This window comes from Ictidomys tridecemlineatus, chromosome 12, assembly GCF_052094955.1.
Source record: "Ictidomys tridecemlineatus isolate mIctTri1 chromosome 12, mIctTri1.hap1, whole genome shotgun sequence".
Taxonomy (NCBI): domain Eukaryota; kingdom Metazoa; phylum Chordata; class Mammalia; order Rodentia; family Sciuridae; genus Ictidomys; species Ictidomys tridecemlineatus.
In genome coordinates, this window is record NC_135488.1 from 96948499 (window position 1) to 97020587 (window position 72089).

At 41.2% G+C, this 72089-nt stretch overlaps 1 protein-coding gene across 2 annotated transcripts; it reads left to right on the forward strand.

Moving 5' to 3' along the window:
• Positions 1-4975: 4975 nt before the first annotated feature.
• Srd5a2 (steroid 5 alpha-reductase 2) lies at positions 4976-53724 on the forward strand. 2 transcript variants are annotated; one of them, XM_005322474.4, is made up of 5 exons: positions 4996-5724; positions 34545-34708; positions 41582-41683; positions 42965-43115; positions 49615-53724. In XM_005322474.4, exons 1-5 carry the CDS (start codon positions 5441-5443, stop codon positions 49679-49681), a joined length of 768 nt encoding a protein of 255 aa, XP_005322531.1. In that variant the 5' UTR covers positions 4996-5440; the 3' UTR covers positions 49682-53724. The 2 variants fall into 2 exon arrangements, with proteins under 2 accessions (XP_077885558.1, XP_005322531.1); XM_078029432.1 differs by lacking the exon at positions 42965-43115 and having other exon boundaries at positions 4976-5724.
• Positions 53725-72089: the final 18365 nt, after the last annotated feature.

A 72089-nucleotide genomic window follows, 5' to 3' on the forward strand; every position in this document is an offset into this window, starting at 1 on the left:
GAGTAAATAAATAAATAAAGCCACAGACATATCAGACTGAGCTCTGCCCTGAGGACCTTAATTAACTTTAATTATCTACTATAGACTCTGTTTCCAGATACAGACACACTGGGGATCAGCTCCAACATATGAATTTTGGGGGAACACAAGTCAGTTCATAGCAGGGAGAATGGCATCTAACAATGTTAAGTTCTCCAACACATGGGTATGGGATATCTTTCCATCAATTTAATTTCCTTCAATAATGTTTTGCAATTTTTAGTATATAAGCCTTAAACTTAGTTTGCTATATTTATATCTAAATATTTTTTTCTTTTTGGTTCTATTATAAATGGATTGTTTTGTGATTTCATGTAATTCATGGGGTTTTTTTTGGTAATTTTATGTACAGGACTACAATTGATTTTGTTCTGTTGATGAATTTTGTAAACTTGCTGAACTTATGTATTAGTTATAAATTTATTTTAGAATCTTATTCACAAGGTCATGTCATCTGCAAATATAGTTTTGTTTTCTTTCAGACATTTCTAAATGTAACTTCCCAATAGGGTTATAATTGTAATATACTACTTCACATAAAAAATAAAAATTTTGCAACATTATAAATTTATATCTCTTGTATCCTTTATGTTATAATTGTATATGTGGTATATCAACACACATTAGAAATTTTATAAGGCAATTTAGTAACAATTACAAACAGTTATATAGTGTCTTTGGGCTACTATAATGAAATATCATAGAGTAGGTGGGTTAGACAACATTTTTCTTTCCAGTTTTGAAGTCTGAAAATCCCAGGTTCAAGGGACTGGCAGATTCAGTGCCTGGTGAAGGCATTCTTTTAAGTTTTTAGGTGGCTGTCTTCTCATTGTCAATAAATGGTTAGGAAGAGATATCTTTCTTCTTATATGGACATTAATCCCATTCATGAGTGCTCCACTCTAATGGTCTAATTACCACTTCCTAACTTTATTTTTTGTGGTGTTTTGGATCAAACCCAGGGCCTTGTGCTGCTATACAAGTGCTCTGCCATTGAGCTACAGCCCCAGCGTAGAAACCCACTTGTTAATACCATGACATTGCAGGTCGATACTTTACCATGTAATCTTTGTGGGGCATAAATATTTAGTACATAGCATATAGACTAAAAGGATTAAAAAAATGCTTTAAAAAATTTTTTTTTTACATTGACCCAAATGTCCATTTCTGACACTCTCCTTTTTTTTGTGTAGAAAAGACCTATTTTCATCAGATATTTTTGTTTTTTAGTGAGAAATCTTTCTTTACAGTGTATTATTCAGTAATTATGAGTCCTGAGATTTTTTTTAAATCTGAAAATATTCCTATTTTGCCTTTATGTCTGGACATTTTTTGTTGGATATAGGTGGAATTTGGGGTTGCCTTTTTAAAATTTTAGTCTTTCTGAAGGTGTTATTGTGCTCTTTTCTGGGTTGCTTGTAATCTCATGAGAAGTTAGCTATCAATCAGATTGTTGTTCTCCATAGAAAGTGTGTTGATTTCCTGTACCTGATTTTAAGATTTGCTGTTTGTTTATAGCCTTGATAATTAAATACGTTATGCCTCAGTGTAGAATTTTTTTTTTTTGCATTTTTTTCCTTTTGGCTCAATACAAACCTTTCAATTTGTAAACATTGGCCTTTTATCAACCCCAGGAATATTTAAGCAATTCTTTGCAATCTTTTAATGTCTCCTTTTTCCTACTTAATTCCAATTCATATACTTTTGGCAGTTTGACTTCATCTTTTTTCTAACAATCATCTTCAAGTTCAATGTACTTTCCATTGTCTTCGTTCAGCAGTTATGTGTAATTCCTAATATTTAATTTTAGAAACTGCAGTTTTGGGTTCTAGATGTTTTATATTTTAAAAATTGTTTCTATTATCTCTATTGAGATGTCCTATTTTTCTCTTAGCAATTTCATGCATCAAAACATGTTTTTTACCTTAAGTTTCTACCTTTATTTATTTTGTATTAATACATACTAATGATACAGAGTGTTTTAGTCCACTTTTTCACTGCTGTGTCTAAAAGACCTGACTAGAACAATTTTAGAGGAAAAGTATATTTGGCATCAGAAGTCAATGCAACATGCCTAGTAATCTGATGGATACTGGATAGTGTGTTTATCAGGTTTCTGTCACAGTGACCAAAATACATGAAGGGAAAACTTAGAGGATGAAAAGTTTACTTTGGGCCCATGGTTTCCGAAGTTCAGTCCATGGTTAGCTGACTCCATCAGGCAGAGCATCATGGTGCAAGGGCATGGTAAAGGAATGCTGCTCAGCTGTTGGCGACAGGAAGCAGAGCAAGATAGAGTGTGAGAATCCAGGAATAAGATACAATCCAAGGGCACGCCCCCAGTAACCTACTTCCTCCAGCCATGTCTCACCTCCCTTCAGTTACCACTCAGTAGTCCATTCAAATTATTAATCCATCAAGTGGATTAATTCACAGATAAGGCTGCAGCACTCATAATATAGTCATCTGAATATTCCAACACATGAATTTTTTGGGGAATAGTTCTAGATCCAAACCATATCAGCTACATTGTTATCTGTCTGGATTTAATTATCTTCCTTTAAAGAGTGTTGTTTTTCTCTGCTCCATTTTACTCATCTCTTCTAATAGCCTACTGCTTATTGTACTGCAGGGGTTGCTATGGTAATGAGGAGAAGCTAAATTGAGAGAAGACTGAGGTTGAGGGAACAATAATCTCTATAAATATGTCAAAATTTTACTGTTCAAATGCTTATTGTTACAGACTGAATGTTTGTGTCTCCTCAATTTAACATTTTGAGGTCTTAACCTCTAAGTGTGACTGTAATTGGAAATGGGGCCTCTAGGAAATAGTTACGGTTAAACGAGTTCATAAAGGTGCAACCTGGATCTGATAGAATTAGTGACCTTAGGAAGAGTCACAAAAGTGTCTCTCCTCTCCTCCTCCTCCTCCTCCTCTTCCTCCTCCTCCTCCTTTTCCTCCTCCTCTTCCTCCTCCTCCTCCTCCTCCTCCTCCTCCTCCTCCTCCTCCTCTTCTTCTTCTTCTTCTTCTTCTTCTTCTTCTTCTTCTTCTTCTTCTCTCTCTCTCTCTCTCTCTCTCTCTCTCTCTCTCTCTCTCTCTCTTCTCTTTCTCTCTCTCTCTCAAGCTTCATGAATGCACTGAGGAAAGACCACTTGAAGACATTGCAAGAAATAGCTCTATGCAAGCCAGGAAGAGAGCTTTCCCCAGAAACTGAATTGGTCAAACCTTAATCTTGGACTTCTAGCCTCCAGAACTGTAAGAAAATAAATTTCTGTTATTTAAACTATCCAGTCTATGGTATTTTGTTATTGCAGCCTGAGTGCACAAATACAGACATCAAAAGTAAATAAACTGTAGTACACTCATATATGGAATGCTATACAATATTGAGAACAAACTACAACTATATACAACTATACGAATGGATCACACACATGCATGTACACACATGCACACCCACAGTATTGTACCCACAGTATTAATCATGCCTTGCTGATACTGGAGGGATTGCCCCTCACAGGGCTAGCTAATTCCTAGAGATGTAAATGACTATCTGTGTATCTTTCATATGTAGACCAAACAATATTTTTTATTAGGCTCTCAAACTCTGAGCCACATATCCTTGCCTCAATCAGCCCAGGGTCAGATAACCGACAACCAGAGGCAGCCCCTATGCCCCAGAGCTACTGGAAGCATTCAAAGTAGCCATTTCTAAACCTGCATATTCTGCCTCATCCATGTCTCCCATAGTCCTGCTGACCCTGACTGACCTTAGTGTTTCCTGCTAGTCTTGTATGGTGTACTGTGTCTCTCCTTATCAGGGATTTGTAAATGTCAACTTTTTCCTTCCCCAAAATAATTTCTGTGCATGTTTGGTTTAAACAGGGAGACGAAAAATACCTCTTGGTCATCAGCTGACGATGCCCTGAGGCACTAAAGCATCACCATATGCGACAGTGTCCCAAGAGTCAGAAAACATCCAAAACCATAGAGGATGAGGGACTGTGCCTTTTCCTGCACCAGCTGGTTGGCCTGGCTGGAGTGGATGGGGAAATATTGAGAGGACCTTCTGCAGGGTGTTGATGTGGAGCTAAGGGGGAATGGTGAAGAAAGCTGCAAAGGAAGAGAAAGAAAGGAGGAGGTCCTGGGGTTGAGCGACAAGCAGGGCCAAGAGGGAAAAATAGGGATAAAGTAATCAATGAAGGGGAGCAAACAGCAGGCAAAGAAAGCAGGTCAACCTAGAAGGAGAAACCCAGGTCAGAATAAGAAGGAAGGAAGAGGGTGGGAAGAAAAGGAGTTGGGGCACTATGCAAAGGAGGAGGAAGTCAGGAAAAGCTGGACGCTGGATCAGGGAAGGCAAGAGGTAAAACGAGGACATGGAGATTGAGAAGGATGGGGAATGGAAGAGAGAAAGAACGGGACCAGTGCACGAAGGCTGGACAGATGTTCCGAGGTCGGTGGCATCTCCAAGTTCACCATCATAGGAAACCGGACACACCCACTCCAGAGCTGGGAGTGGGAGTCCCGCGGGAGAAGCCCTAGACTTTAGCCCGAGTCTGTGCCAACTTCAGGGCAGGAGGATACTGCTGGCCCAAATTCGTGCCTCCACACCTGCGCTCAGGGAACACGGCTCTCACTAAAGTGGGCTGATCCGGACACACGTGCAGATACAAAGAAAAACCGCGGGATAGTTTGAGGCAGGGAGAGGCTGGGACCCGCCTGGGAGTCCTGCTGAGGACTGAGCTGACATTGATGTTAGAGTGGCAAAGGAGCAGGGCAGCCAGCCAATAGCAGAGCGGATGGGGGACGGTCCCAGCGCCAGAACGCCGCGTCCAGGGGTGAAGGAAGGATCCTGGGTGGAGTGGGAACTGCGGGAGTGAGACCAGGGGCCGGGAGGAGTTGGCGAGATCCTGGCTTGGGGGTTCGAGGGCAGGGGCTGCGTGGCGAGGAGGGCACAGTGTGTCTGGGGCGCGAGAACTACCTGGCCAAATTGTCTCACTGTTTTTCTCTTCCTTGTTGCTTAGACCCAGAAGTTATGGCAACAGAGGTGGATGGGCGAGGAGCAAGTCATCGAAGGGCAGCCTAAAGGGAGCCGAGTGCAAAGCGGTAGAGAGGGCAGGCGCGTGGGCAGGGCAGGGACCCCAGGACAATTTTTGGCTCCACGAAAGCCTTAGTTGTCCTCTCTGCGGTGTCTGCAGCCGAAAGAGTCAGTCCTGAGAAAGGGGCATCGCTGCTAAGTCGAGGCAGGGCCGGCCGCGCCGAGGTGGGAGGCACGACAGAGGGGCGGGAGCCCAGGACAAAGGGGCGGACACCGGGTGGCGTCTCCTGCTTCATAAAGGGGCCGTGGGGGCCGCGCTCTTCTCTGCGAGGGGCGGTAGTCACAGGCAGTGAACGCGCGCAATGCCGGTTCGGTGCCAGCAGAGCCCGGTGCTGGCAGGTAGCGCCACCATGGCCACCCTGGGGGCACTGATGCTATACCTCACCAAGCCCTTCAACTACGGGAAGCACATGGAGATCCCTGCTCCCGGGGGTACCTCCTGCCTGCCCGCCCGCACCGCCTGGTTCCTGCAGGAGCTGCCCGCCTTTGTGGTGTCCGCAGGGATCCTCGCCTGGCAGCCCCGCTCTCTTTTCGGACCGCCTGGGACTTTGCTTCTGGGCCTCTTCTGCGCACATTACTTTCACAGGTAGCGTTTCCCCCTGCGGGCGCGGAGGGCTGCACCCAGCCTGGCCCCGGAGCGCCGCGCGCTGAGCGCACGGAGGAACATCGAAGGGGCGGCGCGCACCGCTGCCGAGAGCGCTAAGTGGGGCTCGCGGGTGCACCTGGCAGCTCCCGGGGCTCTGGGCGGACGCCGGCGAGGTGGGAAGCGGCCGGGGTCCTGCGCCTCTCTCAACAGCTCCAAACCGTCTAGCTGCACGGGAAAAGGCGGTTCGGCGGGGCGGGAGGCGCGCTGTAAAGCTCAGGCTGGGCAGAGCTATTGTCCCGCACTGTTCTGTCTCCAAAGGCGCGAGGTCCGCGTCCACTTTGTGGCGTCCCTTCTGTTGTTGAACCTTTCCGCTGAGGGCTGGGGCCAGATTGGCTGGGGATCTTGGGAGAGTCTTGAGGGATCTTGGGAGAGTTTTGGGGGTTGGTACCCTCTGAAGGAACCTCAGCTCAGATGTTTTAATTAACTTAGTCTTTGCAGGTGTGGGGCGACATGGGGGCTGAGCCCAGATAAGGACCTCACGGGGGAAGAGAATATAATGGGTTACCACTGACTGAAGCCACCCCCCCACACACACACACCAGCCCCACTTCTTAGGCTCCACCCAAAAGGGACACGAATTACTTTTAATTAATGCATCTACCTTTCTAAGTCACCAGGGACTTAACAAATGTTCTTTTGATGAAACAGAATATTCTGAGTTCAGTAGTATTTGGCCTTTCTGGTCTGGGAAGGAAAAACAGGAAAAACAGGAAGGATACCAGAGATATCAGGATTTTAAGAATGACTGGAACCCCAACAAAGACAATAAATAGAAGAACTCATTACTAAATTGTCTACCATGCCCAGTTCTTTAGTATCTGTTGTCTAGCTTAGCCCCATAGTAACTGTGCGAGATGTGTCTTTGTTATGCCCACTTTACAGACAGACTGAGGTTATGTGACCGATGAAGATGATATATCTAGTTCTCTGCAAGATTCACATCTAAGCCTGTGAATCTCTTAGGTGGAGCTATGTAAAGTAGGTAGATATTTCATGCAGAGGGAGAAGAGAGTCCATGGGAAGGAAAAGGTTGCCAGACCAAACCAAGACCTGAATAGAAGCACTGCCTTATTTTGAGTAGAGGATTCATAGGGTCAAAAGTTGAAGGAAATTTAGATTAGAATGATAAATAGTGGCTCTTGTGAACAAGATTCTGGGCTAGTTATCAATGACTTTATTTTACCTAAATTTAGATGGTTTAATTTTCACAGAAAGAAAGATATTGGATGTAGGACCCAAGCAATCAGCTGCTGGTTTCACTGATTTTGAAATAGACATTTGGCAGAAAATATGACTGTATTGACAGTTATTTTCATCTTCAGATTAACTGCTGTTGTCTGACTGATAGGTTCATGAGGTCATTTCATATTAATGATTTGTGTTTTTCGACAATCCTATGAACAGAATTTTTAGATTTATTTTTAAAACCAAAAGGCACTTTGCACAGTAAGTTATGATGAGAGCATAAAAGGAAACCAAGGAAGTAATTACCCATAAAATAAATGTGTACATACTGTTCATCTTCTTCAGGGGAAAATTTAAAATATGAGTAACAGATTTGGGATTGATTCTGTGAGGGAAAATTGCCCAGTGGAAGCACAACTCTGAATTACTTGCCCCTACGACATCAGAATAGGATGTTTGCCAACTTTTCCCTCTGTTTAAATTTTTCCTTTGAGCCCCCTGGAATATTGGAAGAATTATCATTTTGAATACTTACTGTTAATAACACTCTATTGCCAGGAACCCTACATGAATTACCTATTAGTTGTCATGCCAGTTGTTAGGTAGGCACTATTATCACCTCCGTTTTGCAGATGAGAAACTGGGGCATGAAAAGATCCAGTAACTTGCCCAAGGTCACACAATAACTTGAGGAATCAGAGTTCAGGCCCAGGCAATTGGATCCAGATCTCAGGTTCTTAGCTGCAATGATAGGCTGCTTTACACTTGTTATTGCTACTTCATGTTTGCTTAAAAAAAAAAAGCCCTGCATCATTTACTTATAAAAATAAAGTGAAAAATTCACAAAGAAAATACTCTTAATTTTTACATCTAAATATATTAATTATTAATGTTTTGGAATACTTCCATAATGTTTTATCTTTGTCAGTAGATTTTTACACATGGTTCTTGTATTGAATTTATAGTTGTTTTGTTCTGCTTGACTTCCTAACATTTTATAAAACTTTTCCCACATTACCTAGAATCTTTGTAGACACCATTTTAATGGCTGCTTGTTATTTCTTCTCGTGTAAAAAATAATTGATCTATTCATTTGTAGCTATACACTTAATTGTGTGTGTGTGTGTGTGTGTGTGTGTGTGTGTGTGTAGGTTAAACTGTAATGTGCATTTTTGCATGTAAATTGTTTTCAGAAATTAAGTCTATTTTCATGGTTAAGATTTCTAGAAATGGGATTGGGAGTATAACTCAGTTGTAGAGTGCTTGGCATACATGAGGCCCTGGGTTCAGTTCCTACACACACACACACACACACACACACACACACACACACACACACACAGGAGTGATTCAAAAGCTGTGAACATTCTTTAGGGTCTTGATACATATCTGCTTTGCAGCTTCAGGAGTCATTTGGCTTGATGATAAGGGCATGTTAATGAAGAGGCATTTGGCTATCCTGGCTTTACTCTGTCCTATTCACTGCTGTGACACAGAGGGTGAGATAGAGGGATGAATGGCTCAGGTTTGGTTGGGGCTCTTTGGCAAAACATTCCTTGGGAACTGTTCAGTACAGTCCTATGGGATAGAAGTTAAAATTCACTGTACTTTTCTCAGTACAAGGATAACACACGAGCATCTAAGTTCCACAGGGGCAAGGATTTTTGTCTAATTTTTTAATGTTTTTCCAGTGAACAGAAACGTGGTGCTACATAGTTGGTACTCACTAAGATTTATTGAATGCATAAATGAACTCTACTTGCAAAAACAGTACAGACAGGATTATGAGAGTACTTGCAATTATGTAGGAATCAGTCCTGCTGAGATTGCATGCCTAGGTCAACTCAAATCACTCTCTTCCCTTTAGAATCTATTGTTGTAGATTTTTGGATTGTTTAGCCAGATGAATATGGCTGCTGCCTAAGCATGTTGCCTAATCCCACTGCCAAGTCGCTTGAAGTCAGAGTTATCTCACCTCTTGCTGACCTCTGCGACAGCTCTGGAATCTTCACTTCTCAAAGAAGTCTTGGTGTCATAGGCCTTGGCCATCACACAATGTGTATGCCTGTGGTAGCTGATGTCTTTTTAAAGATTTGGATGTGAATTTGATAATTTGTTGAAAACAATTTAAAAAAAGAAAGAAAAAAAAAGGTGACTGTTGGGAAAAGGTGCTTGGCAGTGTGAAACACACACATTAGAGTCTGTTTGAATTCAGAGAGGGCTTTCTGGGGTTTAGATGCTGAAACATTTTCCCGATTAACCAAATAAAATGATAGCTATAATAGGATGCATTGTTGCTTTATTGGTTAATTCTTTCTTCAGCAGTACAAATTCCTCTTCATCCCTTGAGACTCAGATCAGGCATCATTTCCTCCAAGAAGACTTGTCTAAGTCCCTTCTCCTCTGTGAATGCAGTTATTTTATTTTTTAAAAATATTTATTTATTTATTAGTTATTGGCGGACACAACATCTTTGTTTGTATGTGGTGCTGGAGGATCGAACCTGGGCCGCACGCATGCCAGGGCTACCGCTTGAGCGCACTACCGCTTGAGCCACATCCCCAGCCCTGTGAATGCAGTTATGATGCCATTCTTTGGGCTTTTGTAGTTCCAAATACTCTGAACACTGGCTAATAGTGATGTATTCTAAGGAAGCTTAGTTCTCGCCTGCCCAGCCTCACAGAAGCAAAGCACAGGAAGTTAAGCCATTCAGGAGGAAGAGGGGGCTTGGCACTTAGTTTCCTATAGGGCGCTGCCAATGTGTCACTTGTTTTCTAACCAGATGTGGCAGCACAGGCTCCTAATCTCAGCTACTCAGGAGGCTGAAGCAGGAGGATTGCAAGTTTCAGGGCCAGCCTGGGAAACTTAGTGGGACCCTGTCTCAAAATAAAAAAGTATGTGTGTTGGGGTGGGGGGGTGTACTAGGGATGCAGATCAGTAGTAGAGCACCCCTGGGTCCAATCCCCAGTACCAAAAAATAAATAAATAAAATACAAGGAAAAAGAAAAAAGTACAGCTATTTAAGATATTCTGAAGTATCAAACCACACTTAGGAAACTGCTTATTGGCTGAGAATCACAATGATAATGAATGTCTGTATTGGAAATAACAACTCTCCCTTCTTACAGATTAGAAGAAAAGTCCAGACAAGATAAGCAACATTCTTGTAGTCACTCATGTGTTAGGGACGTTTGAGAGACATACTGTGAAAGTTAAGGTTCACCTGAGAGATTTTTAGAATGGAAGTCAGCAAACTTTTTCTGTACAAAGATAGATAATACTTTGTAGCCATATAGTTTCTGTTGCAATAAACTTACCCCTGCTGTTGTAGTAGGACAGCCACTACAGATATTATGTATGCAAATGAGTGCACTTGTGTTCCAATAAAACTTTATTTATGAAACCAGGTAGTAGGCCAGATTTGGCCTGGGGATTATAGTTAGCCAACCCCTTAAGAAAAGTAGGAGGAGCTTTGCATTCAGTGCTAATTCTCTAATAAAATTGGTTGAATTCTGCAGTGAGTACATTTTAGAAAATTTCTGTTACACAATTGGGGACTTGGTTGCAAACATTCTTTTATGAAATTATTGGGTTCTAAGTCCTTTATTTGAACCTTTATGGGAAATAGGAGTCTTGGTGGGTGACAGCACAGCTGAAAAATATATAGCTATGTTTGCTAAAAAAATGTAAACAAGTTTTAGATCTTTCTTTTCTGAAAAAATATTTATTTTCTAAAAAAATATATGTAGTTGCACAAAATACCTTTATTTTTATGTGTTGCTGAGGATCAAACCCAGGGCCCCTCCTGCATCAGGAGCGCACTCTACCGCTAAGCCACAACCTCAGCCTCTATACCTTTCTTGACTGTTTCACTTTTACCACATTGCAGAAAGGACCAACTTCCTGCTTATTTTAAATCTAACAATGTCACTTAAAAACTCATTTTGAATTTAACAGTGTCGCTGAAAAAGAACAAACACAATGAGGAACCTGAGATCCAAATTGGTGAAGTGACATGCATTAAGTTACATGGCAAGAAAGGAGAGAATGGGATTTGAACCCAGCTCTCCTAACCTTTATCGGAATTCTGCATGTTCAGGTCTTATAGAAGACACTAAAGTACAACAGCTGGGGTTGCCTCAGGAGGAAGGCAGGAAAGAACCATCATGGTATATCTGTCACTGTTTCTGGTGTGAAACTTCAGTGATAGCAATGTCTGTTTCAGAGTACCAAACAGGTGGGCATATATAAAGTGAACAGGAAGAGGAGCTGGAATGTGGGGGGACACAGTCATGTCACTGGAAAACACTGAGTACCCTGGTGTCTGTCTGTCTGGGTGTGCCTGGGACAGAGGCCGGACGTTGGGTGGTTTTGAGGAAGCCTCCAGATAGGCTCCTCTTCCCCACCCAGGTTCAGAACCAGCTGAGACAGACCCAGGGCTCAGGTGATGGGGACACATCACCACCACACATAATCAAAAAGCTGGTTTTGGGGAAAGTCACTTGGATTTTGGATCATGTGGGCCTTTTATCACTGTACCTCAAAGATACTCAGCCACAATGATCTATAACCAGAGGCCTTTTCCAGTGGTTCTTATTCTGAAAAGACAGAAGGGCTGAGTTGTCCACACTCTGAGATGTCCTCTTCTCAAATTGACCTGTCAGGTCATTCCCATCTCTTTCCTTGAGGGAGGAGTGGGTAAGAAACAGTGGAAAGAACAGGAGGGTCTTTTAGCAAGTGGAAGGGGGAGCAGAAATGTTTTTGGATTCTACACAGTAGATACAAATTTTCTACCTGGAAACTTGCTTCTGGAACCTGGGACACTTTCCATTCTGTCATTGCCTCCCTGCCCTGTGTGGCAAAGGGACCACAAAGACCAGGCTCAAGTTATTTTAAAAAGTTTCTGTCCTCAATCAGGGAGCCTTTAATGATACTCAGCTCAACATAGGAGCTCTAAATTTTAAAAACCTCTGAACTGGGGCCAACAGTGCAATTTGCCTTCCATGTGGTTATGGATGGGGAGAAGGCAAGGAAAAGCCAATATTTATTGCCAATATTTATTGAGCCCTTGGTGTTCCAGTCAGTATGTGATGCGTTTTACATTGGTTATCTCATGCTGTGCTTGATTATTGGTGCTCTTTCACAAGGGATTGCAGTGGGGATGATTGGTGGGGGTGAATGAACAAGGATGGAAAAGGCAAACCCTTGAGCTAGTCCTTGAAGGATGGTCTCTTTCCAGACTTTTGGGTTCTATAAAGAAAGCGGCTCATCTGGTGATCTATGACTTAAAATTGCCCTGTACTCCATATACTCAGTTCTGGAATACCTGTTCACTTTTTAATTCCACATGTCTTCTGTGTCTATGCTGTACCACCCAGTCCTACTCCCTAATTCTTAAGTCAAGCTCTGGGCTGTTTTCAAAATTGTTCCATCATACTTGCTCCATGTTGTCCAGGCCAGTCCTCAGAGTTGCTGTGGATATCGTGCTTCTGACCATCTCCAGATCCCTTTCTGTGGGATGTGTACACCCCATTTCTCTCCCAGCTCCTCTCTGCTTGTATATGATCTTCTGTCCTTCAAAACTTGCATTCAAAAGTTAGTAACAGCTTTTTTTTGTAGCCCAAACTGGAAACAATCTAAATGTTGATCAGTAGGTGAATGGGTGAACAAACTGAGGTGTAACCATATAATGCAATATTACTCAGAAATAAAAAAATGAATGATCTACTGATGCAGGTTGCAACATGATGAAAGACCAAATAATTATTCTGGGTGAAACAGACTGAACAAAAAATACCATTCTACTTATATAAAATATTTATATAAAATTCTTAAAAAATTAAAATAATCTACAATGTCAGTGGTTTCCTGAGGACAGGCGGACAAGAGAGTGGAGACAAAGGGTATAAAGGATCTTTTAGTGGTGATGGTTATGCTCAAGGTGTTGATGTGATGTAGTTTCATATATATTACATCAAATTGCACACTTGAAATATGTTTGGTCTATTATATATAAAAATAAAATGAATCAATTTCAGTGGGCCTGTGAGCCTGTGTCACTGAGAATTGTTCAAACTCATTGTGGAGCTCACTGAACATCTTTAACAAGATCTGAAAACCTTCACTTCTTTTTTGTATATGTGTGAGGAGGGCAAGGGAGAAATCTAGGAATGCAACTCAAGGAAAATAATACAAAGGAAACAAATAAGCCTACATAGTTATTGTATTGCCATGCACAACTGTGAAACACCAGAAGTTACTTAAATATTCTAGGATCAATTTTAATTACATATCACATATAGTTCAAAAATATTAGTTGCATCTCATTCTCCAACACGTCCCAGACCATGATTTACATAACAGGCACCAACTTTGTATTCAGTCAAGTGAGTATTGATTTTCAATGATCAGGTTATTTCTTTGCAGTGACCCAGGGAACTGGGCAAAGGTTCAACAAGGATAGACCTCTTGGTGGGCTTGCCTCGGAAGAGAGGAATTTGGGGGGAAGCTCTATTTTATGCTCAAAAAACATCAATTATGGATTTACAATCAGAAAACTGTGATGCTTATTTCAAAAGAGAACAGTGAAATTCCATATTAATTAGGACTCTTTCAGTTTCAAGTGACCAGAAAACTAACTTGAGTAAGTTTGAGTGACACCCTAACATATGAATTCTCATAACTGGGAAATACCAGCTTCAGGCTTAGATTGAAGCAATGATTCCAAAGATACCATCAGGACCTGGTTTCTCTCTAGTTCTTTTTGCTCTACTTTTACTGGCTCCCCTCCCCCTGCCCCCAGAAAGGCTGTCTTTTGTTGGTAGTTAAGACTACTGATGTATGTAAGACCATACTCCTTATCAGGTTCAAGACTCATGGAAAAGAACAGTCCTAGAAAAAATGTTAATAAAACTTTACTTTTTTTTTTGTTGTTGTTGTTCATTCCCAAGATAAGACCAGCTCCTGTCTGGAAAGCATGACCCTGTTCTGTTGCACACCAGAGTGACTATAGTTCATAATAATATATTTTAATACTAATACTATACACTAATACTAGTATATTTTAAAATAGAATAAAAGACTCTGAATGTATCACTATAGAGAAATGATGAACATTGATACTTTAGGTGATGGATATGCTAATTACCCTGGTTTGTTAATTACACAATGCATATACAGGCATCAAAACATTGCATTGTACCCCATACATTCTACAGTTATTGTGTATCAGTTAAAAAGACAACAAAAATTTAAAAATGTGTTATTTAATTTCCCCAAATTTGTAAATTTCCTGGTTTTATTTTATTATTGATTTCTAATTTCATCCTATTTTGGTCACAGAAGATGGTATCTATTTGCTTAAATCTATTGAGAACAAATTGTCCCATGCACATTTGAAAAGAATGTGTGTGCTGTCCTTGGCTAGAGTGTTCTATGTATGCCTGTTAGATCTAGTTGGTTTGTTGTGTTAGTTCCTCTACTTCAATGTTTATGTGCTAACTGGCCACCTGATCCATTTCTGAGAGTGGTGTATTGAATTCTTCAACTATTACTGCACAAGTGTCTTTTTCTTCTTTAAGTTCTTGCTTCATATATTTGGATGGTCTGTCATTAGGGGTATAAATGCTTATAATTATCATATCTTCTTGATCTGTAGAAACTTTTAATATTAAAGTGCTTTAAATCTTATAACATTTTTGATTGTCTATTTTATCTGCTATTAAATATATTCAATCCTGTTCTTTTTTCTATTTGTCTGAAACATCTCCTTCCTTCATTTTCAATCTATTCAAGTCTTTAGATAGAAGATGAATCTCTTGACAGCATATATTTGAATCATTTAAAAAATCTATTTGCCAACTTCTATTATCTTTTGATCAAAAAGTCTAGTCCATTTTCACTTAAAGTAATTATTGATAAGTAGGGACTTCTGTCATTTTGAGAGTTATTTTCTATATGCCTCATACCTTTTTGTGTTTAGCTGATTTTTCATGTAAAATGTTTAAGTTACTTTCCTGTTTTCTTTTGAATGTACCCTATAGCTATTTTCTCTATGGAGACAATTGGGATTACATTTCATATCCTAAGGTTATAACTCTGTAACTTGAATTTATACCAGTTTGACTTCAATAGTATAGGAAACCTCCGCTCCTTTGACAGCTCCCTCCCTACCCTTTTTGGTTGTCAAAGTCACAAATTATGTGTTTATAGATTTTTGTGTTCCAAAGCACAAACTAATAGTTCTCTGAAATGCATTAGCCTCTTAAATTATATAAAAAACATGTGGAGTTACAAAACAGTGTCACAATAGTACTAGCTTTTTAAACTAATAATTATTTATAAAAAAACTATCAGTGTTTTAAATTATGTAGAAAAAGAGCAGTTACACACCTCTGTTGTTCTGCTACTTTTATGTAATAGCCATGCATTTACCTTTACTGTATTTCTTTATGTAGCTTCTTGTTACTTTCTAGTGGTTTTTGAAAATTATTTACAAATGCATAATAATTACACCTAACAGTGGGATTCATTGAAATATTTGTACTTGCACATAATAAAATTTCTCCCCAATACCTGCCCTTGTTCTTCACTCCTCCCTTCTCATAACCTCTACCTCTACCCTACAGGTCTCCTTTCTATTTCCCCTCCTTTCTATTTTCACAAGATTTCTTTTTTTTTTCTTTTTTCTCTCTAGTTCCCACATACGAGAGAAAACACACGATCCTTAACTTTCTGAACCTGGCTTGTTTTGCTTAACACAGAGCTCTCCACTTCTACTCTTCTGCCTGCAAATGACATAATTCTTTATATTCATAATATTGTGCCATATTCTACTTTATGGCACAATAATATAAATTTATGTACACAAATATATAATAATATACATATAATACATGTTTCTTTATATATAAAATGTGTGTGTGTATATATATATAATTTTCTTTATCCATTGATCTGTTGATGGGCACCTAGCCTGGTTCTATAACTTCCCTATTGTGAACTGCACTGCTACAAACAGATATGCATGTATCATTATAATATGCTGGGGCTGGGGTTGTGGCTGAGTGGTAGTGTGCTTGCCTAGCATGCTTGATGCGCCGGGTTCCATTCTCAGCACCACATACAAATAAATAAAATAAAGATCCATCAACAACTAACAAATATTTTAAAAAATTATATGCTGACTTTAATTCTTTTGGATAAATATGTGGGAGTGGAATAACTAGGTTACATAGTGGTTCTATTCCTAGCCATTTGAGGAAACTCCATTTTGATTTCAATAGTGGCTAACTACTTTACATTCCTACTGACAGTGTGTAAGTGTTCCTTTCTCCCTCATCCTCAGGAGCACTCATTGTTATTATTCTTTTTGTACTGGAGATAGAGTCCAAGGGTACATTATCACTGAGTTACATTCCCAGACCTTTTTATTTTTATTTTTTAAATTTTGAGACAAGTGCTCCCTAAATTGCTGAGGTTGGCCTTGAACTTGTGTTTCTCCTATCTCTGCCTTCTCAATTGCTGGGATTACAGCTATAGACCACCATGCCCAGTATTAGTTGTGTTCTTGAGGATCGTCATTCTGACTGAAATGAGATAGAATTTCATTGTGGTTTTGATTTGAGTTTCTTTGATTGTGAAAGATATTTTTAAATATATTTGATATCTGTTTATACTTCTTTTGAGAAATATCCATTTAGTTAATTTGACCATTGATTGATTAGGTTATTTTCTTGGTGTTGAGATTTTTGAGTTCTTTATATATTCTGGATTATATATATTTATATATTATATAAAATTTTATATTAATTCTCTGTTGGAAGAATAGCTGGCAAAGATTTTCTCCCATTCTGTGGAATCTCTCTTCATGATTTTTATTATTTTCTTTGCTGTGTAGAAGCATTTTAGTTCAATCCCATCCCTTTATTAATTGTTGGCATTTTCTGGGCTTTAGAAATACTATTGAAGAAGTCACAGTCTGCATCTATATGTTATATTACTTACCCTATGTTTTCTTCTAGAAGTTTCAGAGTTTCTGGTCTAATTCCTAGATCTTTGATCCATTTTGAATTTGTGCAGTGGAAGCCATTGGATCTAATTTCAATCTTCTACATATGAATATTCAGTTTCCTTAGCACCATTTATTAAAAAGACCATCTTTTCTCCACTGCATGCTTTTAATGGCTTTGTCAAGAATCAAATGACTGAAGCTATGTGGTTTTGTCTCTTTGTCTTCTATTCCAATGGTTTGCCTATCTGTTTTTAATGCCAGTGCGATCCTGTTTTTGTTACAGTAGCTCTGTAAGTGTAATTTGAAATCAGGTATTGCAATACTGTCAATATTGCTCTTTTTGTTCAGGATTGTTTTGGCTATTTGGGGGTCTTCTGTTCTTCCCTATAAATTTTAGGACTATTTTTTTTCTAGTTCTGTGAAGAACGTAATTTGTATTTTGCTAAAAGCTGCATTGAATCTATACATCATTTTAGGCAATATGGCCATTTTAACAATATTAAATCTGCATATCCATGAACATCAGAGATCTTTCCATCCTCTAGTGTCTTCTTCTATTTCATTTTCAATGTTCTGTAATTTTTGTTATAGAAATTTTTCACTTCTTTGGCTAGATTTATTCCTAGGTATTGTATATTTTTAGGCTATTGTGAATGTAATTGCTTTTCTAATCTCTTTCTCAGCAAGTTCATTATTGGCATTTAGAAGAGTTATTGATTTTATGTGTTGATTTTTGTGTCCTGCTGCTTTACTGAATTTGTTTATCAGATCTAAAAGGTTTATGCTGGCATCTTTGGAGTCTTCTGAGTAGAGGATCAAATCATCTGCAGATTGGGACTATTTGTATTCCTTTTATTTCCTTCTTTTCCCAAAATGTTCTGTCTAAAATTTCAAGTTTTATAATGAATATGATTGGTTAAAGTAGATATTCTCCTCTTATTTCTGATTTTAGAGAGAATGCTTTCGATTTTTTCCCCATGCAGTATGATTCTGGCTTTGAGTTTGTCATACACAACATTTACGATATGGAAGTAACTTCCTTCTATCCCTAGTTTCTTCAGGATTTTTGTCATAAATGGGTGCTGAAACTTTTGGAAGGCTTTTTCTGCATCTATTGGGATGTTCATGTGATTTTTATTTGGTCCTATTTATGTGATATACTATGTTAATTGATTAACATCATAGTATATAATTTTTGTATATTGATCATAGTATATAATTTTTGTAATATGTCTTTGCATTTCATTTGCTAATATTTTATTAAGAATCTTGGTATATATATTTATCAGGGATTTTTTTTTGTATTTAGTTTTCTTGTCATCATGTGTCCTTATCTGGCTTGATATCAGGATGATGCTGGGTTTGTAGAATGAGTTTGGTAGTGTTCATTCTCTTTTTCTCTACTTCATGGATCTGAGGAACATTGACACTAGATCTTATTTAAATATCTGGTAGTATTCAGCAGTGAATCCATCTGGTCCTGGGGTTTTCTTTGTTGCAAGACTTTTTATTACTGCCTCAATCTCATTGCTATTTATTGGTCTGTTTAGGTTTTCTACACCCTCTTGGTTCAATTTTTATAGGTCATATGTGTTAAGAAATTTATTTCTTCTAGACATTCCAATTTATTGAAATGTGAGTTTTAAAAATAGTCCCTACTGATACTCTAGATTTCAATTATGTCTGTTGTGATATTTTGGGATACAATAAGTTGCATTTCTATTCTTGTTTGATTTGAAGAATTTAAAAATTTACCCCTGATTTCTGCATTGACCCACTCATCTTTCAAAAGTGCATTGTTAATTATCTGTGTGTTTATATAGTTTCTTTTGCTTTTGATTTCTAATTTCATTCCATTGTGATTTGATGAGACATAAGGAATTATATCAGTATTTTTGTATTTGTTAAGATTTGTTTTGTAGCCTAAAATATGGTCCATTTTGAAAAAAGTCCCATGAGCTTTTTAAAGAGAGAATATTCAACTGTTGTTGAATGAAATATTCTGTAGCTGTCTTTTAAGTCTATTTGATCTATAGTGTGTTTTATCTCTGACATGTCTTTACTGATTTCATTTCTAAATGAGAGAGGTATATCGAAATCACCCTGTAATTACTTGCGGATCTCTCTGAACCTTTATGTTGATTAGTATAATTAGCTTTACTAATGTTTGGGGTATAAATATTCACTGTTATTATAATTTCTCATTGGAGTGTTCCTTTTACCAGTATGAGGTGACTTTTTGTGTCTCTCCTAATTTCTACTTAAAGTTTGCTTTGTCAGACATGAGAGCAGCTACTCCTGCTTGCTTTTGAGCTCCATTTGCATGCAATATCATTTCCCATCCTTTCACTTTCAGCCTGTTGATGTCTTCCAGTGAAGTGTAGCATATAGTTGGGTCTTCTTTTTAAAAAATAGTTATCTGCCAGTTTATGTCTTTTTTTTCAAATATTTTTTAGTTGTACTTGGACACAATAACTTTATTCTATTTATTTTTATGTGATGCTGAGGATTGAACCCAGCCCCTTGCAGGTGCTAGGTGAGCACTCTGTTACTGAGCCATAACCTCAGCTAGTTTAAGTCTTTTAATTAGAGAATTAAGGTCATTTACATTTACTGGTAATATAGAGAGGTGTTTATTTCTTCCTGCCATTTTGATTTATTTTTGATGCTTGATTCAGACCTAATTCTCATTTGCTTATCTATTCTTCTAATGGAATTTATTTTTTCCAAGTTCTCTTGTTTTTTTTTTTTATCTTTTGTCTGTAAAATTCCTTTAATTTTCTTCTTCAATGCTAGCTTAGTAGTTATGAATTCCTTTAGTTTATACTTATCTTGGAAAGTTTTTATTTTTCCTTTGATTCTAAAGGATAGCTCAGGGTCTAGCAATCTTGGTTGGCAATTATTTTCCTTCAGTGTTTGAAATAACATTGTTCAAAGCCCTCCTGGATTTGGGGATTTTTTCTTAGAAATCTTATGCATTTCTGATTGTTGTTACTCTAAATGTGACCTAGTGTCTATCTATTATTGCTTTTAAAGTTCTTTCTCTGGTCTGAATTTTTGACATTTTAATTATAATGTGTCATGGAGAGGACTTTTTTTCTGGTCTTATCTATTTGGGACTCTAAATGTTTCTAGTATGTGGATGTCCATAATGTTCCCAAGTAGAAATATCAGAAAATATTTCTGCTACTGTTCACTGAAAAGGTTACCGTTGTCATTAGCTTATTTATCTACTTTTTTTCTGCAATGTCAGTGAGTCTTAAGTTTGGTCTCTTAATGTTGTGCCAAAGTTCTTATATATTCTGCTCAGAATTTCTACTTTTTTCTTTAATCCTGTTTGAATGTTCAAGGCTGGCCACCTTGTCTTCAACCTCTGAAATTCTACCATCTACTTGATCTAATGTTTCGGAGAGACTTTCAGTTGAATTTTTTATTTGATTTATTGAGTCTTTCATTTCTAAGATTTATGTTTTGTTCTTTTCCAGCTTATCTCTTAGTTGAAATGCTCTTTCACATCCTGATTTTCCTTAGCTTTATTCAATCCTTAGCTGTACTTTTAATTCATTGATAATTTTAACAGTTTTTTAAATTGTTTTCCTGGGATTTCATTAACTTTGACATCTGTGGATTCAGTTATTGGGGTTATAACCTTTTGGAGATATTGTTTCCTTGTTTTCCCAGGTTTCCTTCCTTCCTTCCTTCCTTCCTTCCTTCCTTCCTTCCTTCCTTCCTTCCTTCCTTCCTTTCTTTCTTTCTTTCTTTGGAGGGTACCAGGGATGGAATTCAGGGGTACTTGGCCACTGAGCCACATCCACAGCCCTATTTTGTATTTTATTTAGAATTTAGGGACAGGGTCTCACTGAGTTGCTTGGCAATTTGCTTTTGCTGAGACTGGCTTTGAACTCACGAACCTCCTGCCATAGCCTCCTGAGTTGCTGGGATTACAGGCAGGTGCCATCGCCCAGCAGTTTCCTGCATTTCTATATTGACATTTGTGTATCTTCTGAAATGGATCTCTCTCTAGCTGTAGTAAGAGGTCTCTTTTTAGGAAGCTGCTTTTTTTTTTTTAAACCAGTTTCCCAGGCCTGGAGTATATATATCTTTGGGTCACAGGAACCATGCAGCATGTTCATGATGCTTCTATCAATCTCTAACACCATTATGAAAGGAGGTGATGATCATCTGTACCCTATAACTTGAGGTCAAACCACAAACTAATGGTCTACAAAAACTTATTTAAATGTTCCCCATAACTTTACTAGTCTAGAAATGCAATAAGGGAGTAATACCCTATAATAGGCTAAAAAGTTAGTTTTAAAGAAAGTAGAGTTGTTATACTATGTAAGTCATGAAAAATAAAAGAGAAAGAAGAAAAGGCATGAAAGGAAAGGGAAAGAAAAGACAGAAAAGAGAAGACAGAAGAAGAAAAAAATGAGTGTTGGAAAAAGAGGGATCAAGAATATAGAAAAGAAGAAGAAAAACATGGAAAGAATAAATCCGATTGACATATTACCATGAAGGATCAAAAAAAGAAAAAAGAACAATAGCAACAAAAAACAACCAACCAAATCAAACCAGACAGAAAAATTAAACAAACAAATAAACAACGGGGGTGGGGAGGGAGAGAGACAGAAGAAAAGTGCGGAGAGAGAGAAGAGACAGGGAGAACTTAAAGAGGAATAAAGATTGAATGAATAAATTCCCTTAACACTATGACATTGAGGAAAAAAAGTTGGGCATGGAGACACACACCTGCAACCCCAGCTATTCAGGAAACTATTGCAGGAGGGTCACAAGCTCAAGGTCCCTGTTGGGAATGCAAGGAGACCCTGCCTCAAAACACAACCAAAAAGGGCTGGGGAAGCAGCTCAGTGCAGAGCATCTTGGGTTTAATCTCCAGCACCATGGAAAAACCCAATGAGATAAAACAATAAAACAAACAAAAAAACTAGGATTTGGGAGGGAAGGGAGACAGAAGAGAAAAATGCAAGGAGAGAGAGAGAGAGAGAGAGAGAGAGAGAGAGAGAATGAGAATGACATGAGTGAACACTTCCAATTAACATATTATTTTTTTTTAAATATTTTTTTAGTTGTTGATAGACCTTTTTTTTTTTCATTTACTTATACATGGTGCTGAGAATCGAACCCAGTGCCTCGTACATATCAGGCAAGCGCTCTACCACTGAGCCACAATCCCAGTCCCCAATTAACATATTATAATATTAAAGAAAAGTACATAAAATTGGATTAAAGAGTTCAATATCAAATAGTGGGGAATCTATTAAATCATAGAAGATCTATTAGATTATAGAAGATAATACCAGGGAAACAATAAAAATCAACACTGAAGAGTCCAAAATTACCCTTTGCTGAAGTATTAGAGAGGGAGGAATTTCTCCCAGGGTCTTGGAGGGATGATACCAGATATTGGGAGGGGTAGTAGACACTCAGGCTTCAAATGCATAACCTCTGAGTGCCTCTGGGCAAGGAGATAGCAACCACACTGGCGCTTTAGTCTGTTTAGCTCTTGACCTGTCTGGATCAGTCATCTGCTTCAAACACTGCCCCAAACTCACGTTCCCATGTTTCTCCATACTGACCTGGTGGCCCACCTCTGGTATGACCCTGTGTGGCTCCAGTATTTCCATGATGTTCCTGGACACCTAAAAGCTCCCAGGAGGGTTTGAGGGAATAACTCTGATGAAGCTCTGCTGCTGGATCTTTCCCTGGCTGGGGCGGCGGGTGGGGGGAGGTGGGGGGGTGGGGGGTGGGGTCTTTGTTTCCTGTGGAAAAAGCCATGCTCCTGGGGTTAACTGCAGAGTTCTCTGTGCTTCTCTGGGGGCAGTCAGGTGACTCTGAAAAGTCTCAGAATAAATCCTGCTGATTGAGATCTGGACTGTTTAATCTGTTCCAGATTGCAGCTGGAGTGTGTGGGCCTGTCTAGATCTAAATCATCAATTTCAAAGATCCTGCCATCGGCCTGTCACAATCTAGAGCTCTGGGTGGCTTCCGGCCAGGGTCTCACTTCTGAGAGGGGAATGATGTTTGGTTTGGGCACTCACTAACCAAGCGAACAAAAGAAAGAGAAGTGAAAGAAAAGAAAAGGAGGCTGTTTGGTCTTTGGGATTAAAAAAAAAAAAAATAAAATAAAAGGGAGGCAAAAAAGAAGGAAAAAGAATGTGTGCTGGGATTTCTGGTTTTTCGCAAGGACAGCCTGGGCAAAGTTGTCCTTTTCAAGGTTCCCAGCTCTCACCAGCTCCAGGGGAAAGTGTGGCAGGCAGTGCAGACATGCTCTCCAGCCCCGCTGTGTTTAAACCTCCGCTGCTCACGTGGCGTGCCTGCCTAATGACAGAGTCCACATTTCTTGATATCTTTATGATTTCTCTTTTCAGCTCTGCAGAGGGGAGCTTCCTCTCTCCCACTGAGAGGCCATGTGCTGATGCTGGTGGAGTCTGTTTTCCTTTTCTATCTCTAAAAAACCCACTATTCCTGGGCTTCACCTGCTGCCTGGGTCCCTTCGTGGCCCCATCTCACCACGTAGCTGCACACTGATTTAATTGCACTATCAGGCAGCAGCCAGTGTGTAGCGGGTGCTGCTTGTCCACCACTTTAGAAATCTCTCGTGTTTTTTTTCAGTTCGGTGTACAGACCTCCCTTGAGGATTCTTGTAGTACAGATCTATGGTAATAAACTCCTTCTGGTTTTGTCGGAAATGTTTTCTCCCTCTGTTTGAAGTCGAGTTTTGTTATATATAGGATTCTTGGTTGACAGTTTTTTTCCCCCTGAGAACTTTAAAAATATCAGCCCATTGCCTTTCACCTCTAAATGAAAAAAATCTGTGGATAATCTTACTGAGTGTCCCTTTTATGTGATGAGTGACTTCTCTTTTGCTATTTTCAAAATTTCTCTTTGTAGGACTGGGGTTGTAGCTCAGTGGTAGAATGCTTTCCTAGCATGCGCGAAGCACTGGGTTCAATCCTCAGCACCACAGAAAAATAAGTAAATAAATAAGGTATTGGAGGGGCTGGGGTTGTGGCTCAGCAGTAGAGCACTTGTCTCACGCATGTGAGGCACTGGGTTCGATCCTCAGCACCACATAAAAATAAATAAACAGAATAAAGGTATTGTATCCCTCTACAACTAAAAACCAAAAGTTTGTCTTTGGAAAGAGAAATCATGTGTATCAGTGGGGCCTCTGAATTCATCTTGGAGTTTATCTGCTTCTGGAATGTTTATATTAATATCTTTGATCACATTTCAGCCATTATTGCTTCAAATGTTCTTCTCACCAGTTTCTGTTTCTGGGACTCACAAAATGTGTATGTTGGTTCCCTTGATGGTATCCCATAGGTTCCTTGGGTTCTATTTTATTTATTTATCTTTTGAGTAACATCGTTTTTTTTTTAAATTAGAGCATTATAGTTATACATAGTAGTTGGGATCATTTTGACAAAATCATATGTGCTTACGATTTGAATTACTCAGTTTAATCCCTGTTCCTCCTTTCCCCTCTATCCTATCTCCCCCAGTTATTCTTCCTCTACTCTATTGATTTTTAAAATTTTTCTTCAATCTTTTTTTCTTTCTGTTCCTCAGACTCAATAATTTCTAAATAATTTCTACTGTTCTATATTTAAGTTTGTTGATTCTTGTTTTTGCCTGCTTAGTTTGCCTTTGAGTTGAATTTCTCTAGTGAATTTTTCTTTCTTTCTGTCTTTTTTTGTTTCAATTATAGGACTTTTCAGCATCAGAATTTCTTTTTGGTTCTCTTTCTTGACATTGCCATTTTGTTCACACATCATCTTATTGACTTTATCCATATCTCCTTGAGTTCTTTGAGTATGTTCAAGTCAGTTATTTTAAAGTTTTTGTTGAGCTGACCTAACATTAGTTTTTTTTTTTTTTTTGTATCAGAGATTGAACTCAGGGGCACTCAACCACTGAGCCACATCTCCAGCCGTACTTTGTATTTTTATTTAGAGACAGGGTCTTACTGAGTTGCTTAACGCCTTGCTTTTGCTGTGGCTGGGTTTGAACTCATGATCCTCCTGCCTCAGCCTCCCAAGCTGCTGGGATAATAGTCATGAGCCACCATGCCTGGCTAAGTCTTTTTCAGTGACAGCTTCTGTTTATTTTTTTCCTTAGAGTAGGCCATCTTTTTCTATTTTTTTGAATACTTTGTGATTTTTTTTTGAAAAGTGAACATTTTAACAATGTGATAATCTTGGAACTCAGATTCTCCATTTTCCTTTGGATTTGCCTTATTTTGTTATTGTTTTAGATTTTAAAAATCATTTTAGGCTATCACTGTGCAAGGAATCATCTTGATGTATGAACAGTATGTCTTTTATGAGCCTGCATTTCCTCTTGGTTATGTGTAATCACTCTCAAATTTTCCCTATATATTCAGTTGTTTATGAGTATTCTCATCTTTACGGTCTGTCTCACAAAAGGGGAAAAAGAGAAAAATAAATGAAATAAAATGAGGCATTGACTCTTTAAATTCCTTAAAAGTCACATCAGTCAGAGGGCCTACAATAATGTGCTTACAATAATGACTAAAGATATAACAACAATAACTGTCTATCTGTACCTCTGTTATCAGAAGCGAAATCATCTATCCAAGCACACATCCATGATATTTGGAGGGCAGGGTCCTTTTTACCTACATTGGTCCTTTCGAGTTATTCCCAAAACTTTTACACAGCTACCTGCCACAGGGCTGAGTGTGGGTAGCAGGTGTCTGCTACTGTGTCTACAGATATAGTTCACTGAAATGAACCACAATTCAAGTTGTGAAGTTGTAAGCCTCCAATAGACTCCAGCATTTCAAAATAAGTTACATTAGACAGATTATGCCAGGATAATTGTTGTCTAGATGGGGAGACAGATTCCTGGTGATTCCTATTCTACTTTCTTCCCAGAATCGTCTCCTTGCTTTCTTTTAATTAATGTTTGCATGATATATTACCCCCATTTTCCCTTCTTTCTTTCCTACCTTCCCTCTTTCCTTCCTCCTTCTTTATAACTTTCATCAGGTCTATACTGTCATATTTGGAGTGAGTTCTTAACCACTGAGCCACATCCCCAGCCCTTTTAAATATATTGTTTTTCAGAGACAGGGTCTTGCTGAGTTGCTTAAGGCCTTGCTAAGTTGCTGAGGCTGGCTTTGAACTCACAATCCTCCTGTCTCAGCCTCCTGAGCCACCAGGATTACGGGCTTATGCCACCAGGCCTGGCCTCCAACTCTCTTTCAATTGGTTTATTTGTAAAGCTTTTTTTTTTAAGTACTGGGGATTGATGCCAGGGCCCTGTCCCTGCTAGGCAAGTCCTCTTCCATTGAGGTATATCCCCAGCCCTAATTGCTGTACTTACATGATTTACATTTATTGTAATTATTGATATATTAATAATTAAGTCTGACATTTATTTTTGTTTTCTCTTTTTCCATTTTTCATTCTTTTTTTATGCTTCCTGTGGGTTACTTGAACATCATTTTAGAATTCCATTTTGATTTATCTATAGCATTTTTGAGACTTATCTCCTGGTGGTTGTGCTAGGTATCATATTATATATACAGCACTTTACATAGTTTACAGGTGTTGCTGTTTTACCTGTTAGAGTGTAGAAATCTTACTTTTTATGTTTCTTATCTTCCCCATTTGTAATATAATTGTCTTAAATCTTTCCTGTCCATAATTTAGAATTACATAGTATAATATATTGGCATGTATTGATTTTTTTCCTTTCAGTTTAAGATCTTCCTGGTTCTTGATGACTGATTTGCAAATGAAACCTGGACATCTGGGGGAATTAAAAGAGGCCAAATCTTGTTTAACCCCCGCCCCTCTTTTTTGTGATGAAAATTGAACTCAGCACTTTGTGCATGCTAAGCATGTACTCTGCCAAAGCTGCACCCCCAGGCTTCTGTCTCATCTGTCCCTTCACAGAGCTCTGGCTAGGGAAGAGGGAGCTCTGTCTACCTCAGGTGCTGTTAGGTGAGGGTAGATGTTCAGGTTCCTTGTTCACCTATCAACATACCTGAATGTGGGGGAGGCTTTTGTTTTGACTGTGTCGGGTGGAAGTTGTTTCCTCTTCTAGTCCTTTACTAATATCGGCCTGGCAGAGATTCAGGAGTGTTGACTTTCTCTTCCCAAATGATCTCCACCAACACCATGGAGCAAGGGGTGTATGGCCTCCTTACTGCTGCAAAGTGGTGACTATCTTAACTAGGACTTCTGATACCACCCAGGACAGGAGGATGATATGGGGTACAAGTACTCCATATGTATTTCCTAACACTGTGAGGACATGGGGAGAACTGGTTATTTCCCAGTAGCGGTGAAAGTCCTGGCTCCCTACCAAGCCTCTCTAACATAGCCTTACCGGGGTGTGGAGTGCCTTTCACAGCTTGGTGAAGGGGAATCTAGGCTCCCGACTGAACTTGTTCCATGGGGTGGGAGTGGGGCTGGTCCACTCCTCGCTCCTCACTTGAGCGTTTGGCTATGGTACAGCAGGTACTGTTTTTGTCTTTCTAGGTTGCCCCTTTTTCTGGTCCCTAGGCTCGAGAGAACATGCTTTGTCTGGGCTTTCTGTCTTGTGCCTGTTGGATTTCATGGTTGCTAACTTCATCAGCTCCAAGTCTAGAACATATGAGGCAAAAAGAAACGCAGGAACTCACTGCCCTGATTTTCTTCAAGTACCAAGGTTTCTAGTGTGTTGACCTTGACCTTGTCATCTTCCAGAATCTTCTTATGTCATATACACACACACATATATGATAATGTATATATTGTTCAGGAACTTAGCTATATATGGTAGGAGGATTAAGTGAAAAGGACGTGTAATTCACCTTCCTGGAAGTGAAAGTTGTGATACATATTTAATGAGGTGTGGTTTGAAGATCTGCATGCATAAACTATATTACTACCCATAGCCCATTATAGACTCTTTCGTTCGGCATTCACCCCAGGCCTTCTGTGAGCCAGGTGCTGTTGAAGTCACGGCGGATACAATGGTGAACAGAAGTGATAGTGTTTCACTCCTGGGGGACCATACATTCTTGTGGGAAGACATGATGAACAAACAAAATATTTTAGGTTGGGTAGTAAAAAGGCTATTGGGAAAAGTAGGAGTTTTATGAGAACAATGAGTGCTAGAGGTATTGGGGGTTTGTGTCTTACATTGGTCGACCAGGGAAACATCTGAGCCGAGACCAGGAAAAATTAAAGCCCAGAAATGAGCCCTGTGGATATCTGGGAAGGAGCTCTCCAGGCCAGTGACAGAGATCTGATATGGTAAGTACTGGCCCTGTCCCTAGCAGCCAGGGAGGTCAGAGTGGCTGCAGTGAGGTGGGAAGGGAGAAGAGTAGTAGATGACGTTAGGGACGTAGCTGGGAAACCAGGCTGTGTAGAGAGTGAGGCAATCATAAAAATTCAGGCTTTTCCTTAGGCATTAGGGGGCTTTCAGGGGGCAGTGATATGGTCCAGTTTAAAGCTTTACTTAGTGTGCTTTATGAAGAACAGGAAGTGAGGTTTTTCAAGTGAGGAGGCTTTTGCAAATATTCAGAAGAGGTTTAATGATGACTTGAATTCAGAGCAGTGGAATTGGAGATGTGACCAGATTCTGAAAATATTGTGAAGATGTAAGTGACAGAATTTGCCAACAGGTTCACTTGCAATATGAGAGGAAGAAGGAGAGAGATCAAGGATGGTTCAAGGTCCTTAGCTTGAGAAATTGAAATAAACTTGATATTTTTTTTTTTGGAATGAGTGAGACTTGGGGAGGTCCAAGTTTTGGGAAGGTTGGGGAATCGGAGGTTTTGTTTCCGATGTGTTGAGACTGCAATGTCCATTAAACTGGGTGTCTAGCAAGGACTTGGCTCTATGAATCTGAATTCAAGGATTGCAGTCATCCTTCTGGTGACATAATTTGGGAGTTGTTATTAGATGGATGATTGTCTTAGTCTGTTTCCTGTTGTCATATTAGCACAAAACTGGGAAATTTATAATGGGAAGAAACATTTCTCAAAGTGTTGGAGGCTGGGAAGTCCAAGACCAAGACACGGGCATCTGATAAGGGCCTTCTTGTTGTGTTTTCATGTGACATAAGCTGGAAGGGCCAAAGAGAGTGAACCCACTCCCACAGGTCCTTTTAAGGTGGCGTTATTCCATTTGTGAAAGTAATGACCCAAATACCTTCCCTGTGACCTGAACCCCTCCCCAGCATCCCACCTGCCAACCCTATTGCAGTAGGACACTAGATATTATCACATTGATAATGGCTGTAAAAAATAAGTCCTGAGCCCCAGGGATGCTCTCATAGTTAAAGGTCAGGAGGATCAAAAGAAACCATCAAAGGAGAACAAGGAGAAATCAGTGGCATAGAAGAACCCAAAGAGTGTGGTGTGCTGAGTGAAGACCCAGTCCCGCGGGAGGAAGTGGTTAGGTTGGTAAGGTAGGAGAGAGCTGAAGTGGGCCGCCATGCTGGAATGTGCCAGTCTCTGCTGGCCTCACCAAGCTTGTTTCTGTGGGGGAGGAGGAAAGAAGAGGAGGATAGACACAGGAATGGCAAATATAGATACCTCTTTGGAGGAGTTTTGCTATAAAGGAGAAAATAAAAGTGGGACAGTGGATGAAAGAAAATCTGAGGCCAAGGAAGGAGTTACTACTATAATAGAACAGCTAATTATAATACCTGGAAACTTTGTATTCATGTATATGAAATTTGAATTTTATTTTGATTGACAATGAAATCTAAAATTTCATATAATGAAAAGTCTTCAGTTGGCTTGATAATCTTAGCAATAGCATTTATATTTGAGAAAGACTTAGTTAAATATGAGTTGGTCTATGCAAGATGTGTAATTTCAAAGTTTTTTTCCTTTGGTTTAATTCGGATTTGCAATTTCGGTTAACCCTTTACAATGAGAGTTCCCTCAAATGAATATTTACTGAGCAGTGATAGAAAACTTTATATTTAAAGAGTACTTATCAGTCTCTGTATTAGAATCAACATAAAAGAATTAAAACTGACATTAGAAGTGTAGGAGGTGATTAAAGAGATGTGGTCCCAGACCAGGGAAATGGCATCTCAAGTTGTCCTGAGGTGCAAACGGGAATCTCTCCTCAAGCTCTGCAGTACTGATTTGCAGCCCATCAGGCTAATTGACTCTTCCCCTTCTGGTCATTTTTATCTTTTTGTACATAGAGACACTTATTTTGAACCACCTCCAGCATTCTAACAGCAGGTACTCTAGAACCTTCTGTCTGGGATATATGCACCAATCTTCTTTACCTTTTTCCTCTGGAAAGCCCAGTAAGCAATGTTTCCCAGTCTCCCTTGCAGTTGGCAGAGGCAAAGAAACGCAAGTGGAAAAATTTATGCCATTTCCCGCTGAAGTGTGACCCTCCTAAGAAAACCTACGTGGTTCACACTCTGTGCTTTGTCTGTTGGTCAGAAGCCGCAGATCCCCTGGGAGAGGCTGGGTCCTGAATGACTGCCGAGTGCAGCATGGCCCCTGCACAGCGTTGTGCTCTGCTGCCAGCTAGGAACAAGCTTTTAGTACATGGAAGCTTTGGTACTTTGGAATTGTTTGTGACAGTAACGAGCCTACCCTGACTAAGGCCTGCTTCTCCAGATGAGATGCAGTGACTGTGAACTTTGTATTTGGAACTTAGAAGGCCCAGAGGGGAAGGGTCCAGTGTGCACATTGTATAGTTTGGAAGCATCATGCTCTGGTTTTTGGATTTTTATCTTCTGACTTTTTTGGGGAGCACTGTTAGCACTGATGAACCTTCATCCAGAGGCAAACAACTGTTTTCTAATGACTTTATGTAGCTTCGCAGGGCCTGATACCTTTGAGAGGTGAAGCTCTCTTCAGGCTCCCACAGCTCTCATGGGACATGAGGTTGAGAAGAAACAAATATTTAGCAGAAATCCGATGTCAGATGCTTTTTCTTGCATTGCATTATTTAATTTTTATAATAATCTAAGGAAATCATAAAGTATCATAAAGAAGTATGATTAACCTCAATTTACAGAAGAAGAAATTTGTCCAAGATCATGGAGTTATGAAGGAGCAGAACCCTTCAAGCAAGGCCTTTTTGACTGAGAGATGCTTGCTCTTTCCACTTCGTGATTACTCTATTTCCCTCTGGGGAAGGAGGAAAGAACCTGAATTGAATTTGCTTATGTACACGGTAGTATAAGAGACACAACCTCCTCTTTCCTCTTGAGTGTATTTGTATTTTGAAGGAGGCGAGAAACAGAGAAGCCAATTGTTTACTTAAAGAAATGAATTGTAGGTGCTGTTGTGACTGAGCAGGGAGGAAGGAACTCTGCAGATGACCTGAGCCCAGACAGAGGGAAGCCACCGGTGGCTTTAGTTTTGGTTTAAGTGGAAGCTCTTTAATACACAGAATTGAAAGTCCTCATGATCCAGCAACTGGCCAGGAGGCTGAATGGTAGAGGTGAGAAGGTTTAGCATCTGATCATGTCTGTGGAGAGTCTCTGATCCTTTAGAGTTGGCCATGTTCAAGCCAAGAGAGGAGAGAGGCGGAACTTCTCCTGTTAAGGGGGGAAGTGCAGTTCCTCAAGACCATCTTGACTATTTTAAATCTATAAAATTTGGCTTCCATGGAACACAACACCCTCATTTATGTCTGTTTGCTAACCACTCTACAGTTCAAAACATACTTTTATGTAGATTATCTAATTTGATCCCCGTAGCAATCTTGGGAGGTGACAGGGAAGGAATTATCATTCCATTTCCAGGTAAGGCAACCACGACCCAAGTTCTCTAACCTGAAGTTCAGGCTGCCTGCTTTTGATAGAGGGATCTAAGATAAACCTCACAGGCTTTGAAGCTGAAATCCATATTTGAAATGTAACTGTGGTCATCGATGACAGTCTCCAGCCTTGTCTGTTCTTTGTTCTACAAATGTCCAATGAATGCTTGGAGGTGTGTGGGGTTGCTTGTAGTGTGTGTGTGTTCACTCTCATGACATCTGTATGCAATGGATGTGAAATTTACAAAATCAAGTATCAGTTCTTGTCTTAGTTCATTTTCTGCTACTATAACAAAGTACTGGAGACAGTGTGATTTGTAAAGAACAGAGGTCTACTTATGTCATGGGTTTGTAAAGTGGGAAGTCTAGACAGCATCTTACTAGCATCTACTAAGCATCTGGTGAGGGCCTTCTCTCTGTATCATAACAAGGCAGAAGGCATTGCATGGCTAGACAGAACTAATGTACCAGAGAGCTGTTCCTATAACAAAGCCACTCCTTTAATAGCCCATTAATCCATGAATAGATTAATTTATTCATTAAGTTAATCACACATCTATGGTTTAATCTCCAAAAGCAATTAACATATGAATTTTGAGGTTAAGTTTCCAACCCATGAACTTTTTGGGTACAAGGTTCAAACCATAACAGTTTTCAAAGCTTCAAAATCCAACTGTCAACCTAAGATCATCAGTCAAATTTTGGAAGCTGTTCTTCAGAGTTGAGCTCTAGTTCTATGATGAATGTGGCACCCTGGTGTGTTCTTTGAAGAGTCACCACGTGCTTAAGTATGTTGAGGCTCCAAGGCATGAACATGTAAATAAACACAGTGATTCCAAACTTACTTAAGTATATAAAGCCTCTTTTTTGGTGTATCACTTGTCCATGTGGAGTGACAGAATATCTTTTGAAAATGTCAGTGCAGATGACAAGTTTTGCTGTTTTCTCTCATATATGGGAGCTGGTGGGGGAGGTGAAAGGACAAAGTGAGTGTAAGGTGGAAACTCTAAGAGGAAGGGGATCATGGGGAGGGAAAGGGAGGGTGGGGGACTGTAAAAGAGGGCGGATATGGTCAAAGTATGTTATTTGCATCTGTGAATATGCCACAGTGAAACAATTTTTTCTGTCTAATTGAAATGTATACACATACACACAAACTAGGATGACTAAAACGGTATGGTCCTAGCAATAAATATTTCAACGGAACAGAACCAAAAACCCAGCGGAAGAACTGACACACGGGGTAAGTTAGTATATAACACCAATGACAATGCATATTGTGGAGGACAGATATTTAGTAAATTTACTTGCATCAGAAAAAAAATATGTTAGATTCGTATAAAACTTCTTATGGCAAAGGACACTGTGAAAAATCAAAGGTTTAAATATAACAAGAAAATAATTAAAATAACAGGGAAGTTTAGAGTTAAAACAAAATAATCCCAGTGTAAAAAACACCCAAATATCCATCAAAGTAAAATAAAGTGAAAGAGGTAAGCAGAGGTGGGAATACAACAGTGGAACTGAATGAACGATAGCTGGGCACAGCAACGTGTTTAGCCTCATATGCATGACAGTGGGGGTGGGGGCTGGGTCCAGAATCTTCTAAGAATCACAGAATTAAAAATGAGCAAAATAAACTGTTTTTGTTAAGGATACGTATGAATGTTATAGCATTGTAAAGAAACTGAAGGTAATGATTATTACAAAAGCGAGATAGCCATTATTTCTGGGCACTGAGAATAGGGAGGGCACATGGGACCTCGGGTGGTGACGGTGTTGTTTTTCTTGACTTAGTTACTTTCTGTCTGGGTGTTTATTTGGTGGTTATTCATTAAGCTTCTCACAAAGGTTTATGAACTTTCCTGTTTGACTTTTACGTTGCACTCCATGAAAAATTATAAAAAGTCCAGTTTTAGCCACATGTCTTGGGTACATTTTTTTTTGAGTATTTTTATTTTTATGCCCTTCTTTCTAGATGACTCTAGAGTCATAGTTTGTAACATTTATAGGAGTCTCTTTTCTCCAGGGATCCTACTGTCCACTTCATATACTAGATATAAAGATGCTATAGTATCAGTAAATAAATATACTAGAGAAATTACGGAAAGTCATGTGGTCAAGTGGCTGCTGTCCAAACGCTGTTCTGTTGTTTGTGGGTAAACCAGGCTTTACTGTTCTCCTAATATATTTGTAAAATTTTTATTCATCATCATTCTTATTGTTGTTGCTATTTCTCAGGACTGGGGATTGAATTCAGGATCACACTTACCACTGAACTACACCCCCAGCACTATTTTTTTTTCTTTTGTTTTGAGATGGAGACTCACCAAGTTACCCCAAACTTGAAATCCTCCTTTCTCAGCCTCCTGGGCAGCTGGGATTACACGTGTGCACCACCATGCCCAGCTCCAGTCTAGTATAAATTAAATTTAACTTCAAGATTTGTAGAAAACTAATCTCTAACCCTAGGCTCATAAAATTTAATTTATTAACTACTGGATGGAATGGCTTTTACCTTTCAAGACTGTTGTGAGAATAAAATGAGGTGCTGAATGGTAGCTACTATGAATTTAATGAAATAAAGCAAATAATAACATAAATGGTTACTCTGGAACCAGATAGTAACATTCTTCCATTGCATAAATTTAAGGAAAAACTGTAACAATGCACTTAATGTAGTTATCTATTTTAAACATTGTCCTCTCATTGTTTGACTGTATTTCTTTTCTTTTTTGTTGGTAGATTCTAATTTTTCCCTCCCTGTATCCCAGGACTTTTATTTATGCATTGCTCACCAGAGGGAGACCTTTTCCAGTTGTCCTCCTTTTCAGAGGAAGTATCTTCTGTGTTGGAAATGGGTTCCTTCAAGCCTACTATCTGATTTACTGTGCAGAATACCCTGAAGAGTGGTATGCTGACATCCGGTTTAGCCTGGGTAAGTGAATCTGACCAGCTCTCACCCACTACCCAGCTGATGCCCCTTTCCAAGGTGTACATCACCACAGCCTCCCTCCATCCTACTGTGGTAACCTCTGAATGATCCTGTTCTCCTCCTCTCACCCCCCCTACCCTGGTCTTCCCTCAGTGTGGAACTCATATAGAGGGATCTCAAACCCATCTAATAGATTTCCATTGCTCTCAAGACCATATGCATATTCCTTACCACAGCCTGTGAAATCAAGAAGTTGTTCCGAGGCTCCAGCCACATCCTCCTGCTTCTCTCTCCCTCATGTCCTGGGCTAGCCCCAGGACCATCCTGCTGTGCTGGAAACAGTTAGCCTGTCCTGCCCAGAGCCTTTGTGCAGGATTCTCCCCCTGCTTAGAATGCTGTGCTTCATGTGTCCATGGAACTTGGTCCTCATTTTGTTGAGGTCTCTAACAATTTACAGCACCTCAAAAAGACTTCCTGACTGCCTATCTAAAAGAATGGAAGATATTGATCATTGGTTTGTTTTTTAATTTTTGACTCAAAAAAAGGGACAATACAGATTATTCCTAATCCCTCTTAGTATCACAAATCAGATTCTACCCATCAATTTTATACTTCTGGATCTGTCTCCAGAACATGGGACAACTGGACTCTCTTCTCCCTAAACTGTATTAATTTCTGTTTAGTCCACAATTGCCTGGACTTCCAGAGCTCCAAAATCAGTTTTCTGCCTCCATCCTGTCCTTCCACAGCCTGCTTACATTTTCCATTCAGCAGTCAGGGTGAACACTCAAACCCACAAATGACCAAAGGGTTTGTTGCATGAATATAGATACATATCCACCATAGACCACACCACAGACACAAAGACAAAGAAACAAACAAAACAAAGCAAAACCAAAAAAACAAGGGAGTGCTCTGTGCGTTCATGCAGAGACACCTCTGGGATATGTGGTTAAATAAAAATAAATTAAAGTGTGAACTGTGTGTATAGGATGCTATTTTTTTTATGTAGAAATGGGATAGAGGAACATGTATGTGTGTGTGTGTGTGTGTGTGTGTGTGTGTGTGTGTGTGTGTAACTGGGAAGGAAACACTGGAAATATAAAAATCTCCTACATGTCTCTGGGTAAAGAGATCAGGGTGAGTATACCTTACCATATACTCAACTGGTGATGTAACCACACAAGAAAATAGCCAGTTCACAGGAAGTGTGGGACACAGGCAAGTGAAATACCTCCATGAGGAAGTAAGCCAGTCGTATCTAGAAAAATGGGATGCTGTGCCCAATGAGGGTCATATTGACCCTATGGAGGTTTTCAGGAGCTGCATCAGTGTCTTTCCCATATGTGTGATAGATTTGCTCTAAAAATTCAGAGGTATCCTCACAACACTTAGAACAATTTTAAAAAATTAGCAGATACTTAAAGGCATTGGTTCCTTTTGTTTTTAAAATCCTCCCTTCTGTGGACATTAGCAGGGCTAAGAGGCAGGTGCCTTCATGCATGGGGACTCCAGGAGACCCTGACACCCACTTGGCTCTGCGGCCAGAACACAAGGCACCACCCAGATGTGTCCATGGGAGGTGGGACAGCACAGTGGTTCAGGGCATCTAAGGTGGGGGGAGGGGCAAGTGCAGGAGGTGGGCCATGAAGGCCACATTTATCTCCAGTGTGGCCTTGGGTGACAGTCATGGCTCAGGGAGGCTCTGGACCTTGGGCTTGGATTCTGGGGTTGGGTTCCTGCAAAGATGGCTCCTCCTTCTCCCCATAGGAGCATGGGCCCTGCTGCTTGAGGTACCGGATCTAGGTACAGGCCAGGCACAGGCCAGGCAGTACATGACCTTCAGCTTCTTAAGTTGGGATTTTTTTTTTTTTTAAGAGAGAGAGAGAGAGAGAGAGAGAGAGAGAGAGAGAGAGAGAGAGAATTTTTAATATTTATTTTTTAGTTCTCGGCGGACACAGCATCTTTGTTGGTATGTGGTGCTGAGGATCGAACCCGGGCCGCACGCATGCCAGGCGAGCGCGCTACCGCTTGAGCCACATCCCCAGCCCTTAAGTTGGGCTTTCCAGGTTCTGGGGTTGACACTACTTTTTGCCTTCCATTTTGAGCCAGAAGCCTTGGGGCCCACGGTTCCTCTGTGAGCACCTGGTTACCACCCTTACTTGGAATTCTAAAGTCAGCTGGAAGAGGTTGCAGCTTTGGGGATCTGATCTTTGAGCTGCAGCCAGGCCTTCCTACCTCTGCACAGCTGTGCCTTCTTTAGGCTCCTCTGTGTGTTTGTGCCAGTAGAGCAGTGCTCTAGTGGAAATTGCCCCGGCCTGGCAATAGGTGTTTCCTGGTCAAAGGGAGTGAACACCATTCCTGTCCCTGAGCCATAACCTGGCCATGTCAACAGTGTGTGTGGGAGGAGGAGGAGGGACCTTGTCACTCCATGGCCGGTGGCAGGTCATCCATGGGCATGGGAGAATTTGCTGGTGCTGGAGCCGGGATGGAGGTTGCACCAAGCCAGCTGGCACAAGTTTAAAATTGGGATTGAAAGGGTTCATTATATGGAAATTTATTAAATCTTCCTCAGTTTTCTCTTCTGGCACTCCACTAACCTTGCAATCTAGAAAAGGTGCCTTTCTCTGCCCAGTCAACTTAGCTCCTGGCCATTCAGATGACTTCCTATGTAACTGCGTAAATGCTTGCACATATGGACCCTCATTCCATTTTCCTGATCTCTGGCAGAGTGATTCCAACTGCAAGATTGTATGGTAATTCAGAGGACCATCTGGCAGCCACCTTCCCTCACTTTCCAACACACACCTAGGCCAGGCAGTGTTGCAGTAAAACATTAAGGATTATAAGCACACAGACAACTGAAAGAAATTCCCAAAATCAAGGGTGACCGATGGGAATCTCTGAAGTACAGACAGAACAGATGGGAACAAATCTTCTAGGTGCCCTAATCCCACTCAACTGTGATTCCTATACTAGAGGCAGCCCAGTTGCCCCTTTTGTGGGGAGACCAGATATGTGGAACCCAGGGTCTCAGCATGCATGCTGGGGACTTAGCAGACAATCAAGGATTTACAACTTCACTGAACTTAGTTTTCTTTTTCTCAAATAGGCCAAATGGTTGAGTGAGACCTACCCCTTCAGGGAGAGAAAGGGGAGTTCTGAAACGAAGGGAGCATTGGCAGCTGCTGGGACTGTTCCTCAAATTCTTCCCTTTTTCATGGGATGGCATCTCCATCAAAATGGTCCAAACTAGGGCTGGGGCTGGGGCTCCGTGGTAGAGCGCTTACCTAGCACATGTGAGGCCCTGGGTTCAATTCTCAGCACCACGTAAATCATAAATGAATAAAATAAAACTATAAAAAAGTTCCCCCCCAAAACTGTTCTAAACTGAGGAAATTTTACCCCATCTCTGAAGTCCTAAGTGGTCAACTATGAATGAGCCCACCAGCCACTTCACACCCTCAGCATGGAAGAGAGTGGAGAATGGAGGGGGCCATCAGAATTCTAGACCTGTCCAGAAGTCCGGAGCACAGAATGCTTTCAGGTGATGTTTGGGTCACCAATTGATACCAAAAGTTCAATATTTGTTCCTGAAGCCAGTCCAAATAATGAGGACAAATTATGAGGGCAAAGTTTATGAGAAAAAAGAAGTTTTATTGATTTGCTAGCAAAGGGGAGGGCAATGGATGGATCCAAAGACTACCATCTCACTGCCATCTCAGGTGAACTAAAAGGGGACTACAAGGACTGGGCTCCAAGTATAATTATTATACTGGATATTTTTATAATTAATATCCAGCTGGTGTCCTGGAGAGAGCCATGGCTCCGGTTCCCAGGTCCGGAGTTTATTCTTTTAGTGAACAAGGAACACAAATCTTAGATTGGGATGGGAGACGTATTATTAATCTTGTTTCTCCTGCTGTTAGGGACAGGGAGAAGGAAAGGAGGAAGAAAAAGAATAAAAACATCACAGTTTTAAAATAAGCTACCAATGGTTGAGCAGCAAGGTTTATGCTCCAAGCATGAAGGGAACTCGCATTACAACACTGCTTGGAATGTAACGTTTGGGCATGTTTAGTGATCTTCATGTAAAGATGGAAGCCATGGAGCAGTGAAATGCTACAGTTAAAATCACACAAACACAAACCTGTGAAGACTATTGCTATCAACAAGTCTAATTTGGAGGGCATCAACATGGTAAAGTGCTCTCCTAAGCTTAAGACTTATACACTTGGGGAATGCAAATGCACTTCACGTACAAGATAGCCAGTCATAACCAGCACCACAGATACATGCAAGTCCTTCAAATACACCATTATGGCTTTTACTTTTAAAGAAAAACCTATATATCAGTAGGATAACTATAATAGTATTGCTTTGCTTTTCAAACAGTTCTATACAAGTTGAAAAACTAAAGGAACACTTCAAATCTGGCTCCAACCATAAAAAAAAAAAAATCACAACTTAGTAATGACCATTTTATACATTCATTCAGATGTGATGGCTATTGTATAAAAGAGAACACTTATTGGTTACATGTCATGAATTAAATCGACGTATCTTTACAATTTTTTGAGTGATGTTTAGATAAAACTCAGATACATGGAATGCCTTGCCCTCATATATACACATACCTTTAACAAAACAAGAAAAACCAAATGCATTATTTTACATGTTCTAAAGTATCTATTTTTTTTGTACTAAAATTAAATTTTCTTCAATATAAAAAGGACTTTTTATCTTAAACATCTAACAAAGAAAAGTACAATCCTGATTGGTCAGAGAGATACCCAGACAAAAATGTATGCTAACAACTCTGAAGAGATTTTAATTTTTATTTTACCAGTAAATTTAAATGAACACATTTGCTTACTCATTTATCTGTAAGTCAATTTGAATAGAATTTCCTAGGAGATTTTATCATTATAGATACACAATTAACCCAAAATTTTCAGGTCACACAGAGGTTGAGTTTTAAAAGATTTTCTTTTTCTTCTTCTCTCTCCTTTTCTTTATCTTGGGACAGGGGATCTCTTTAGCATCTCATCTCTTTTTTACACGTAGAGACATGTAAGTACATACGCTCAAAGGCACCAGAGATCCAGAACTGGGTACAAAGTCCAACAACGATCTCACCTGCCTTTCAGTACCAAGTTTCAAATGGCTGACATGATAAAATGGTGAGATTTTCACCTATACAAATGCTACCAAGTGTAAATGACAGAAGTGCCCAGCTGGCAGAGAACGACTCACCCAGCCTAAGACCTCCTGGCTTACCCAAATGTCAACTGCTTGCGTCAACAAGGTGCTTGGTCATCAGGATGCACCATGAATGATGAAAACAAGGGCGAGTTCCCAGAATAAAAGGGGGTCTTGCAGAGACTTCCCCCATCCTGGGGGCTGGCTGTGCCACAGGCAGCAGTCCTCCTGGCTGGCTCACCAAATTTGTCATGGGAACAAGTCAGGCTGCTCACCCTATGACAGGTCAGTTAAGTTGGAAAGATAAAATATCGAGGCAAGGAAGGTGAGTTACTCCAGAAGCCTGCTAGGGGGAAAAGCCCTTCTTGCTTGGATGCTGATTTGGGGGAGTTTTATACAGATGGTTGATGGTTGTTCCTTACATAGTGCAATTCATGGTAATGCATAAAAACACCTCCAATGCCGGTCTTCAAAGTGACTTACTGAAGGGCACACAGACAGATGGTCTGAGGTTCCTTTTATCCCCCCACTGTTGTGCATTCTCTTTCCCCCGCTTCCCTCCTTGCCCTAGGTAGGTCACCTTTCTTTTAGGCCATTGATATTTTGATAAGAGAAGGTAGAAAAATCATGATTTCACATCACACCCAATTAGATGAAATTAGATCTGATTGTTTTACTTAAAACTTTTCTTGATTTTTGCCTGCTGAATTTTGATCTGCACAAACACATTTTATTGAGAAGTGTGGTTGGGCCTCTAGATGGGGACAGAGAATGTTTCTGGACTGTAGTACTGCCCATTGGGATGAAGGACCTAGCATGCTTGATCCTGGAACTTCTTACCCAAGACCAGGACTATTTCTGTACCAGTGGATGATATTCATATCGACACCTTCAGGATATGTGGTTAAATTAAATGAAAAAGCTATGAAGAGTATACCTACTATGTTCATATTTTTTACAGAACAAGAAGTTTCCAAAGGAAGCTGTCTTCTGTGTTCCTTTGGTGGCTTACTGATGCCACTAAAAACCCAGATACTTCCTATGTCAACGCTCCACTGTTCTTACCTGTAGTCTTACCTGTAGACTTCATTTTAGTCGTTTTATAGTTGCAAGACACTGGCTGCAGCTCAAGATATTACATCTGCAATCAAGTCAGGATGAAAGAGGAAGGAGAAGCATTGGTCCTGTCTGTTCCCTTTATCAGAAAAACAAGATATCCAAGATATCCAAGAAAGTCCCTAGAAGATTCCCCCTTACATTTTCTGGCAGAGTTAGGGGATTTGGTCACTGTTCAGATTTTCAGCCTCTATAGTGGACAAAAAAAGAGGAAGGTAGAATGACTGTTGAGTTAGCCAACCAGTTGATTTGAATGAGCCCAGGGCTGACTATTATTCTTTCATGTATTTGATTAGTTATTTAAGTATGGCACAATGTTTTGCCTCTTGCTGTCTTCTCTTCTCCCTCCTTTCTCCACCTGACATGCATCACGGTGTATGTCAGCATTTTGGTTTAGGGAACAATAACACACACGCCCCGCAAACTTGGGACCATATCTGAGTACCATTCCTACATTAATTCCTTCGTTTTTAGAAAACAAACAAACAAAACAACATGTCTGAAACATATCGAAATCAGGACACATTTTTCAACTTTCTTTCTCTCTTATTTACCAAGGTATCTTCCTATTTATTTTGGGAATGGGAATCAACATTCACAGTGACTATATATTGCGCCAGCTCAGGAAGCCTGGAGAACTCACCTACAGGATTCCACAAGGTAATGCCTTCCCCAACCCACCAGGTTCCCACTCTCCCTTGGAGCCTGTCCCAGGGATTAAGCTCTAACAAGTGGAGATAGAGTATCAAATGCACAAGTATGCAACAAGTCCTGGCTTGCTCCTGACTTCTCCTCCATTCCCTGTTCCCTCCACAGCACATCTGCATTTCTCACATATACCCTGAAGCTCAATAGAGCTACGGAGAATCATCAGAAAGCAAGATCACAATATCCTGAAGGTGGAAGAGGGTGCCAGGCATGGGTAGGGTAGGAGTAGATTGCAATCTGGTTGTAGTAGATAAGATAGTTCTGCACCCAGAGTGTAATCCTTTCTGAGTTAATAAACGAAACTTAAGATTTCATTGCTGTGTCGACATCATAGAATGCACTCACAAGAACCTAGATAGTGTAGCCTACTAAATCCCTTGGCTCTAGCCTGCTTTTAATTTTTTTTAACTGTGCATATTTTTACCTTTCAAACATTTTTTTTGTTGTTAAAAACTAAGACACAAACACACATTAGCCTAGGTCTATATGGGTTCAGAATCATTAAAATCATGGCTTCCACCATCATATCTTGTCTCTTTGGAAAGTCTTACATGTAATAACACACATTTAGCTTTAATTTCCTATGATAAAAATGATTTTTTTGTGGGGAATACTTGCTTAAGAATGTTTTACAGTTAATTTTTTGGTATTCTAAAATAACAAATAATACAGCATAGTAAATTTAAGAACATAGCACATTAGTTTATTAAATTATGTCCTGTACGTAATTTAATGTGCAACACTTTTATATGACTGGCAGTGTGGTAGGTTTTTTTACACCAGTGTCGCCATGAATACACAAGTAGTGCATTGTGTATGAGATTACACTGGCTATGATTCACTCTAATTATCATCTAAAGGGTCACCATTGTATAAGCAATCTGATGTTGACTAAATCATTGTTATACAGCACCTGGGTCTATATTTTTGGGGATATTGAATATTTTGAAGATGCTGAATATTTGAAATCCTAATTATTCCCAAGAAAGGAGGGTGTGAGATAAACAGATAAGCAGGTGGGAATGGATCATTTTCAGTAATCCTTTAACACATTGGAAGATTCCAGAACAAATTATCCAGGAGAACCCCACAAAGCTCCTATGCTTGTAAAGGGAGTCTCCAACCCCAACTTTGTTCTAGCTACCTTTATGTGTTCTGGAACAACACATGGAGGGGTGTGATGTCACAAGGATGCAGCTCTGATCATTGACCTTCTGATTCTTCTGCACACAGGTGGTTTGTTTACATATGTTTCTGGAGCCAATTACCTTGGCGAGATCATTGAATGGATCGGCTATGCCTTGGCCACTTGGTCCCCTCCAGGACTTGCGTTTGCCTTTTTCTCACTTTGTTACCTTAGCCAGCGAGCTTCTCATCACCACAGGTAAACTTGTCAATAAACGCAGTGGAACCCAGGTAGCTTTCCTCTCCAGACATGCCTTTTAGCACAGGGAGTCTGATTGAGAAACCTTATTTATCTTTTTTTAAGGGAAATTAGATACCATAATCTGGGCTGTAAAACTCTGAAATTTAAGGATTTTGCTGTCATTGCAATTTAGCTGGACGACCCATGCAGTAAATATTTTTCTAAGAGCAAAAACAAACCCATGTAGATGGAGGCCCCTAAGGTGACAGTTGAGAAGCCACTGTGTCTACCCTTTGAAGAAGTCTTCCCAGCAAGGGCACCTCGTATCTAAGTGACTGTTGACCCCAGTTCTGTGCTTGGGGATGGGTGCTACTTGGCAGTAAGTAAATTGTAGATACTGAGTTAAGAGACAAAAGAAGTCACCTTCATTTCCATGCCCCAGTCCAACTTCCTCCATGATTCTGGAAGTGTGTTCTGTTGGGGAGACCAGGGCCAGCACCTCCCAAAGGATCGCAGATAATTCTGAGGTACAGCTTGGATAGAGAACCTCTGGGAAGAAACACTAGCTGGTGTCTATGTGGATGTTCTTTTTGGGAGCTAGTTTCAGTTCAAGGCTTGGTGCTAACAGTTCAGGTAATCACAGAGTCCTGTCATCTGCAGAAGGATTATTTGTTCTGGAATCTTCCAATGCTGGGGCTTCTTCTGGTACTGTCCTCCTTCCTTTACCCCTCTCCATCTCTCATAGCCAAGGCTATGGTAAGGTAGAGTAAGCAATTGTGTGGAGGGTGCAATTGTTGGACTGCCCCCTCTGCTGGTCATTGCTGGGATTGCAGGCATCTAGAACCTTTCCTCTGAAAAGTCTGGTCTACAGCTTCACTAACCTCACTAGGGGTGGGGTGGGGACAAAAAGGGATAACTAAAAGTATCACTGGAGGGAAACATATGAAGCTGATATCTTAGTTTAAACCTGAGTGTGACCTTCATATCCATTTCTCCAAATGGCTTTTGGGGCAAGATAAAGCCTGTGATTCCTGGAGAGAGGATGATCCACTTTACCTTTTGAATATAGCCCTGGCTGCTCATTTATTTTATTTTTTAAGATTTCTTTTTGGTAGTTGTAGATGGATACAATACCTTTATTTTATTTATTTATGTTTACACGGTGCTGAGGATCAGACCCAGGGCCTCACACGCGCAAGGCAAGCACTCCACCACGAAGCGACAACCCCAGCCCTGCTGCTTATTTTTAAAGGGACATATTTTTCTTTTTCTCTTCTCCCTCTCCCTCTTCCTGACCTGGGGAACTAGATTACCTTGAGTTATCTGTGCTTCATAGGAAGGAGATGTCACCAGAAGATCCAGGAAGTGTCTCTGTCCCAAGTTAGCAAGTGAATTTCAACACATCTCCAGGGCACATCTGGAATGGAGCCTTTGAAGAGCTTCTTTCAAAGCCCTCTGTTTTCCCTGAAGAGCAGAACCACAGACTCTGAGACTGGAGTCCCCAGTGTTTCTCCTTTGCTAACAAAGGATTAAACCTTCTGTTTTCCTTGACTCAAAACCATGTCCTCATGATTAATTGGCATGGGTTGGCATTGGGGACAATTTTGGTAACAAAATTGGTGACCCAGATGGGACCGGAGAGCAGCCCCCACTCCGGCTTTCTTGGGCAGGCCTGGCACTCCAAGCAACCAAAATTCCGTGCTGAGGATGTAAGGCAAACTTTTTTGAGAACTGACTGCTGGAAAGTTAGGAGATGGGCAAATGTACCTGGAGTTGAACCAAAGGAGCTATTCCTGTGAGTACAGGGGGGACTGAGGGATTGTTCCAGCAATTGCTGAAGCACATTTAGCTTCAGGGAACTCCCACCTTCCTTCCCTGAACTATATGGGTCTCTCCATCTTGGTCTACTTTGAGAAAAAGGAAACTGAGCACGGTAAAGTTGTGACACCTTGGCCATGCAGTAAGCTCCCTCGGGGTGCACACTGAGACCCTCAATTCTACACGTTTCCCCTTTGTGGGACATCTGTGGCACCGGGGGTGTAGAAGTCATAGTTAAGTGGGAGTTGGGAACTTTGGGGGGTTTTCCTCTATCTGTTTTGTTTTAAAGGTTCCCATCTGTTGGCCATGGTTTGGGGATTGTCTCTGTTTGCCGGTCTCTATTTTTTGTTTGTTTGTATCTGTTTCTGGCCCTTTAAGACATGGGTAATAATACTGTTTTGATCCTATAGATTGTTTTCTTGGGAAAGATCATGGTTGAATGGGTCACCTATACACATAAACCTATCTAAGAAAAAGATGATGTTTTACTGTAACAACCTGGTCTTTGAATGGTTTTCTGAATTATTGTACAATCTTGCAGTTGGGAGTTGGTCTGTCAGAGATAAAATAAGTGAAAGATTCTGTATGTACAGGAACATATGCAATTACATAATAAGGAGTCCTAACAGTCAAAACCAAAGTTGGATATAAAAAAGTGCTGCCTCAAATGTGTGGATATAGCAGGAGACCAAAAAAGTGAGATTCCCCAGGATGTGAGGGGGAAACTGGTGGAAAGCTTTTCCAGTTGAGGACACTAGTCTGGAGACGTAAGGCTTCTGGACAAAGGCATTGACCAGAGTCCATGCTGAACAGACACTAAAAAGTGAAGGGGCTAATTTTGGGGATCTGTGCTCTACAGATGTTAGAAAAGTACCAAGGCTAGTGGCTTGGCCCATGACTTTCTATTTGGCTGGGTACTTTTAGTCCTTAAGTCTAAACTTTTTGTAACCTCCATTTAGATCCACCCCCATTTCAATTTTCCCACCACTTTGGGACAAAGAAGTAGACTCAAATGCTTAGCCTTACAGGGTTGCCTTTACATTTGAAAAAACCCTTATTTGCCACCCATTATACTCATTGAATAACTAGCCTATTTTATGGGGGTGGGTAAAAACTGCCAGTCACAAAGAACAGGGCAATGGGTACCAGTACTATTAAATTGTAACCTGGGGACAAAATAGTCTCCTCTTTTAAGATCTGAGAGGATGACCCATTTGGCCAGGAGACATTTCTGGTGTAGCCCTGCCTGTTGCTCACAGAGCTAAAATACAAGGACCTCCTGAGTCCCCAGGTACGCAAGCATCTGTGTCTTAGCCCTGATGATTTCTGCAGAGAGAGGTCCCTAAAAATCTCTGTAATGGTCAATGTGACCTTCACTGGACAGAGTGCCATAGATGTATATAAAGAGAGAGTCTCGGGTGCAACTGACAGTGGGACAGTGGGGGACTCACTTGTTGATGGCGTTATGATGATGCTAAGGGAGACTGGTCAAACAACAATACCTGTGCTCAAACCCCTTCAATGCAAACTGGAAGGAAAAAAAAGGTTAAGGCACAGTTTTTTTTTTTTTTGTATGACAGACTGTGATCCCTCTCTTAGGATAAAATTTTTCATGTAAATTAAATGTAGAGATAACATTCTCACCCCAAAAGCAACAGCTTCTAGAAAAAGAAAACAGAGCTTGCTGTGCTGGAGGTCTACCAGAAGTGAGAGAGACCTTTTAGGCCAAAGAGACCCTGAGAAAGGTGATCCATGTTATCCTAACCAAGATTTGTTTTAGGAGGAAATAACTTGTCTCAGGAAAAAATAAAATAACCCTTAAGAGAGAGGCATTAATGGGGATTCATTCTGTTCTGGACAATTGTTTAAAATGTGTATTGCTTCAGTTTTGCCAGTTTTGCCTATTCTGCCTGTTGAAAAAAAACCTCACACTGATGAGTGCTAATTAGTGCAAGACTTGAGAGCAATACTAGAGACAGATACATCTGAAACTAAATATGTTTGTCTGAGCTTTATCTAAATGTTCTGTAAAAGTTTATAAAATAAAAGTTCAGGGCTCGGGATGTGGCTCAAGTGGTAATGCGCTCACCTGGCATGCGTGAGGCACTGGGTTTGATCCTCAGCACCACATTAAAAAAAATAAAGATGTTGTGTGCACCTAAAACTAAAAAATAAATACTTCAAAAAAATAAAAGTTCATGTGGGTTTATCCAATAAGAGCTCTCTTTTATCTGGCATAAAAGGGTCACACTGCCATTTGGAAAACTGGCTCATGTCTATCTGATCTATCTGCTTTGACTAAGTCAAGTTCTGATCATTAACACCGTTCCCTAAATGTCTGAGATTTAAGGCTATCCTTGATTTTTGCTAGTATTATTGAAGTCTACAAGCTTGCAATTATCTGCAAATTCTGAATTCTATTGTGAAAATAAACCTAATTAATATAAGGACATTTGTGTAATGTGATGCTAACTATTAGTTCTTCTTTGTATACTGAATACATTTACGTTCTTTTAGTATAGGTTTTAAAATATAAAGTTTAGGAAAGCACTTTACAAAACTTCGGTGTTCTCCAAACTAATGTTGTCTGTAATGGTAATTTTAGACTTATAGAAATAGCAAATTTAATTGGGGACTTGTTTATATCATTTAACGTTCTGTAACTGAACTTGTTATCAATAAAGTATACGTAAAATTCATGTTACTTTTTACACTGTGGTGAAAATTTAAATGTACTTTTGAAAGATATTGAAAGCCTGATCTGTTTAAAGGTTAATATTGTGAAACATAAAAACATTTTGCCACTTTCCCAGGAAAGGGTGTTAAAACCTTTCTTAGCTTTTGTTTGATTCATGTTTCAGATATAATGTTATGTTAACTAACATTCAGATAGACTCAGGATACAGCTTATAAAAACTTTGTAAAATGGTATTTAAAAAAAGAGGTAAAGATCAGCTTCAGAAATAAAACACTTATACGTAAGATTTGTCAAGAGCTCTGCCTCATCTGAGCAAGACTCTGCCTCTCATCTTACTCTGTGTTAAGATGATTTCAAAGTAGACTAGACTTAAGCTCTTTAAAGTTATGTTCAAATGATAAATTTTTGTCATAAAGATTACTGTGATTTCAAAATAAACAGGACATATAATATATAACTAAGTAAGGTTTAGAATTATAAAAAAATTATATTTCTTGGATCATAGCCGTTATCCAAACTAAATATGTTTCTACTATTGGTAATTTCAATTTGTATTTTCCTTTAAAACGTAACAGCTGTTGCCCATTAATGTTTTTCAGAGGTGCTCTTTCTAATTGAACAACCTGAGTTAATTTGAGATAATAAGCTTTCACTGATGGGACAGACATGAAATAAAGCTAACTTCCAGTGCTAATATTGATCCCCAATTAAATGGAAGGGGTAACTATAAAATTAAAACCCATTACTCCCCTTTAAACACTGGTGAAACGGGTCTGATGGATGTTTAAAACCCCAAACTTGGAGACTACAGTCAAGAAAGTAAATGGGCCAAGGAAAAAGCAGCCAATGATGGACAACTCCTCCAAGGGCCCTGCAACCCCAGTGAGTTACCCAATCTGCCAATCAGGGAGATTGGGAAGACCCTAGAGGATGGGATGCCAACCAGTGCACATTCTGCAAAGAGGGTGGTTGACCTACCTCATCTAAGAAGAAAGGCTTTTTACAAGATGCATCCCTTTCCTCAGGCTGCCCTAAGAAAAGACCACAGTATGGGTGGCTTGAAACAACAGAAACTCTTGTCTTGCAGTGCTAAAGAGGAGTCTGAAATTCACTGCAGGCAGGGCCATGCTGTCTGGTGGCTTAAGGGAGGAATCCTTCCCTGCCTCATCCCAGCTCCTGGTAGTGGCCAGCCCTACTGGGTGCCCATGTAGTATGAGTTCAATTTTGTCCCCCCAAAACAAGTTGAAGTCCCAACTCTCAGCACCTGTGTCAGCCTCACTGTACCCTCTGCCTCCATCTTCATGTGGCTGTCCCTCCTGTGTGTCTCTGTCTTATGTTTCTTTTCCTTTTCTTTTAAGGATACCTGTCATATGGGATTCAAGGCCCAGGTTGCTCCAGCATGACCTCATTTTAATTTATTATGTCTGCAAAGATCCTAGTTCCAAAATAAGGTCACTCCCAGATGCTGGGCATTAGTACTTCCGTATATATTTGGGGAGGAGGGAATCGAACCCATCACACAAGGGCATTCCTAGGTTTCATGAAGGAATATTTTCCTTGGGAATATGGCCAACCGTCTGGGATTAACTTTGATCATTTGTCTTTGGGAGTTTTGGTTTCCCTGTATTTCTCAGCTGAACCCAAATGGTGCTTCTTTCCATTACATTAAGAAAATTCTGGTAAATTAATATACACATCTTAACAGTTTGCCATCTTAACAGCTCTTAAGTGTAAAATTCAGTGGCATGAGGTGTGTTGGATAATGTCGTACATCCATCACCACTGTCACTGGTGATTCCTTTTTAACTCTCAACATAAGAACTGTCAACATTTATAAGAGATGGGTTACAACAAAGAGAAAAGGATACCCAAATGGCCACCTGGAAGAGGCAGGCCCTAAATAACGGTAGGTCAGTTTGTAACCTGGGTTTCAGACACAATGACCTTGACTATTGGCTGCTGTTCCATTGTATTTGTGATTATTCCTTTGGTGTCTTTTAGGTTCTACCTCAAGAAGTTTGAAGACTATCCCAAGTCTCGGAAAGCCCTTATTCCATTCATCTTTTAAAGAAACCAAATAAAAAAAGGAGCAAAGCTACCATAATACCAAGATGCTGACTCTCAAGATGCTGCAACTATAATTTGTAAAGTTTCATTATATAAGTATGTATGTATAAAATGTGGTAGTTATTGTTCTGCCAACTGGCTTGGGGATTCTGCATGATGCAGAATCTATCCTGATCTCCTATTGGAGTTTCATTTTCCAAGTGGAGACATTTTCTTCTTAGCTATGCCTCCTAGAAAGTGTAGAACTTCCTTTATTTTTTTTTAAATGGCTAATCCCAGTACCTGTTGCTTTTTCCTTCTCTGTATCAATGCAGGACAACTCTGTAGCCAAGAGTTTTTGAGGTGAGGGCAGTGCTTATAGAATTTATGAACAGCATACATTTTAAACCTATGCAGAGTAGCAGAGGATTAAATTCCAAAGCCATGTATGCTCAGAGCACACCCACTCCTCCTCAATGAAAACCTAGTCACATCTTCCTTTTCCTTAGTTAATTAGGAAAGATGTGAAAGGACTGAGTCATATCTGCCTCCTTACATTGCCAAAAAATGTACTGACACATTGACCCCACTTCAAGTTTGTACAGTGTCTTAATCAAGGGGTGCCTCAGTCTTCCAGAAGATTCCACAGTCCCCATTAGAGATATCAACCTAACCCAGAAAACTAGTGTGACCTTCTTGAAGGTCAGCTGTGTTGTTTTGTTTTTGCTTCATGTTTCTGGGGATCAAACCCAGGGCCTCATGCATGCTAGCAAGTGCTCTACTGATGAGCTGTATCCCCAGCCTGAAGTTCAGATTTTAAAGACAAAGAAAAGAATATGACCCTGAATGGCTACTGAGAGAGTAAAGAAGTGCTTTGCAAAGGCTGGATGGACAACATGGCGGCGGGCGGAGAGGCAGCGCTTTCAATACCCCCTCAGGGATGGGGTCATAAAGACACATAGATAACGCTTAGATTCTACCAACGGAGAATCTCTTAGCAAAATTCCACTGAAGAGAGACCAGCCGGTCTTTTAAGGTCTTCAGGGAATAGTCCGAGAAGGGCAATAGCAGGGTCAAATGGTGGTTCCATTCCCAGCTTTCCCAGGAATCTCCATACTGCTTTCCAAATTGGCTGCACCAATTTGCAGTCCCACCAGCAATGTGCAAGAATGCCCTTTTCCCCACATCCTGGCCAGCACTTGTTGTTGTTTGACTTCATAGTGGCTGCCAATCTTACTGGAGTGAGATGGTATCTTAGGGTGGTTTTGATTTGCATTTCTCTGACTGCTAGAGATGGTGAGCATTTTTTCAGGTACTTGTTGATTGAGTGTATGTCCTCCTCTGAGAAGTGTCTGTTCAGGTCCTTGGCCCATTTGTTGATTGGGTTATTTGTTATCTTATTGTCTAATTTTTTGAGTTCTTTGTATACTCTGGATATTAGGGCTCTATCTGAAGTGTGAGGAGTAAAAATTTGTTCCCAGGATGTAGGCTCCCTATTTACCTCTCTTATTGTTTCTCTTGCTGAGAACAAACTTTTTAGTTTAAGTAAGTCCCATTTGTTGATTCTTGGACCTTAAAAGAGCATGCTACAGGGATACTGCCACATCGATGTTCATAGCAGCACAATTCACAATAGCTAGACTGTGGAACCAACCCAGATGCCCTTCAATAGATGAATGGATAAAAAAAAATGTAGCATTTATACACCATGGAATATTACGAAGCACTAAAAAATGACAAAATCATGGAATTTGCAGGGAAATGGATGGCACTAGAGCAGATTATGCTTAGTGAAGCTAGCCAATCCCTAAAAAACAAATACCAAATGTCTTCTTTGATATAATGAGAGCAACTATGAACAGAGCAGGGAGGAAGAGCAGGAAGAAAAGATTAACATTAAACAGAGACATGAGATGGGAGGGAAAGGGAGAGAAAAGGGAAATTGCATGGAAATTGAGGGAGACCCTCATTGCTATACAAAATTACATATAAGAGGTTGTGAGGGGAATGGGAAAATAAACAAGGAGAGAAATGAATTACAGTAGATGGGGTAGAGAGAGAAGATGGGAGGGAAGGGGAGAGGGGATAGTAGGGGATAGGAAAGGTGGCAGAATACAACAATTACTAATAGGGCATTATGTAAAATTGTGGATGTGTAACCGACGTGATTCTGCAATCTGCATTTGGGGTAAAATTGGGAGTTCATAACCCACTTGAATCAAATGTATGAAATATGATATGTCAAGAGCTTTGTAATGTTGTGAACAACCAATTAAAAAAAAAGTGCAGTGGGAAAAAAAAAGAGAGAGACCAGCCGGGAGCTACTAGGATTTTTTTGAAGTCACAGTTTGCCCCAGATGAGAGAATCCCCGCCACGAGACGCAGAGGTCCAGATCCGTCAGCCGCTGTCTGCATGGCCGTGCTGGACTCAAAGGAAAGGGCTGAGCACTCAGAATCTGAATATGTGCACATATTTGTCTCCTAGGCCTGATTTGTGGTAAGCATTGGCACTACTCAACAAACCGTTCGAGAATGGACCACCGGTTTTATCAGATGCGGTGCTAATAACATACAGAAACTGACTGTGTAAAACACATAGAGAACTTGAGAGAGCTAGGGATAGAGTAGGTAACTGAGAAATACAAACTGTAGTGATATAAATATGTGTTTTCCTGTTCATTAAATGCCTCTCAAGTCACAGATGTTAAGTAAATTTGTTTGAATTAAAGATCCTGGGACTTCTGGAGGTTTTTATAATGTATTAAGTTGTATTTCTCTCCATCTCCTTTACAAGTTTTTTTTTTTGTGTGTGTGTGTGTGTGTTGCTTCATTTTTTTGGGTCTTCTCTTTTCATTTTTGCTAACCTGAAATTAGAGAACTGTGAGCAGGAAATGAAGTATGACTTACAAGGCTTCTTGATCACAGTTCAGAATTCCAAGGAAGTACAATCAATAAAGGAGCGGGAAAACATGCTGTTTTCAGGTGTACACAAGGGGGAAAACTGTGTGTTAGCTTTCTGTCACTATAACAAATACCTCAGATAAATCAACTTATAAAGAGGAAAAGTTAGGCTGGGGTGTAGCTCAGTAGTAGAGTGCTAACCCATATGTGGAAGGCCTTACTTTGATCTTTTGCACTGAAACATTTTTAAAAAGAGAGGGGAGAAGTTATTTTGGCTCATAGTTTCAGGGGTGTTAGTCTATGATTGCCTGGGGCCATGGCTTGGAGACTGTGGTGAGGCTCTAGGGAGGAGCACGTGGTAAGGTAATAAGATTCACCTCCTGGACAAGAAGCAAAAAATGGAAAGAGACTGAGTTCCCATAATCCCTTGGAGAGCATAGCCCCCAGTGACACCAAGACCTTCCACTAAGCCCCCTCTGCTTGAGTTACCACATGAAGCTAGGGACCAAGCCCCTAGCACATGGGCCTCCTGGGACTACTCAAGATCTGAACCACAGAACTCACGGAGATAAATGACAGCTTGAGCTCACTTGAAATACAAGACTTCTGATTCTCTTATGACCTTGACACTTCCTTTATTAAGTCCTTTATCTTATTTCCAGGAAAAACCCAGGACAGTCCCTGAAATGTATTAAATGCCGGATAAATCACAGCTACCCTTCCTCTAGTACTTTTGATATCAGGACAAAACTGCTATGTGGCAATTCCACATTTTTGCCACAAGAGGGCACTTTTCCAAAATATTATTCAGGTCCATGATCCTGACTCATTCAGGTGATTCATGTTATTTGGGTGTAGATCCCCACAAAATTCCTATGTGACTGCCATCCCAAGTTGGCATTATTACATATCTTCTTAATGTAATATGTGATATGGAACAAACTCCATGTAATCTGAAATTTTCTCTGGATAATTGAGTTATTGTCAGTATTGTAGAGCCATGGTTTTAAACTCCAGTTTTATTTGTTTAGGGCTAGAATACAAATATGGATTAAATATAATAATGAAGTCTGAATGTATGCTCGTTCTTGGAGGTGTTTCTCCCCATCTCTCCTAAAAATGGAAAGCAAAAAAAATACAATAAAAATAAATATAATAAAGCCAGTGGAGGTTTCCACAGTTCTTTTGGTGAAAACACTACAATGATGTCTCAGCTAATAAGGTACTCTGTCTTGTTCTTGTCGAAGAAGCTTTCATGGAGAAAGCGTTTTCTGCCGATTTTGCAGAAGATGCTGTGTTTTATTTGTTTTTCAGAACTTATACTTAAAAACCTGAAGCAGCCCTTCAGCATCAGCTAGCCCCACCCCTTGGGCTCATAGCTGGAGACATTGGCACCTTGGTGTGAAAATATGCAGGGTTAAAACAAATGTAAACCCTGCAGGAAGCCCGCATCCCCAAGGTTCACAGTGGTCTGGGCCGCAGTCTCATTTTGTCCCGTGGAAGATCAGAAGTTTTTTTTCTCTTAAATACAGAAAACTTTCACAGGAGAGATTCAGCAGAGGCTCCAGGGTCTGAACACACTCATTCAATGTTCACTTATTAGATATTTACTAAATGCAAGACATTAGTGGGTGGGAGGAAAATAATTTTTAAGTTTTTATTTCTTTTCCGGCGCACACACGTACCAAGTGTGTGAGAAGTGTGTGCTACCACTGAGCTACACCGGCTGCTCTGAGGATATTGTTGAGCTAGACAAGCTGCTTGGCCTTTAGGGGCTGCCGCTTGGATTTCTATAAAAAACTCCTGCAGGAGAAAAATAGCCAGATCCTAGTCCCGGGCCTCAATCCAGACACACCTGTTATCATGCCCTTGCTTGTGAGTCATCTTTCTGCCACTCTGAGGGTGTCTCTCGCAAGGAGAGTCATTTCCTTCTTTCCCAGCCTTTGATTCCCTAAGAGCCTGTGGGCAGAAGTCCAGGCAGAGCAAATATGCAGGGTTCAAACAAACCTGTGCCCTTGCCGTGAACATATTTGCCATAGTGAGTGGTTTTCCTGCCCTGGTTATTAGAGGCGACCTTTGTGTTATAAAAGGTCTCTATTCACTAACTCCCCTCATCTCAACCTTAACTTCCCCAGAGCTTCACTGACTCCACTGTATCCTAAAAGGTTTAAAAAAAAAAAGGCTAATGAAAAATTTGCAACTAAACAGTGATTTAGTGGCTTAATCTCTTCCAAGAACAAATAAATAAACCTGGGGTTTTAAGCCCACCGACCGGCAGAAGTCCAGGCAGAGCCAACTCGCAAGGTTCAAACAAATGCAAAGTGGACCCTTCTCGAGAAGGCTGCTGAAGGATTTACAGCACACGCACTCTCCTGGGATCAAAGAAAGAGGCCTGGAGCCAGCTGCCAATATGGGGGCCCGGGGTGATTTCATAGCCTGTAGAGTAGGCTCATGTCCAAGTTCACTCCCTCTCAAGTTCACTGAGTGGTGGTCTTATCAGGCTCTTCCACTTGTTTTGTTCCTTATTTCTTCAGTTTGGAGTGTGGGTGACTGAAGTGACTGGCTGGGGAGGGCGAAGGTGCTCACCAGGCTGTGCTGGCTCCTGGGTTTGCGGGTTCCAGGCTTGGTTTTGTAGTCTGCAGTCAGAGGCTGGTGGGGAGCGGGGTGACCAGTATCCCCTCCCACGTGGCAGGAGGAGCACGGGACAGTGAAGACAGGTGAGGAGTTATGTGGGGGCCACGAAGTAAGGGAAGAGCCTCGGGAGAGGGCCCGGCCCAACAGAGTGGGTCGCTCCCCTGTCTCCATGTCCTTGCATGAACCTGATCCTTTCCTTACCCTTCCAGCAAAAGAGGTCCCAGGGCGAGAGAAGGGGGCCAGGGAGAACTCCTCTTTGAGCTCCATTTTCAGGGAGAAGCTGAACACAAGCCATATGGTTGTGCCTCACGATAAATAATTTAACTGTCTTTAACTGTATTTCTGTCAGCTCACCTCGTAAAGATGGTTTTCAGTTTGCAGAGCAGTGACTGTTATGAGAAAGAGGTGAAGTCATGGTTCTGGGAAGTGTGTGGCGCCATCCAATGCCAGGAGGTCAGGAGGGAGGGGGGAGCATCCAGAGGAGTGAGCATCCGTCCTACCCTCTTCTCCAGGGGCTCCGGACAAAGCCACCTTCCAGATGGGGATGCATGCTTTTTTTTTTTTTCTCTCCAATGTTGACTAGAAAGTCCATAACAATTAAATTTCACTTATTCATTAATACTTTCCTTTGTGATGAGTTGTCTTTTAGACATTATTTTATCAAAATATTCTTTGTGGTGGTTTATAACCGAATGCACTGTCAATAGATGAGTGGAGATATGCAAATATAGGAATAATTCATAAAATCAGAGAGAAAGCTAGAGAGCAAAAGTGCACAGCCCGAGATCACAGACAGTGGTTGAGAGCGAGATGTCAATTGGTGCTGAATCCTCAATGTAGCGAAACCAGGTAAACTTACTGCGCTCACAAGACTAAAAACCAAATGCAAACAAAACAAAACCAAGGAAGTACTTGTCCTGAGATTTTGACTCTTACTGGTTTTGAGGCTGTGATGTGGGGAACACCTTTACAACAAATGCAATGGTCAGTTTTGTCCAGCTTCTTATCATGCCCTCCTGAAAGGACTGTAACAAAATGCCACAGCTCAGTTCTGTAAAAGTAAAGGGGCTGTTTTGTTCCCACTTAGTGTGTGGAAAGCCCAACAATGAGAAAAATCCAGCCAATTTATAGTCGTGGCTATTGCAGAGCCCCTTAATGAGCTGAGATAGAAAAGCAACCAAAGAGCAGGATTCCTAAAGGTGAGCCCAGCATATAAACTATTTCACTTTGGGCAAAGTACAGAAGGAAGAGGGAACTGCTATAAGAGTAGGAAAAAAGTGATTGAGTTCTTAATAGCTGAGTGGGGCCTTGCATGAGCCTTTAGAACCCCTGGGAGCCTTGGTCACAAATGACTCTACAAGGATGACCAACCATCCTGATCTTCCCAGGACAGAAAAGTCCCTGGGACACAGGACTTTTATGCTCTGGGAGTCTGGGAAAGTCTCAGGCCAGTCAGGATCAGATCTTAGCCTCTGACCCAGACCTCCACCTGTAGATTACAAGACAAATGAGACCCAAGAAAGACCCTCTTGATTGTGCAGTCATAAAAACTCATCGTCTTCCAGATCTTTCTCAAATACAGTGCAAAGCCAGGTGCTATGGCACACACAGGTAAAATCCCAGGAACTTGGGAGGCTGAGGCAGGAAGATTGCAAGTTCAAAGCCAGCCTCCGCAACTTAGCGAGGTCCTCCCTCAAAATAAAACAACAAAAAGGACTGGGGATGTAGCTCAATGGTTCATTTCCCAGTACCAAATCAGTAAATAAACAAATACTAATTAAGTAATAATTAAAAGTTTAAAAATGGAAGAGTTTTGGGGGGAGGCACAGGAACCCCCCACCTATTGCCTTCTCTGAGGGCCCAAGTAAATAAAGGTCCCCTTTATCTCCAGGGGAGGGGATAAGGAAAAACAGGTACCAGCAAGGAGGAGATTCAGGAATCCGTCCTATCCCCAGTCCCAGTTCCTGGTGACACTGCCCCAGGGGAAGGGGGGGAAGTAAACATTATTTCCTTGGGGAAGGGACAGAAAATTCACCAACTCCCTCCAGGAGCCTTGTGCCTAGTGACAAGCATTAGCTGTCTGCTGCTGGAGGAAGGTCATAAAATTGTCCTGAGTCCTAGACAAAGTTACGCTGATGCTGCGGGAGGGGTATCTGCCCCTGTGGAGAGGGCAGGAACCCCCCTTGGGATCAGAACCCTGTGGGGATGCCAAGAAGTGGTCTGCATCCTGCAGGGCAGGAATCTCCCTCCTGCCCAAGACCCCCACCGTCAAGAATTTGGCTCCAGGAGGGTGGGGTCTGGAGCAGGAGGGCTGAGAAGTCCCCATCACGATGGCCCAGTGCCGGGGTCCAGTAAGGCTGAGGCTGCAGCAGAGGAACCAAGAACGTCCACCATGCCCACCCTCCTACAGCCACAGGCAGGGGCAGTCTACCCACAGAGAGCGCAGGAAGACCCCCTGCCCCACTGTGGCAGAGAAGAAAAAGGGACAATCTCTCTGGCTCTGCAGGCCTCACGCTGTGACTGGGTTCTGATCCTAGGAGGCCCATCTCCACTCTCTACTTCCTCCTTGTCACATAAATATCCCGCACCCATCCTCCCCTCTGAGTCTTTGTTCCTCTTCCAGACAAACCAGAAATGTCTCCCACTCCCCATTTCTTTTCCTCAGCAAAAAAAAAATTCTTTTAAAAAAGTTTTTAAAAATTGTTCTAATTAGTGATACATGACAGTAGAATGCATTTCGACACATTGTGCACGAATGGAGCCTGACTTCTCCTTCCTCTGGCTGGACATGGTGCAGAGTGACGCCGGCAGTGTAGTCATACATGTACGTAGGGTAAGGATGTCTGTCTCATTCCACCGTCCTTCCCACCCCACGGCCCCTCCCCTCACTCCCTTCTGCACAATCCAAAGTTCCTTCATTCTTCTCTACCCCCCTCCCACCAGGGATCAACATTCTCTTATCAGAGAAAACGTTCAGACTTTGAAAACCAAATCCTTCTTTAGAACCCGTTGCCAGCCTCCTTCCCTCCTTCAAAGCTCCCCTGATGTCTACCAACGTAGAGGAGGGACAAACTGCGTTGGAGGAGGGACAAACTCTTTTCTCCTGTGTAATTTATTGTTAATGCTTTTGCAACCGGTGTGGCCCACAATGCGGTCCTGATGACCAGCCTGTCTTTCCCCTCTGCTGCAGCCTGACGTCCAGAGTAGTTGAATGCTCCTTTGCTAATTGAGCCTTTTTTGAAAGGACCAGTTTGTGGCCTTTTGAACGGGGTGAGAGGCTGCCTAGGCCTGTGGATGCTTCCTGGGGTGGGAGAAAGAAGGAAGGTGCTAGAAGAAGCCCGGCCTCTCTTGCTTGTCATGCCATTTTTATCCTCAAGGTGCCTGTATTGTTGTAAAAGTGAACCTGGGTCTGGGGAGTGAGAACGGATCCCTATATCAGCTGTTTATCCAACTGAGATGACCTTATGCCGTCTTCTGGGAGCCCCCAAGATTAGCCATTTTGGACTGTCACAGCTTTTCCAGGAAAGTCTGCAGAGGGAAAACTCCAAGCAAGAAAACCATGTATCGCTGCAGTTTTTCTCTCAAAAACTTAGTGAGCTGAGTTGGTCACGCAGCTTCAGACTGGGCTAAGGATGACATTGAAAGCAGGCCGAGGGGCCTTCTTGATTCCCTTGACCTGGGCTGTTCTTGGTTTTCAGTCTTCCAGATGAGGAAAGGTGAACAGAGATATAAGTCAAGGAAGAGCACATTCATTCACCCCCTGCTCTTTCCTTCTCCTTCTAAGTCCAATAAGAATTGGGCTTATAAGAATAAAACTATAAACACAAGTCACTATGTCCCTGAGGAAAGTAAACAGCACTAACATAGCATTTTGGCAGAATGGCATTTAACCAGAGCTTTATCGTGTAATGAACACCTGCCTGATTCATCTCACAGAGTTGCTAATGAAGACGAATTCTGTGGGAAGAGTTCTCTGAATTCTTACAGTCTTGCTTCTTAAGCAGTATAGTTGGTTGTGGGTCTTTTCCTTATTTTGGCAGGTCTGAGTAGAAAAGACCCAGCCACAGCACTATCTGAAACCAAGAACTGGCACTGCAGAGAGACTAGATATTCTTTATCAGGCTGCCCTTAAAACCAATTGCTGATGAATGACAGCTGTCAGAATTGACAGTGATCTTCAGTGCGATCATTTCAAGTGTTCCCCATAGATATGCAAAGTTGAAGTAGCATATTACTAAGGTAGACAGCATTGTGCTTGCTTGCATGTTCCAGGGGCAGGCAAAACTGCCCAATTTCTTCTTCTGTAGGTCAGTCCCTACATCTGTCTATACGTAGTATAGCCATTCATCCTTCCAACCACAGAAGGGAAATCAAATGCTAAAGGAGAGCCTACCTTGTGTCAAGTACTATGTTAAATGCATTTTACCTGCGTATCTCATATAATCAGATTATTATGTGCCAGGCATTCTGCTGAATACTAAGAGCATTGAGGTCAATGAGGCATAGCTCTGAGTCAGAGACGTTGGCAGAGTTAAGTGGGGCAATAATCTAAGGAACCAATAAGGCACAAAGAAAAGCTATGGGAATCAGGGAAAAGATGTCAAAGTCAGTGGACAGTGTTAGGAAATGAAGTGGAACTGCTTGTCATTTGGTCGTGAAGAACCCAGGCAGTGGGCAGGGTGCAGAGCATGCCAGTGGAGGAAAACACCCACCGGGTGAAAGCCCTGAGGAGGGAAAGGTCAGCCTGGGAGAGAATTGTAAACCCTGAACTGATGAGGTTGAAATCACAGGTGCAGGATTTTTACTAAAGGACTTAATTATAATTCTCATAGAAACTCGTTTTTTCCATATTTTTATTGGTGCATTATAATTATACACAATGGTGGGAATCGTTGTTCACATTGGTACGTGCATGCCATACAGCAATATAATTCCTCAGTATTTACCCTTTTCCTCCCCTCCTCTCACTCCCTGGTCCTTTTACTCCACTGTCTCTTTTCAGTTTTCATGACACCTCCCATCTTTCTTCTCCTTTTTCTTCTCTAGCTTCCACTTATGAGGGAAAACCTAGGACCCCCTTAACTTTCTGAGTTTGGTTTGTTTTGCTTAATATAATGCTCTCGAATTCCATCCATTTTCCTGCAGACAACATAGTTTCATTCTTCTTTATGGTTGAATAAAACTCCATTGTGTTTTCTATATCACATTTATATACCACTCCATATACCCCATTTTCTTTATCCATTCATCCATTGACGGAAACCAAGACAGATTCCATAGTTTGGCCACTGTGAATTGTGCTGCTTTAAACGTGTCTGCAAGTACTGCTGTAGTATGGTCACTTGACTTCATAGACGATCAATCTACCTGCAGTCGTCAACCACCCCAAAAGAATCTGTCTCCTACACTCTTAGACACACCTAGCTCTGATGATGTAAAATTAGATACTTAGGACATAACTGAAACTATCCAAATTGTGAATTTCTCTTACCTACAGTGTGATAATCAAGCTCCCTAATTTTTTTTCCCCTGGGTGGAGAATAGGGATCACATAAAAGTTCTTGGCTCCTGAAAAGATTAGTCAGGTCAGAGACAGCTTGCTTACAGAGATGGCCTAGAACCAACAGGAGACAGAATCGCACATGCTGGAGCCAAGAGGGTTCAGCTTCTTCCTCTCCTGCTGTTTCAGGTTTCCATACCACTCTGTCCCTTGCTCATCTCCAGGTGAACGTCTCTTCTTCCTCCGCCTTTGCAAGAAATCTTGATGCATCAGCATCTCCATGTGGTCTCTCTCTCCAAACTATTGTTCTCTATTGGCTTTTCCCTCTCCAAATAAAAGCAAGGTTAAGTTCTTCCCTTTAAAGAACAAAAACAATCAAACTCTTCCTTCTTGCCCAATCCTTGTTTTTTTTTTTTTTTGGGTCAATCACTCATCAATTCCTCCCAGTAGAGTTTTGTGAAAGAGTTCTCCATATTTTCTTACTCCATTTCCTCTTGCCTAAATCCCCATTTAGTCTCAGTGTGTCCTGGGTTCCACCCCCTTGCTCCACTGGAACGACTCTTCCTGTATGGGTTACCTGTTGCTGTGTAACAAAGTCCTCAACCACTTAGCAGTTCACAACAGCCGACGGTTGCTGGCTCACACATTTTCTGAGGTTCAGGAGTTTGGGAGCGATTCAGCTGGGTGGTTCTGGTTCAAGGTTTCTTGCAGGCTTTCAGTAAAGCTGCCAACTGGATTTTCAATCACCTCAAGGTTCACCCTGGACTTGGTACCACTTCCCCATCCCCTTCTCTCTTGGTCTCTGATTTTCTTCTCTCTGGGTCTGTTTCCCACTTCTCAGGCTTAACTCTTACCCTCCGCTCCTCTTCCTTATTTCTCTCCTACCTATTGGCACACTCCCAAGCAGAATGTCCTTTTGCTCCTAATTTTCTCTCCTAAACTTGGTGGCATCAAGGTGAACTCATAATGTTTCTCTTAAACCTTGTCCTCCTGTGTTGACCACATCAGTGGCCGCTCGGGAACTACAGCTCTCCCCAACTTTGGGAATCTCAGCAATGCCAGAATCATTAGCTGAATTTGGAGGCTGCAAACCAAGGAGCTTTGAGCAGTTTGTTTAAAATAAGTATCATTTACAAACTCTGAAAAATAACAAAAATCCAGGTTTTCCATCTACTTGTGAAACCTGAGTTTCTGTTTGACACAATATATGGAAGCCAAATGACAGCCACCCTGTTTATTCTAAGCATGTGGCATCCAATATACTGTGCAGTCTGTCATTGGTATATCTAGCAAACTTTTCTGTTTTTGTTACCTGCATAGACTGCGGTAGAGTATGTCTTAGTGTATCTAGAAACATGGAGATAGTATTTTTTAAAAATGTTTCATATACAAAAATATAGGTACTGATATAGTATAGGAAACACAGACTTTGCATTGCTCCAGATTAACTTCTAAATAAAGAAAAGAAAGTCAAGTTCTGTATGAGTGAAGAGTGATGTATTCTAGTACCCATGGTGGCTGCTCTCTGTTCTCTGATGTTGTTAACTGCTAATATAAATAATAGCTGTCTGATTACTTGGCACTTGCACAGCATTTAGGAAGAGAACTTAGAATATATTTGGTCTAAGGACTATGAAAAGGCTCCACTCCAGTCAATTATCAAATCCTCTAAGCTAGTATGGCAATTTCTTCCTTCTTGGTTTGACTCAATTATTTGAGTCAATGAACTTGTTGATGGTCATCAGCTCTGATGGGAATGATGTGTCCCTTTCCTACACCATGAACTTATTCCACTGGGGGTGAGCATTCACCTCTCCAGAGCTGTGGCTACAGGTAAGAGATGGTGCCAGGCTTTGGAAACCTTGGTTTATGGTTTATGGTTGGGTAACCTTGGCCCCATAGACTAAAGTCTGAAAAACTGTTCTTTATAAACAAAACAGAAAACTTTATTTTTGAAAACTCCAGAGATTTATTATATTATTCAATCGGGGATAAATAACATGTAGGACAAGATTATAAAAGAAGAAAACTGCTCTCAAATGGTAGTTTGTTTAATTGGTCTCATTTCCCTGAGAATATTTTGCAGGTTCAATTAGGTCCTTCTCTGATAAAACTAGGCTTCCAGACACCTCCAAATACCTCCAAACTCCTCCAAATACCTCATCTGCCTGCAATTCACTGGTTATATTTATGATTTTTATTTTTCCACATATGAAGAGCTTCAGGAGCCTGATTTTTCAGGGATCTTTGTTCCCTTACAAAAGTTTATCTACTCCTTCCCTGTTTCCTTGTATAAAATGGGGAACACAGTTTAACACTAGGTTTCTTTTAGAAGGTCTGCATATAGCATGTGTTTTCCTTCTCTACTGTACTAAAATACACTACATAAATAAAAATATGGCACGGGCCAACACTCCTATTTCAACAGAACAGTTTCTGCAGGCACTGAGATTTAAGTATCCTATCAAACGAAATCAGCTCCACACTGAATTTCCCCTCTGAGTGACTATATATCAGAGATCTCATTACCCTTGGCAGCAGGAGAAATTGGTCACTCTTCCATTAATTCAGGCTGGACAGACAGGGGAGTAAAACCAGGTCTCCTCAACTCCAGTGAACCCAAAGAATCAAGTAGCCTGAAAGGGCACAATTTGCTGTTTTAACCTAAGAGTCTTAGCTTGTAGGGTTTGGGATTCTAAACAGGTGGGCCATCTTCTTAGGTTTCCACTTCTTCAGCTTTGTGTACATAAAGTTGACTCTCCATTCAAGAAGAAAGGGAAAATAAATAGATCCTGGATGGAGGGAGTAAGAACAGAAACAAGGAAACAGTATAACCAGACATTCAATGTCATAAAACCTTGATAAGAAGGTATTGTGCTTGTATTTTTTTTTTTTTTTGGGTGGGGAGGAGTGTGTTATTGATGTAAGGTATGAGACTTTGAAAGACATGATGACTGGCTAGGGTCCTATCCCGGGTCTATCTGACCCACTCCCCAATCTATTTTCTTTCTGTTATCCCATACCACCTGGTTTCTTTTAGAAGGTCTGCATATAGCATCTGTTTCTCTTCTCTGCTACTAAAGGAAAGGGAGAGACAACTTCAGGGGCCTGTCCTGTGGGGATTGAGAGGCTAAGGGGAAGACGACAGGCTAAGAAATACCCAGTTACGAGGCAGAGAAGTGAACACACGGTCCAAGGAGATCTGAGAAAACTTTGAAGACCTAGTTTTACATTTTGATGGTTTTAGAAGGCTTTTTTGGTTCCTTTAGCCTAAAGTGAATGGTGCGTGATGGAGAAGGCTGTGTGTTCTACCCAGGAAGGAGGAGGAGTGGCAGGTAGCAGAGTTGTGTGCTGAGAGAAGGGCTGTACTTCCTGTGCAGAGCCAGAAAACAGGGGCTCAAACAGAGAACTAAGGAAAGCAGTCAGGGTGAGGTAGGGTGGTGTAAGAACCAGGTGGAGGTGGCAGACAGGGTGTCAAACGGCTGGATTTAGATTGTATTTTAAGGTAGAGCTAATGTTATTGCTGGTGGATTGAATGCAGTGTGTGTGAGTGAAAGAAAGAAATCAAGGTTCATGTGGGTTGGAACTGTTATGGAGGAAGAGCAAAGCAGGGACATTTTCAGAAAGGTAGAAGGGAGCCCAGTTCAGATAGGGATATAATAACTTTAGAACATCTATTAGTCATTCAAGTGAAAACCTGGGGAAGACCATTGGATATGAGTCTGGAGATGCTCTACATGAGTTGCGTGTCAGGGGCAGAGTATGACAGCAACGTTAGGCATTTAAATCCATGGGATTGAGGGTAGGCGCCAGGGGAGTGAGTGTAGAAAGAGAAGAGGGGAGACCCAGGCACTGAGGGCCACTCTGGCTTTTGTGTTAAGAGTCACCACCAAAATTTCTCTCTTCTTGCATCCCCATCCAATCCATCAATAAATCTCTCTTCTCATCCGTTTCTCGGCTATCCCCCTATTCCTGCCATTGTGATCCCACACATCAGTGATCGAAGTAGGATTCTGTCTGCTTCCATTCTTGGCCCCAGTCACCAATTCTCCCCCCCCCCAATTGCCAATTTTTAACACAAAAGTCAGAGTGCTCCTTGTAGAATGTAGGTCACATTATGTCACTGCTCTTCAACTCTCCCAGGGCTTCCCTTGTCAATCAATGTAAAAGAAAAAAAAAGATCCTTACAATGACTCATAGAGTGGCTATGCATTGGTTAGTCTGGGATAATTCATTTTATGCCTGTCGTCCTGTATAGTTATTATAGGATTACTATAGTTATAGTTATTAATAGGATTAATTCCTTTATTCTCAAAATGCCCTGGGTTTGTACACATTATTTTGTCATTCACATTATATGTGTTCTGGGAACTGGTGCCCTGACCACCTCTCTGTTTTCATTTCATACTACTCTCCTTTGTCCATTCCATTTCAGGTACACTGCCTTTTGGATTCCTCAGATGAATCAAGCATGGTCCCCCCTCAGGGATTTGCAACTTTTAGCCCTTGGGTTTGGAATGTTTTTGCTTTCTGCATCTGCAGGGCTGCCCCTCTTGTTCCTGCAGGTATCTGCTCACATGTTATTAGAAAAGCTTCCACGCCAGGCACATGGTGGGTTCTCAGATGCAGGACTGCCCTCTGTGTTCTTCCCTGTGCTGCAGGGACTGCATGGCAGAGTCTGTTCCCAGTAGACATGCAGCAGTGTTCCACCCAGGGAGGCATTTGTGCAAGATTACTGACCACAGGAAAGAGAAGCCGTTCTGTTTATGGTAGTGACAACACCTCCAGCAGAGGTATTTGTGGCCACAAAAGGGGTTCCAGCATGTCACAGGCTGTGATGATCTCACCTGGGACAGCAGGAACTGTGTGTGGCTTCGGAGGACCTCAGTGACCGAGGCAGGAGTCAGAGGCACCTGGGTGAAGGGCACAGGAGCATGGAGATAGAGGAGCAAGGACTAAATGAGTGTGGATTCCAGAAGCCTTTGAGTGGCAGGACAGGCTTCCCTGGGGGGTCACTTGCACTTCTACGGGATCCTGGAGGAGTAGGGAGGTAGTGAAGCAGGCCAGTGTGGACCCCTTCAGGGGTTGTGGGCTGAATCTTGTTCCCCTCAAACCTCTAAGACTGGGTACCTCATCATGTACCTGTGTTCAGAGACAGTCTTTAAAGAGGTTGAAATAAAGTTGAAATGAAGACATTGGAGAGGGCCCTATCTTAATCTAACTGGTGTTCTTAAAAGAAGCGGAAATAGGTTGGAGGTTTAGCTCAGGGGGAGAGAGTTTTCCAAGAATGTGTGAGGCCCTGGATTCCATTCCTAGTAAGGGGTTGGGGTGGGGGGAGGAAATTTGAGCCCAAGTATGTACAAAGGGTAGACCAGGTGTGGACCCAGGGAGAAGATGGCTCTTGATAGCTGATTTTATGTGACAAATATTATGGTAAAATATGATTCTGGGTGTGTCTGTGAGGAACTGTGTTTCTGGAGGAGATTAACATTCGAATCAGTGACCTGAGTAAAGCAGATTCCCCTCCTCAGTGTGGGTGGGCCCTTCAGATTTGTTTAAGGACTGAATGGAACAAAAGATGGAACTGAGGGAGAATTCCCTCCCTTCTGGACTGTCTTTGAGCTGGGACGTTGAGTCTTCTCCTGCTTTCAGACACAAACTCAGCCTGAAACTCACACAGTCCACTTCCTGGTTCTCAAACCTCTGGACTTGGACTGGAGCTGCTCCATCAGCTTTCTGGGGTCTCCAGCTTGCTGACTATGGATCTTAGAACTTCTCATCCTCCATGACCTCATGAGTCAATATTTTATAGTAAATCTCTTCATCCAGCCATTTATTGGCTCAGTTTTTCTGGACAGCCAGACTAATACAATGGGCGGTATGCAAGGCAAGGAGAGAGGTCTCAGGAAAAACCAGTTCTGCTGATACCCTGATCTCAGACTTGTAGCCTCCAGGACTGTGAGAAAATAAATTCCTGTTGTTTAAGCCACCCAGTTTACGGTACTTTATTTTGGCATCCCTAGGAAAAACCCACTCAGGTGAGAGTGGCTTCTCACATTACCAAATCTCTCTTCTCCCTCCTTCCCACTTTCAGTCCCTTTAACACGTAAAACACTGTCTATTCTATTAAGTCACTTTGTGCTTAAAAAAACCTAAGGTGGTTTCTTTCCCCTGACTAAACCTGACTGATACGGTATTTGCTATCAAGGACGACAGCTCCTAACGTTGGATCAAACTGCATTCATTGATAAGGGTGCAATTTCGGAGACTTTGCAGTCCATGTGTTACCATGGACCGCTGGAGGGCTTACTCTCAGTTTGCTTGTTCAGTGGTCTGAAACCTGGACTTGCCAGCGGCCTAATTCAGTGAAGTTAAGGTGCCTTGACTTCTCTAACGTAATCCAAAAGAGGGACTCGAAAGGCTTAGAAAGAGGAAGGTTGAGATATATTTCTCAGTTATGACCTTGTTCTATGTCCCCAGGAAGACCCAGAACATTACGAAACACAATAATGAGGGAAACACAATGATTCTGTAGAGCTCTGGAGTATCTGTTTCCTGGACGATGTGGGCCCAGTTACTAAAATGGTTGCCAGGGTGGAGCAGAAATCAGATGCTGGGATGCAGGGAGGCTGTGTGATCAATAGACATCCAAATAAACTAATAAATGTGATCAGAAAGGTTTGAGATCTGGTCAATAGTCACTATTGTCACCTTGTTACCACAGCAGGGGGTTGTGGTCTTTCACTCTGGTCCCTGACAAAGCCAGTTCAGAGACTAGAGGAGAGATTGAGTGTCTCTGAGCGGGCTGCCATATCACCTTGTGATACTACCACAGTTCTACAGTGAAAGTAGTCCTCTGAGGTTTCCCCAAAGGACCAGCATCCGAACATCATATAACTGTGAGTTGAGGAAGAAGAAAAAACAAGATCATGAGGAATTACAGGCAAGAAATTGAATCAACATTAATCCCTGGGGACCTGAAACACATTCATAGTCTACCAGTGTAGGGACTTATGGAGGTCGGGTGTTAAATGGATTGCTGGTCTAATACTACCTCAGAGTGGGTTTTAGAAAGTCTTTGAATTTTGAAAGTTCCTGGATGTCTGGTTGGAATAGACCTACTGGTACCAGGCAGAACCACCATGTTGGTTTCCTGACTTGTCAACTGAGGGTCATTAAGGTAGGAAGATCTAAGCAGAAACCCTTGGAACTTCCTCTCCTTACAGGTAGTGCGCCAAAGCCAGTGCCATACACCTGTTAAACTGTGTCACCATCAAAGATTTGAAAGATTCAGGATGTTGATTGCTCTAATAGCCCCACTTCATCTGCCGATTGGCTTGACCAAAAGGTAGCTGAGTCAAGGAGAATGACTGTATTTTTGAAAATTTAATCAGATGCAATTTTAATTGCAACAGTGATATAGTGGAAGCAGATGTCATGGAGACCAGAGCCACCTGTTCATCCAAATGACTTCTGTTCCAGGACCATTCTATTTTTAATTATTGCTTGCTGCTGTGTATGCCCAATGCTGCAAGCTGGGTTTCAGATAATAGCCTGCTCGTAATGAGTGCTGTGCCAATGGTATTTTGGGTTTCATGGTCAGACCTTCAGTCTCAACCAGGACTCAGTACTAAGCCAGGAACTTTTCCCTTCATGGATAGTAATTATTTGGGTAGGAGACCATAGCTCTGCTCTAGGTGGAGTCTGTATCACCCCTGCTTACCCGAGATTCCATCACTGTCCTTATCTTTCACAGACACTGGGAGCATCATTGGAACTTCTAAATTATAAGTCCCAAGTAGTTGAGCAGCTTTCACTAATTGGACAAATTGCAGAGTCCTCTTAATTTTAGTTCCATTTACATTTAGCATGCATATGGGCTTCATGGCCAATGAGTCAGAGCAATGCACTTAAATGTGGTGTAGTGTAACATGGATTTCCATCCTAATTTGCCCAGGCCAGTCTTGGTTGATTTAGAAGATATAATCTCAGCCAAATAAAGGGATACTTAATGTTTTATTCCCTTGGAAATATGCTTTCACTTTTATAGATCTTTACTTATATAGATTTTCCCGTGTGTGTGTGTGTGTGTGTGTGTGTGTGTGTGTGTGTGATAAAATATGTCCCTTGGGTAAATATTATGAATTTTTATAGATCCTTAATATTTATTGGGCAAACATATTCTTTTTTGAGTGTATACTATCAGTACCCATTTCAGATAGCCTGTTTGGGAAAGTATCTAATCTATGAGGGCAAAGTCTCATCTCACCATCCTGCCAAAGTCTCCTTTCCCTATCGGGGATCTTGCTCTCTGATGATTTTGAAGAAATTCTGAGAGGATCCTCGGCTTAGGTTCATATAGGGAAGAAATGCTGATGCATAAAGGGTTGGTAGTCCAAACCTGAACCGGTGCACAGTCACCCTCTTTCTTCCTGAAAAGAAGTTTCTGCCAATAAGAGTCTTCTGTGTCAATTCCAAGTCTTGGGTCTTGTATTTCTACAACAATCCTCACATGACTTCCCATCAGAAGCTTTTCAAAGCCTACAGCATGAAAATCTTGGTTGACAAATTGAATTTAAAGATACTATTTATTTTCTAAGTATTTGTGTTATTTTCTAAGTATTTGTTTTCCCACATATGGGAACATATATTGGTCCCCACTCAATTTCTCTATTTTCTTCATAGACGGTGTATAGAACACAGGTTTGGAGGCCAGAGAAGAGTCACAGAGTCAGAAGAGAAGTCATCTGGGACTTGACGTGATAGGACTCTGGGCACATGCTTAGCTCAGTTAAAATTTTCTTTCTGGTAACAAATTGTAGTTACAAACCTTAACAGGATATTACCAATTATAAAAAGAAAAAAAAAACCTACTTGAGCTGGTGGTCTACAGAGTACCACTTTGAACAGGAGAACTACCAAGGTCTAGTCACCTCAATGGGGCCATTTAAAAGGCCTCAGTAGTATGCCCTTCTTTATCTTTCCTTCCACAAATCTCTCCTATATCTTGGTTAATACCTAAAATCCCTTTTACTGAGAATCGCATTATTGCAACTTAAGTGAAAGATGAAGAAGCACCTTAGAAGGGAGACAGAGCAGGGGTACATCATTAAAAAGAGAAGAGCCTGTGCAGAAATTGTAACAGATGCCTGGTGGATTTGGACAGGATTATTTAAGCCTAGAAATAATTGAATTATTTAGGACAGTTTTGAAATCTTTCTGGAGATGGCCCCAGCCCTCCCTGCCTATTGCAATGGGATTGGGCAGTCCCACTTGAAGGCAAGGGCATGGTATCCTTGGCCTCATCTCTAAGCGGGAAGCTGGAGATTCTATCTCTGTGGGAAGGGTTAGCTAACACAAAGGCTCATGGACATACAAAGTTTCCTCCCACCTCTGAGTCTTCCTGCATGTGGTTCCCTTTCCTCTTTGCTGAGACAACTTCTCACATTTCACTTTAAATGTCTCCTCCTCTGTCTGGGACCCAACTAAGCTAGGTGCTGCAATTCTTCATGTTTGTAGTGCTTTTCTAAGCGCTACAAAGTAGTGTAATTTAAGCATTTATTTGTGAGACTAGTTACTTAAGGCATGTCCTTCACACTAGATTAGAGAGTCCAGGGAAGTCAGGATCATGTCTGTCTTTGTCACACTGCTGTGTCACAGCACATGCTATTTGGAAAACATTAAGAATTAATGGAATGATTTAGAAACTTGATGGCTCAACAACAAACATCGTGCCTTACAGAGCAAAGGATCTCAATCAGTGATGGTGGAATTAATGGAATTCCTGGTTGTCGGATGACTCTGAGCTCCTTGATGGCCTTTCTAGAACTTTCTTTCTGTAGCTTCTTTCCCTGGCTTTGCAGCTCAGCTTCTTCTCCACTGAGTTAGGAAGTCTGAGGATTTTCCTGGAACAGGCATCTAATAGAGTCAGGGACTTCGGTGCTGGTCCCACTGCAGTCCTGATGGGACCATGAGCAGGGGTTGAGAGAACAGCCTCACTTTAGGGGTCCATCTAGGGAGAACACACAATTCAGTTCAGCTATCAGCACAGCTCCAGGAGCACTAGTAACTGTGCCCTTCTGTTTCCAGGCCCTTTGTGTCTGGGGACACCACTTCGTTCGTCTGGGAGCCTTCCTCTCCTTGCCCACCTGCAAACACCTGCTTACGTTTCCAGACTTGGTCCAACCCTCACTCTCTGTGGACCTTTCCAGGCTCCACCCTTATCCTCTGCCTCTCCCAGGATGGGCCACTCAGTTACTGTGCCTGCTCCTTTCTGTGGCCCAAACGGGCTTCAATAATTCCTCCTAGAATAGCTAGCATGGGGCTTTGCCTGCATGTGGCTCAGTTCCTTTTAGGAATGCTTTTGTGTGCAGATGCAAGTGAGAAATCAGCAATTTTTAGGTCAGTGTCTCTTGGATGATGAGGGCTAAGGAGTCCAGCTTATTATTTCTGCCCCTCAGGCCTTGGCATTTGCTGGGTGCTTAATAAATGCATGAATACACCTTGTCAGTGAACTGAACAACATGCTATGGCAATGCCATCTGGGGTAGGGGCTAAGAGGTGGCCTCTGGAGCCATACTTACCAGACTATAGTCTACTTCTTCTTCTTGCTCTAGGACCCAGGGCAAGTTACTTGCTATGGCCCAGGTATGGCTTGAGTATTCTTGGGAACACTCAAGAATCCATTGTGGTGGTGGTAATGAGAAGTGCTGTGAATTCTTTAAAAGACAGGACCTCGTGGGAGGTCCTCAGGTCAATTGGGGACATGACCTTCAAAGGAATTGCGGGACCCAAGTCCTTCTCTTCTTCCTAATCAAGAGGCAACAACTTGCTCCTCTGTGTGCTCCCCCTCCCCATGATGTTCTTCATCTGCTGGCCTCATCACAGGCCAAACCAATGGGACCACCAAATCTTGGACTTAGAATCTCCAAAACTGTGAACTAAATAAACCTCTTTTTCTTCATAAGTACCCTGTGTCAGGTATTTCAACATAATGACACAAAGATGACTAATGTATATCTTTGCCTCTCTGTGCCTCAATTTACCTGAAACAAGAGATAAGAAGAGTATCAGTCATATTGAAGATTGCCATGAGAACTAAAGAGTCATATATAAAAGGTTAGTATCTTTTTGGATGATTATTATTTGGCCCCAGTGGTTAAATTAGCTGTCTTTCTGTGTAGCTGTGCACAAATCTTTATGGGAAAGCTTAGGCCAACGTTGTGAAGTTTGACAGGGTGTGGCTCCTGGGGCGGTAACAGGAAGCCAGGCACTGGGGCCTGGCCTTGCTCTTGTGAGGTTCCTTGACCAGGAGCTCTTATCATTTTTCAAAAACTTATCTCTGACCTAACTAAAAAATCTCACTAGATGGATTCTCTAGTCACATAAAGATCAT

Bases quoted from the DNA above. Each gene is read 5' to 3' on its own strand.
- Srd5a2 (XM_005322474.4), top strand. From the start codon at position 5,441: ATGCCGGTTCGGTGCCAGCAGAGCCCGGTGCTGGCAGGTAGCGCCACC. The intron at 5,725-34,544 runs GTAGCGTTTCCC...CCTGTATCCCAG, and splicing joins TGCGCACATTACTTTCACAG to GACTTTTATTTATGCATTGC. The intron at 41,684-42,964 runs GTAATGCCTTCC...TTCTGCACACAG, and splicing joins CACCTACAGGATTCCACAAG to GTGGTTTGTTTACATATGTT.